Genomic DNA, 72,089 nt, shown 5'->3' with positions numbered 1-72,089 from the left:
AGACAGAGTGTATCTTCGTGTATCACCCCTTCGAGGAGTGAAGCGTTTTGGAGTTAAGGGAAAGTTAGCACCACGTTTTGTGGGACCATACAAAGTTTTGGAACGTATGGGAGAAGTTGCTTACAAGTTGGAATTGCCCGAAGGATTGTCAGGAGTTCACGATGTGTTCCACGTTTCTCAGTTGAAGAAGTGCCACGCAGAGATGGCTGATATCCCTCTGAGAGATACAGTGCCACTGGAAGCGATACAGTTGGATAGCGACTTGACCTATGAGGAGAAGCCAGTCAAGATTCTCGAGTTTGTCAGCCGAGTTACACGCAGCAAAGTTATCAAGTTCTGTAAAGTTCAGTGGAGCCACCATACTGAAGATGAAGCCACCTGGGAACGAGAGGAAGACCTACAGAAAGATCACCCTCACCTATTTTCTAGCCAACCCGAATCTCGAGGGCGAGATTCATCATAAGGGGGGTAGGTTTGTAACATCCCAAAATTTCAATTTGGAATGTTATACATTAGGTCATCTTTGCATATCATACTTTATTGCATTTTGGATTGATCCTAGAAATTCTACGCAACTCAAGGACCCACAGAGAGAGTTGGGGATTTCGTTATTTTTCATATTTGAGATTTCTCGAATTTTGAAAAGAGGGTCGTTTGATTTTAATTATTTTCTCTTCGAATATTTATTTTATAAAAATAAAAGAGAGAGGATAAAATGACTTCCTCAAAATAAAGAAATATTGGAGATTTAATGTTAAAATCAAATAAGATTTTTAATGGGAGTTTTATTGCTATTTTATTTGAATTAGGAAAAATATGCGTTTTTAAAAATTGCATTAGAGTCCCAAATAAATGTCCACCTTGTCCGGTAGATTTTTAGAGACGGGGAAAATTTATTTCAGGATTTTTGGAGTCCGTTTAGTATTTCTTTTATTCGTTTTTCTACGCGGAATATTTTTTTAAAAGGAAACCGACTTTGGGCCGTATCCGCCCGGGGGAGGCTTTATAAGCCGCCAAGGCCGCAGCCCACCAGCCCGCCCCGCTAACACTAGCCGCCGCGCCAGCCCCCCAGCCGCCACCTCCGACGCCGCCCGCTGCCGCCGCGCCGCGTTAGCCCCGCCGCCCCGCGCCGCCACCCGCCGTCGCCCCGCCGCCCATTGCCGCCCAACCCCACCGCCGGAGCCACTCGCCACCGCCGTCGTTTCGTCGGACCTCGCCGGAGGTAGCCGCCGCCGCCCTCGGTTTTCGCGAGAAAACCGATCGGTTTTTTCGAAACCCTAGATCCTGTTTTTTTATTTTTAGATCGGTTTTTTTGGTTTATTTATTTAGCGGACGTTCGTCCGTATGTTCGTTTTAACGAACGGCTTTCGCCTGTTAGCCGCAGATAGCGAACATTCGTTCGTTAGCCTGTTCATCGGTTTTTCTTTTTTCTCGGATTTTTCACGATTGTTTTCGATCGCGATTTCTGATCCGATTTTCGTTTTAGTTTATCTTTTCGCTCGTTTATCGGAATCAGGCGATTCAAGCGCCTAGAGTTTCCTCTCGAAGCCCTCTTTCTGTTTAATCAACTTAAACAAGTTTTTGCTACTGTAAAATTTGACTTTAGTCTAGATTAGTAAACGAAGCTTGTTTCTTTCGCAGTTTGAGTTTCGTTGCTTCGTTTGATTTGATTCTTTTTGCAAACCGGAGTTCTTAAGTTGAACTTTCTGGTTAGATCTTCTTATTTGAAGTTTACCTGTGCATCTTGCTTGATTTCTTATTGTATGCTTGTTTGATTGCGATAGAGTACCCGGAGTGCGAAGCGTGCTACTACGAGTCTCTAGGTTTTACGGATCATCAGCAAGGCAAGTAACACTTTGATCATACCTCTTTACTACCCAGTTTCATTGCATTAGATCAATCCTCAAACAATTGCATGGTTAGGATCTGAATAAATTGTGGGTTGGGAAGTAGTTGAGGTAGTACCTATTCACCTGTTTATTATCAAACCTTTGGGAGTTACTTCTACGTTGCTTATATTACTATGCTATACTTGTAGACGTGGAATGGGTGAGTGTATCCATGACAGATGTGATTTGATAATTAATGGTTAACTTAAGGTGGCAACTTTAATACACATTTGGGTGGATTGAGGCACCTGGGGAACCCAGTGATTGCCTGTATTTTTGGAAATCCCGGGTGTCGGTGTCAAAACCGGTGGATCTCGGGTAGGGGGTCCCGAACTGTGCGTCTAGGCCGGATGGTAACAGGAGGCAGGGGACACGATGTTTTACCCAGGTTCGGGCCCTCTTGATGGAGGTAAAACCGTACGTCCTGCTTGATTAATATTGATGATATGGGTAGTACAAGAGTAGATCTACCACGAGATCAGAGAGGCTAAACCCTAGAAGCTAGCCTATGGTATGATAGTTGTTCGTCCTATGGACTAAAACCCTCCGGTTTATATAGACACCGGAGAGGGCTAGGGTTACACAGAGTCGGTTACAATGGTAGGAGATCTACATATCCGTATCGCCAAGCTTGCCTTCCACGCCAAGGAAAGTCCCTTCCGGACACGGGACGGAGTCTTCAATCTTGTATGTTTATAGTCCAGGAGTCCGGCCGAAGGTATAGTCCGGCTATCCAGACACCCCCTAATCCAGGACTCCCTCAGTAGCCCCCGAACCAGGCTTCAATGACGACGATTTCGGCGCGCAAATTGTCTTCGGCATTGCAAGGCGGGTTCTTCTCCAAATTCCGTGTACCTGTTGAACAGTGTCCGGTTTCTTGTAAATGTAGTGCTCCTTGGCTTCTACGCCCAATAATGGCCGTTTTCCACGTGTCAAATGAATATGAAAAGTCAGGGTGTTTTTTATATTTACACCCCTAGCCGCGTGAATGAGCCGCCTATTTAAGGGGACGAGGATTTAGATCCAAACCACACCTCCTCCCTTCCGCGAGTATTCATCAGAGCGTATCCGACAGAGGTCCATTCCATCATGGCCGACCGCCATAGCTCCTCGTCTCGCCCTTCCAGCCCTCAGCCTGGAGATTGGAAGAGGTGCTCCATCCCGCACAGCGAGCTAGTGACGCTCCAGACCAAGGGATTTCTCCCCCGGGCCTATATGGTCCCAGTTCGAGCCGGACTCGCCACCTATAATGGCGGAGAGCAAGCGGAGAGCGCCCCCAATCCCTCCAAATGAGAGCGGGTATGCCTTGCCCCTTACTTAATAAGAGGGCTCAGATTTCCAATTCATCCGTTTCTCCCGGGGCTTCTGGAGTTCTATGGCCTCCAGCTGCACAACCTCACGCCTGCCTCCATATTGCATATCGCGGGCTTCGTAGCCCTTTGCGAGCTGTTCTTGGGCTGCGAGGCTCATTTCGCGCTGTGGAAAAGGCTATTCTGCCTTGTGCCCCGCTCTAAGGAGGGGTCAATATATTAGGTGGGCTGAGCCGAAGTGTGGCGCATCGCCGGGACCGGATATCTATCCGGAACCCCAAAGAAGGCGTCCGAGGACTGGCCTTCGGAATGGTTTTATATAGAGGACGTCCCGCTGCCGGATCCTGTCCGGATTGGCCTCCCTGAGTTTGACAGTGCTCCCCTAAAGAAGCGCCTAAGCTGGCGTCCACGGAGCCCTCAGAGGGAAAGTGACAGGGACGTTATTTACCTGATGGGCCGGATAAGGTTGTTAGCTCATTCCGGACTGACCATGATCGGGGTCATGGCCGCATGCATCATGCGAGGGGTGGAGCCGCTTTAGTATAGAGGCCTCCCCATGTGGGACTTCAACGGGGAGGACGACACCACCCGCTACAGTCGTAAGGGGCCGGATTCGGCTGCCGCTCAAATAAAGACCTTGTCCGCTTTGTACAAGGGAGAAGAGGAGGAATTTCTCCGCGTCAACCCATGGGGTGGATTTTCTATGTACAATCCCCCAAGTTGGGTAAGTGGACACTTTTACTTACCCATCCGTTTTATATTCCCATTGTTAAATTTTTAGTCTAACGACTTCAACACAGGAACTGCGCCAGGCTGTTAAAGAAATAAACAGCCCTCCTCCACAACCCGAGGATCCGGGACGGTCCCTCGACCCGGCCTCTCAAGAGGATCCGGACTTATCTGTGGAGCTGATTGATGGAGTGTTTCATCAATTGAGCAAGGACAACGCCTTGGTGGCCATTACGACCGATTATCCAGGGCTACTCCCAGCCTCACAGGTAACTGAGACCGGAGTCCCAGCACTTTGAAAAGGGATCTGTCCTCGCGTGTTTTCGATTGCTGTATGACAACCGTGTTTTGCAGGGGAGGTCCTTGAGACGGGAGGCCGAGTCTACGGCGACTAGCCAACGAGGGGCGGCAAGGCCCCGCGAGCTGAAAAGAAGTGCGGTCCGGACTGAGGCACCGGCGCAAAGGTATAGCGCGCCACCTTATTCCCAGGTGTTATTCCTTCAAGGCATATTAACGCTCGTGCTCTCTTCAGGATGAAGAGACCTCGCCGGACTATATCCGGAGAGGCTGCCAATCACGCCTCCACCAGCCAGGCTCCAAAGCCTGGTCCGGAAGCGGAGGCGAACACGAGGCGTGCACCGGACGCTCCTCCGACGGAGGATGCGGATAGGCTGTGTGCCACCAATTCCGAGGTGAAGAGTGCCATGAACCACAGGCGTCGCCGGATAGTTCTTCGCGACGCTTGTTTCTCCCAAGAGGCATTGGATGCCTTCAATTCGGGAGACGCGTACCTCCGTGCCGCTCAAAATGGTCTAGCCAGAGCCACGGAGCAGTATGTGAAAGACATACAGGTAAGAAAATTTTGGTAATTATATATATGTACCAGTAGCCCCCGAGACTTGAAACATTTAGAATAACTGATTTAAGGATCATCTGTTATGCAGGTTCTTACAGAAAAGAATACCCTGCTATCCCAGGAGCTAGAAGAGTGCCAAGCCCAACTTGAGGCCGCACTAGCCGCGGCAGGGGAGCCCAAGGAGACCCCCTCTGGTAATATACGCTTCGAAAGATAAGTATTTTGCGAAGTGCGGCATGGGTGCAAATCTGACAAATGAAATTGCAGATGGCGCCGGATTAAATCCGGAAGTGCAACAACTCCGACGCCAGCTGAAGGCTGGTGAGAGCGTGCTGACAAAGGTGAGGCGGGAGAAGAACGATCTCCAAGATACCAACACCAAGCTGGGCGTTGAACTGAAGGACGTTCGTGCCCAGCTGTTGGACTCCGTGAAGGAGAATCAGCGGCTTCGACGCGACATATATAGTAAGTGCTTAAACGAACTTTGAAAAAAAAGAGTTCGGCGAGGAAGTCGACTAACAGAGTAATGTCTGTAGGTATGCTAACAGGTCGTCCTGCAGAGGAAATGCCCGGTTCTACGGGTGACCTTCCTCCCGAACTCTCACAACTGCACAAGCGAGTTCGGCAGGTGATGCAAGGCGTCGCCTAGTCTTTGTGGCCATCCGTCTCCATGCCCGAAGGCCTTGGAGAGCTTGTAGAGAAGCTGAAGGGAGCGCGGCGGCGCTTCCGATTGTGGAAGAAGTCGGCCTGCCGTCAAGGCACCAGGGAGGCCTGGGCCATGGTGAAGACGCGGTACACGAAGGCTGACCCAAACCACATGGCCGAGGTCAGACCCGTAGGGCCCGATGGGAAGGAGATCCCTGTGAGCTTAGTATACGGCCAAGTAGAGTTGGCTGCAAAGTATTCCCAACAGGACTGTAAACTAGACAGCCTGTTAGATGGTATTGAAGAGGAATACAATCAGTCAGATTGACTATGTAATTTTAATTAACATGTGTAATGCCTTCTAGCCGGATTGTACATCGTTTGTCATGGCCGACCTTTTCGCTTCAACCTCGGGACCTGACGGTCCGGAGTGTGTCCGAATACCCTCGCGGTTATATAGGAACCGTGGTATGCATGGAGACCAGGCATAGGTGCATTAGTGCTTGAACAGACAAGTGCCCAACTAGTTATGTTATATTACATGGTTAGTAAGAAACATCTTCCAGGGAGAATAGTTCCGTTAGGGGTTCCTTTCCCTGGGAGGCATGCCCTAAAGTGCATGTCCATTCCGCGAAAAGAGGCGCAGGAAAAACATCTGGGGGCGTATAGATAAAAAAGATCATCTTTAGTTCACCGACCAAATATTCCCTTAAGAACGCTAGCTTTCGGCTTCACCCAGTCTGAGGTACACATCCGGCTGACCCGGCAGTAACAATCGCAGAGGTGCTCCCTTTACCACCTAGCTGAACAATCGGGAACTTAGGGGTAAGCACAGGAGCCAGGCACCCAGCTTTGCCAAAACTTAAGTCATATCGATGCATATCATGGCGAATAAAAGGTACATGTGGAAGTGTGACACATGTGTTGGGCATGAAGCCCGTATAAATAAGCTTCTGTTTAAAGAAGCCCCCAGGTTTAATGAGTGCGGATAGCGCGTCATTTTATGAGCCTTTAAAGGCTATAAGAGAGAGAGAGGAGAAGGAGAGAAATGTAAGACAGAAAGTATGTAAAAAATGGACAGAGGAAGGAGACGAACACAGAGTCCGGCGCTAGGCATAGAATCTTCGGAGACGGGCTGCGTTCCATGGGTTCGACTCGAGTCGGTTATCCGATGCATCTCGCAGGCGGTACGCTCCACCAGTCATGACTTGGTCAATTATGAAGGGACCTTCCCACTTGGGATTGAGTTTGTCCTTTTTCTTGTCCGGCAGGCGTAGAACTAATTCGCCAACATTGTAATTTTTGGCTCGTACTTCTCTGCTTTGGTATCTTCGAGCCTGCTGTTGATAGAATGTGGAACGGGCTTTTGCCATGTCTCGCTCTTCCTCCAAGGCGTCCAAACTGTCCCGCCGATCGAGCTCGGCTTCTCTTTCTTCGTACATGCGCACTCGAGGTGAGTCATGAATTATGTCGCATGGCAAAACTGCTCTGCGCCGTACACCATGAAGAATGGTGTGTATCCGGTGTTGCGATTCGGCGTGGTCCGCAGCCCCCAGAGTACGGAGTCGAGCTCCTCTACCCAGTGCGTATTAGATTCCTTGAGGGACCGCACTAATCTGGGTTTGATGCCGCTCATGATAAGACCAGTTGCACGTTCGACCTGGCCGTTGGTTTGTGGGTGATAGACGGAAACATAATCGAGCTTGATGCCCATGTTTTTGCACAAGAGTTTTACCTCATAGGCCGTAAAGTTCGTGCCATTATCAGTGATGATGCTGTGGGGGACGCCGTAACGGTGTACAACCCCGGATATAAAGTCTATCACCGGTCCGGATTTGGCAGTCTTAACAGGCTTGGCTTCTATCCATTTGGTGAACTTATCCACCATGACCAGTAAGTATTTTTTCTTGTGGGTTCCGCCTTTAAGGGGTCCAACCATGTCAAGCCCCCAGACCGTGAATGGCCAGGTGATGGGGATAGTTTGGAGGGCGGTGGGTGGCATATGGCTTTGGTTCGCAAAAAGCTGGCAACCGACGCATTGTTGGACTAAGTCCTGGGCATCTGCCCGGGCCGTCGGCCAATAAAAGCCTGTACGGAAGTCCTTGCTTACAAGGGACCGAGCTGCAATGTGATGTCCACCTAGTCCGGCATGAATTTCAGCTAGGAGGTTCCGCCCTTCCTCTTCGGAGATGCACCTTTGAAGGACTCCGGTAGTGCTTTTCTTATAGAGCTCTCCGTCATGGACTTTATAGGCTTTAGATCGCCGCACTATGCAGCGTGCCTCATTTTGGTCCTCAGGGAGTTCCTGCCTGGTAAGGTAGGCGAGGAATGGTTCTGTCCACGGGGCGATGACGGCCATTATTACGTGGGCTGAAGGTGCTATTTCATTGGCAGAGCCTCCAATTATGTCAGAGTGTTCGGTGTCGGGCAGTGCGGTTGGGTCCGGGCTGTTATTGCCAGGTTCCCCTTCCCATACTACGGACCGCTTGAACAGCCTTTCCAAGAAGATGTTGGGGGGACTACATCGCGTTTTGCGCCGATGCGTGCCAGGACATCTGCCGCCTGATTATTTTCCCGGGCTATATGGTGGAATTCGAGGCCTTCGAACCGAGCTGACATTTTTAGGACGACGTCGTGATAAGCTGCCATTTTTGGATCCTTGGCATCAAAGTCTCCATTTATTTGGGATATTGCGAGGTTCGAGTCCCCGCGCAGCTCTAGGCGTTGAATGCCCATGGATACTGCCATCCGGAGACCATGTAAAAGGGCCTCATATTCGGCTGCGTTGTTGGAGTCTGTGTACATTATCTGGAGTACATATTGAACTGTGTCTCCTATGAGGGACGTCAAAACGACGCCAGCCCCTAGACTGGCCAACATTTTGGAGCCGTCGAAGTGCATGACCTAGTTTGAATATGTGCCGTACTCTTTAGGGAGTTCGGCCTCCGTCCATTCTGCGATGAAGTTGGCCAAAACTTGTGACTTGATAGCTCGTCGTGGCTTGTAAGTTATGTCAAACGGGATGAGCTCAATGGCCCATTTTGCAATCCGGCCCGTCGCGTCGCGGTTGTTTATAATATCGTTAAGTGGCACTTCCGAGGCTACTGTTATCGAACACTCTTGAAAGTAGTGTCACAGCTTCCGGGATGCCATAAATACTGCGTATGCAATCTTTTGATAATGCGGGTACCGTGACTTGCACGGAGTAAGGACAGTGGACACATAATAGACCGGCTTTTGAAGGGGGAATTTGTGTCCGTCCGTTTCTCGTTCGACGACGAGCACTGCGCTTACGACCTGATGGGTTGCTGCAATATATAATAGCATTGGTTCGCCAATGTTTGGCGCGGCCAGGACTGGGTTTGTTGCCAAGATGGCTTTTATTTTTTCGAGTCCGGCCGTGGCTGCATCTGTCCACTCGAAGTGTTCAGTGCGCCGAAGGAGGCGGCAAAGGGGTAGGGCCTTTTCTCCTAAGCGGGAGATAAAGCGGCTTAGAGCCGCCACGCATCCGGTTAATTTTTGTATTTGTTTGAGGTCCTTCGGGATATCCAATTGTGACAGAGCTCGGATCTTGGCTGGATTTGCTTCAGTTTCTCTACCGGATACAATGAAGCCCAAGAGCTTTCCGGCTGGAACGCCGAAAACGCATTTTTCCGGGTTGAGCTTGATGTCGCATGTTCGGAGGTTATCGAATGTTAGCCTCAAGTCGTCTACTAGAGATTCGACATGTCTTGTTTTAATGACCACATCATCTACATATGCCTCCACTGTTTTGCCGATCTGGTTTGCCAGACATGTCTGAATCATGCGCTGATATGTTGCGCCGGCATTTTGGAGCCCGAAGGGCATTGTGTTGAAGCAGAATGGGCCGTATGGTTTGATGAATGCCGTTGCGGCTTGGTCTGACTCTGCCATCTTTATTTGATGGTAGCCGGAGTATGCGTCGAGGAAACACAACGAATCGTGTCCTGCGGTAGCGTCGATAATTTGATCGATGCGGGGGAGAGGGAAGGGATCCTTTGGGCAAGCCTTGTTAAGGTCTTTGAAATCAACGCACAGGTGCTAGGATTTGTCCTTCTTTGGTACTATCACCAGGTTTGCTAGCCAGTCCGGATGTTTTATATCTTTGATGAATCCGGCCTCCAATAGCTTGGCTAGTTCCTCTCCCATGGCCTGTCTCTTAGGTTCGGAAAAACGCCGAAGAGCCTGTTTGACTGGCTTGAATCCTTTTAGGATATTTAAGCTGTGTTCGGCCAGCCTGCGTGGGATTCCTGGCATGTCTGAAGGGTGCCAGGCCAAAATGTCCCAGTTCTTTCGTAGGAACTCTCGTAGTGCGGCGTCTACATCAGGGTTTAACTGTGCCCCGATGGAAGCTGTTTTATTGGGGTCCGTTGGATGGACCTGGAATTTAACTATTTCGTCCGCCGGTTTAAAGGAGGTGGACTTGGATCTTTTATCGAGTATCACATCATCCCTATTCACTGTGGAGCGCAGCGCAGTCAGTTCCTCAGCTGCTAGGGCTTCGGATAGTGCCTCGAGGGCCAGTGCGGTTGTCTTGTTTTCGGCGCGGAGTGCTATGTTCGGATCACTAACGGGAGTGATGATTCCGTTAGGCCCGGGCATCTTGAGCTTCATGTACCCGTAATGGGGTATTGCTTGGAAGACTGTAAACGCTTCCCGCCCTAGCAGAGCATGATATCCACTACTGAACGGGGCCACCTGGAATGTGACCTCTTTGGACCTGTAATTATCCGGCGTGCTGAACACCACATCTAGTGTGATTTTCCTGTACAGCGCGCTTCCTGACTAGGGATTATTCCTCTAAAGGTTGTGCTGCTTCGCTCAATGCGGTTCCAGTCTATTTCCATTTTTTGAAGGGTTTCCTCATAAATGAGGTTCAATCCGCCGCCGCCATCCATGAGTACCTTGGTAAGACGAAAGCCGTCCACTATTGGATTGAGGACCAATGCGGCTGGTGCTCGGGCTGTTCGGAATTTAGGTTCATCACTGGCCTTAAAAGTAATAGCCGTGTCACTCCATGGGTTTATTGTTGCTAGTTGGTAGACTTCGGCAAGGCCGCGGAGTGTTCTTTTTCGCATATTATTTGATGCGAAAGTCTCGAAGACTGTTAATACCGTACTGGTTTCTCTGGGGTGGCTTTCTGTGGCTTCTGGAATTAGAAGATCTTCGCCAATTTTTGCCACCTGCCGGAGTATCCAACATGCTCTAAGGCTGTGAGTTGGTGTGGCGCCCTCTGCACTGTGAATTTTACAGGGTCCATCAAGCCATCCTTCCAGTACGGTTCCGTGCCCTGTAGAGGGCTTTTGCTTTTTGGTATTGAACCCGGGTGTCTGACGATGATGCACCTTTTTATTTCGGACCGGGTTTGTATTCAAGGCCGGATTGTCCAAAAATTTTGTTTCGGTTTTCCAGGCGCTTTCCATCGCACAGTACTTTCGTACTATGGACGCCAAGTCAGCAAAGCATGTAATATCACGGCGACTTATGGCGTTGAGGATTCCCTTGTCCGTGCAATTATTGCAGAAGAATGAAATTGCGTCTTCCTCGCGGCAGTCCTTTATCCTGTTCATAACCAGGAGGAATCTGGCCCAGTAATGATGTACTGTTTCTTCGGGCTCTTGCCTTATTTGGGATAGATCGCTTATGTACGGGTGGGTGGGCGGAATCAAATCCGAAACCTCACCCAATCTGAGACCCAGGGGCCAAGGAGTTTCCGAACTCGGAAGTTTGGATTCTTGGATGCTGCCCAATGAATCTAGCCCGTCACCTGACTTTAAGTTTAGGTCTTGAGTGATGTCCTCCCCTCCGCGGGTATCCGACTTGGAGGGATCGGGAATCCGGACATATCTAGTCCTTAAGATAGATGAAGGGTCGCCGCACTGTCCCTCTACCACGGCAACGTGATGGGTGACCTGGGGGGGGGGGGGTTAATCTCTCTCAGATCGGGTTTAGACCCAATCTGGTCGTAATCCGTAGTGACTCCCAGGGCGGCGAAGCGATCCAAGAGCTCGTTTAGGGAAGAGAGCTCCATTGGATCTAGCTGCTCGGCGAATTCCGAGCTGACGTGAAGATTGCTTTTGATGACCCGAGAGGTCATCGTCGGCGCAGCAGCCGAACGGGTGGTCATAAGGAAACCACCTAGCCTGAGAGTTTGGCCGACAGCCAAAGCTCCCTTAGCAACGGTGCCGTCTTTAAAGACGGGATGAGGCATCCTTCCTGATGGTGACGACACAGAGGAACTCTCAATGAAAGCACCAATGTCGGTGTCAAAACTGGCGGATCTCGGGTAGGGGGTCCCGAACTATGCGTCTAGGCCGGATGGTAACAGGAGGCAGGGGACACGATGTTTTACCCAGGTTCGGGCACTCTTGATGGAGGTAAAACCCTACGTCCTGCTTGATTAATATTGATGATATGGGTAGTACAAGAGTAGATCTACCACGAGATCAGGGAGGCTAAACCCTAGAAGCTAGCCTATGGTATGATTGTTGTTCGTCCTATGGACTAAAACCCTCCAGTTTATATAGACATCGGAGAGGGCTAGGGTTACACAGAGTCGGTTACAATGGTAGGAGATCTACATATCCGTATCGCCAAGCTTCCCTTCCACGCCAAGGAAAGTCCCTTCCGGACACAGGACGAAGTCTTCAATCTTGTATCTTCATAGTCCAGGAGTCCGGCCGAAGGTATAGTCCGGCTATCCGGACACCCCCTAATCCAGGACTCCCTCACTGGGGTACCGTGTGATTCTCCTATGGACTGCCACCCAGACTCAAAGGGATCATAAGATAATTCATGCTAGAAACTTCCGTGTGCAGCCACATGCCATTATGGGCTCTGGCATTGTTGAGTAAGTTGTGGGAAACCTTTCCATGATGGGCTAGCAGATGTAGGGGATTGTAGGAGTACATGCCTATCTATCAGTTAAGGGGACCTCTTCGGAAAGACTGTGTCTTGGTCATCCATTTCTCAAACATCATGTAGTGTGAGAAATCCAACGGAGGAGATCGAGTCTTGTGGGGAAAAGTGCACAAACCTCTGCAGAGTGTATAAACTAATAGTGGTTAGCCGTGTCCCCGGTTATGGACATCTTGAGTATCTAGTTCTTGGATTATCATGTGGATCTCATCACTCTTAATATAATGTTGGTTGGGTTCTTAATTACTTTTTATTGGGATTGAGATGGGGTTTACCATTCGCAATGTTTTTCAACAAACTTTGTAGTTAAATACAATATATTCCTTTTTAGTAGGAAAAAAATTGGCTTTCCGCAAAACATATTAACCATACAGCCTCCACCATCCATATATGCATATAGTGATAGCTATATCCTGTTCATTACTCTCTTGTGTTACATTGCCAGCATATTCCATGCGCTGACCCGTTTCGGGCTGTAACGTATCATGTTGCAGACTTTTCAGATGACGAGTAAGGAGCATTAGGTCGTGGTCTTTCACTCAGTGATGCCGTTGGAGTTGATGGACTCACTTTATCTTCCAAGCCTTCCGCTGTTATCATATTAGATGTCCTTAAGCCACATTTATTGTATTAAGTTCTCTTTTGAGACATTCGATGTAATAAGTGTGTGATTGCTACTCTATTATAAATCCTCAAGTACTGTGCGTGTCAGCATTACTGATCTAGGGATGACACTGATGCACAGAGATCAGAATGTTTGAGGTCTGGTCGCTAGAAGATGGTATCAGAGCACACGCTGACTGTAGGACACGACCACTAAGCTAAAGCCTAGATTACTACTCTCTTCTCATTTCTGACTCCTCTCCATTTTCTACTCTTTATGATGGCGGACGCAAGGAACAAGTTTGCACAACCGGATGAAGAAACACCTTTTGGACGCTACTTGAAGGAAGTCACTAGGTACCTGAACATCGAAATACCAAGCTTCACCGGGACTTACAATGCCACTTACCAGAAGAGGAGCACTGGATGATTCAAGTTCAAGTTCCAGGAAGGACATTCATGCTAGTCACTGAGCCCATAGAGTTTTCCATTGATGCACCAACCTGGAGTCTAGGAAAGAGTATGGCAGCCCACATCACCATGGGACGCATTGATGAAGTTTACCACAAGGATCTTAAGTATACTATCTACCAGATTTGTGGGCGTCGAGATGAGCAATGGGAGATGATCAGCACCAGGAAGGATAGATCAATTGCCGTTTTCATCCAGGAGTTAAACCAGCACATACGTCACCAGGAGAACCAGATGTGCGCAGGCATGATAGATCTGAAGAAGGCAATGACCAGGATCAAGGAGCTGGAGGAAGAACTCAAGTCTACACGCGATGGATACGAGGAGGAAATGACGATACTAGTGGAGATGAATGATGATCTGACAAGGAAGCTAGGAGTCTTCATGGGAGACCCCGCGCCAGGAGGAGAAGGCGACGATTCTACTTGCCCGGAGAACTACATCATCATCGATGACACCGACTCAGACCCCGACAATAGCGATGATGACTATGTTGATGAAGCTGGAGCAGATATCATGGAGTCTTTGACCGATCAATTTTTCTAGACAACCACCATATCAGTAGTAGTATTCCACCATGTATATAGTATAGTCCGAGCACTTTTGGTAACGATAGTTCTAGACCGATTGTATGCCCTTGCTTGATTGATTGAGTGATATGATTGTGTTTGTCTCATGTGCATATGGGTAGTGTTTTCTCACTAGACCTCATTCTATTCTATTCTCTTCCCTCTAAACCCTCAGATGCCTCCGAGACGTGACCCCAGATTTACCTTTCCACCGGAGCTCACTCAGTTGATCCAGCAGCAGAATACCTTGATGCAGTTGTTAGTTCAGAACCAAGGCAACAACAATAACAACCCACCACCACCACCTCCAGTTAGATCTTCTTATTTGAACTTTCTGGTTAGATCTTATTTGAAGTTTTACCCATGCATCTTTCTTGATTGCTTATTGTATGCTTGTTTGATTGCGAGAGAGTACTCGGAGTGCGAAGCATGCTACTACGAGTCTCTAGGTTTTACGGATTATCAGCAAGGCAAGTAACACTTTGATCATACCTCTTCACTACCCAGTTTTATTGCATTAGATCAATCCTCAAACAGTTGCATGGTTAGGATCTGAATAAATTGTGGGTTGGGAAGTAGTTGAGGTAGTACCTATTCGCCTGTTTATTATCAAACCTTTGGGAGTTACTTCTACGTTGCATATATTGCTATGCTATGCTTGTAGACGTGGAATGGGTGAGTGTATCCATGACAAATGTGAGTTGATAATTAATGGTTAAATTAATGTTGCAACTTTAATACACATCTGGGTGGATTGAGGCACCTGGGGAACCCAGTGATTGCCTGTATTTATGGAAATCCCGGGGTACCGTGTGATTCTCCTATGGACTGCAAACGAGGCTCAAAGGAATCATAAGATTATTCATGCTAGAAACTTCCGTGTGCAACCACATGCCATTATGGGCTCTGGCATAGTTGAGTAAGTTGTGGGAAACCTTTCCATGATGGGCTAGCAGATGTAGGGGATTGTAGGAGTACATGCATATCTATCGGTTAAGGGGACCTCTTCGGAAAGACTGTGTCTTGGTCATCCATTTCTCAAACATCATGCAGTGTGAGAAATCCAACAGAGGAGATCGAGTCTTGTGGGGAAAAGTGCACAAACCTCTGCAGAGTGTATAAACTAATCATGGTTAGCCGTGTCCCCGGTTATGGACATCTTGAGTATCTAGTTCTTGGATTATCATGTGGATCTCATCACTCTTAATATAATGTTGGTTGGGTTCTTAATTACTTTTTATTGGGATTGAGATGGGGTTTACCATTCTCAATGTTTTTCAACAAACTTTGTAGTTAAATACAATATATTCCTTTTTAGTAGGAAAAAAATTGGCTTTCCGCAAAACATATTAACCATACAGCCTCCACCAGCCATATATGCATATAGTGATAGCTATATCCTGTTCATTACTATCTTGTGTTACATTGCCAGCATATTCCATGTGCTGACCCGTTTCGGGCTGCAACGTATCATGTTGCAAACTTTTCAGATGACGAGTAAGGAGCCTTAGGTCGTGGTCTTTCACTCAGTGATGCCGTTGGAGTTGATGGACTCAGTTTATCTTCCAAGCCTTCCGCGGTTATCGTATTAGATGGCCCTAAGCCATATTTATTGTATTAAGTTCTCTTTTGAGACATTCAATGTAATAAGTGTGTGATTGCTACTCTATTATAAATCCTCAAGTACTGTGCGTGTCAACATTACCGATCCAGGGATGACACTGATGCGCAAAGATCATACTGTTTGAGGTCTGGTCGCTACAGTTAGTCCCCAAAATGATATAAAATAGCACAAAAATGCATATAAAGTATCCAAGATGGATCATATAATAGCATGAAATAATAAATAAAATTATAGATACGTTGGAGACGTATTAGGGTGCAAAATGCTTGTGTTCATGGAACCATATGTGAATATTCCTCCAAAAGGTTGTGTCCTTTTGCTCCGTACCATGGATCAGATCAATGCTAGTGGCCAACCACACGTCTCACAACAACTTGTCCTCCTGCATGTTGAAGTTTTCTCCTCTACCCTTCTTCTTCGGATCATCGACTGTATCATCTGGATCATCATCATCCGGACCCATTGATCTTGATGCTATGGTTGAGTTTTACCTTAATGAATCTTTAGTATTTCCAAATCCATGCTAGGGGTTTTAATCATAAGTACATGTCAATGGATTTAGTGACATGTTAGCGTAGGCCTCTCTCACATATAAAACTGCAAAGGTGATTACCGGTCTAGTATCGTAGCCAATTACCTAGGGAGAATTACACACCTCCTATAACCGCAACTCCACAGTCGCTATCTTTTACTTTCTTATTCATTTACTTTGTAGCAACTAACCTTTATTCCCAAGTTTTTAATTCTTCTACAAATTATCCCCTTTCACTCGCAAAGTAGTTGTATTTCTCATTTCCTAGGTGAAGTGAATGTTTGGTTTACATATGGTTGTATCAGTGGTTGATAGAACCTTAGGGAATACAAATCATACATTTAGCTCCTCGTTGGGTTTGACACTCTTACTTATCGAAAAGTCTACAATAGATCCACTAGACATGTGGGTTATCAGTCCACAAGAGAGAGGTTCGTCAGAATGATAAGCATGTGATTTGTTATAGTAATATGTTAACCCAAGATAGGGAGAGGATGGCAAATATGAACAAGGTCTGCTAGAAGATGGCTTCGATACCTCTGTGGAAGAGCAAGCTAGTTAGTCACGTTCCTTCATATTGTAGGTTATAATCAGAGGTTCAGAGTTATTCACAACACATTCAAGAGATCCAACTAGACCATTTCCAAGTTTTCCAAGCAAGTCTTGCATGCTATTGGGGAGCTCGGAGGAGATATGGTCAAGCCACCTACGGGGCAAACTGCTACCAAGATTTGCACGAGCCCTAGATGGTATCAATATTTCAAGGTGGGCACTACCCATAGTTCATGACATGAAATGCTTGTATTGTTCTGACAGAGCCATCCCATATGTTTTCTGACACCACACAAGTATAGGGGATCGTTTGTAGCCTTCTTAGATAAATAAGAGTGTCGAACCCAACGAGGAGCCAAAGGAAGAACAAATATCCCCTCAAGTTCTATCGACCACAGATACAACTCTACGCACACTTAACGTTTGCTTTACCTAGAACAAGTATGAAACTATTTTGCAAGAATAAAACTACGAGTACTTTGCAAGAATAAAACTACGAATAAATTGCAAGGTAATAAAGGTGGATAGGTTGTGTCAACAAGAAAGTCATTTGTCCCTAGGTAATCGATAACAAGTACCGGTAATCATTCTTGTAATTTTACATGAGGGAGAGGCATGAGCTAACATACTTTCTCTACTTGGATCATATACACTAATGATTGGACCCCTAGCAAGCATCTGCAACTACTAAAGATCATTAAGGTCGTGAAACTCAACCATAGCATTAAGTATCAAGTCCTCTTTACTCCTATACGCCATACCCCACTTACTCGAGTTTAACCTTCTGTCACTCTCATAATCCACCATAAACGAACCATCGATATATTGCAACACCCTACAGCGGGGACCCCTCACGTTTGCGCGAGACAGAGGGCACCGTAGGACAGCATCATAAATAAAATATACAATCATACCAACCAAGATCACGATTAACCCATAGGACAAAACGGATCTACTCAAACATCGCAGGATAACCATATATCATTGGGAAATAATATATGGAGTTTAGAACCATGTTTAAGTAGAGATTACAGCGGAGATAAGGGGTGTTACACCGGTGCATAGAGGGGGATAAAGTTGGTGTTGACGGTAGCAAGATTGTTAATGTAGATCGCCGTCACGATCCTTGCCCCGGCGGCACTCCAGCACCACCGGGAGAAAGGAGGTAATGAGGACATCAACACCATTGTCATACCCATAGCCCCTATTGCATCATATACTGGACCAATTACTAGAGCTTGTGCACGCCAATTAAATTATCAGGTACTTTCGTTTCTCGGTAATGATTCTAATGTTCATGAGAATATGATGCTGCCTAAATTGGATACATTTGTTTTGCTTACAAATGAAGGGCCTGGCATGGATAAGAGGGATGAACAGTGGAGCAAGACCAAGCATGGAGATGATGGGATGCACAAGGGGAACAAGAACAGAGTTGCAAGTGACGATTTCAGGACTTTGAAGCCACCATAAGGAGTGCATGAAGCCTTGGAGAAATATACAACATGCCACTTCATAAATTTCGTCCAGAGGCTATTTTAGGTGTTGTGTCACCTTATTATTGGGGCAGGCCCATGTAATTTCGAAATACTTAAGTATAGGCTGTTTTTAGAGTCCGTATGTGTGGGGAAACAAGAGTTAGGGCTGGTTTCGGACCCCTCCTCCAAGGGCCACGAAATTCCCCCCTCTTCCTCCATATATACAGCCCTTAGGGCATCGTTTATACTTTGGGTTTTGTTTAGATTAAAAGTTCACCATAGCTGCAACTTTGCGTACTTTGTTTGTGTTCAACGACCCGACAAAGGCGTCACAGAATCCCACCTTGATCAATAAAGCTTTCATCTTATATTCGCAATATCCAGATTGCAATCTCAGTTTCTTGCTTGTTCTTCATTTTGCTCGTAGGAAATAGACCCTCGTGGTTAAGTTGATCGTGCTCCGGCATGGTCAATAACCCTCGGAAGTTCGTTTAGCGATTGCTAAGGCACGACGTCTTCGCACGTTCGTAGTCGGATCGTCAAAGTCGACTCCCACAGAAAATGATAGCTATCTCATTGAAACATCGGGACACCTTCGCCTCTATCAAGTGGTGTCATATTTCCAGGTTGCTCAGTGAGATTTTACAGTTTTTCGTAGTTTAGATCGAGTCTGTTCTTCATACCTACAACCCACGAAAAAAGACAAAAAATAGGGTTAGTTCATCATATCCGAACCAATCTGATCCTTTGCATAATCTTTTTAGGGTTTTGCATTGTTGAATTTGCGGTTTCATCATCGTGTCTAGTTGATGGTCTTAGTGTCTAGTCCTTTAGAGTTTTGAGTTCTGTTCACAAGTTGTCACGCCGCCGCCGCATCATCATCATCACCGCTGCCATATACCACCATCATCGTCACCGCTGCCATATACCACCATCGTCATCACCGCTGCCATATACCACCATCATCATCGCCGATGCCATATACCACATATCCATCTCCATCACGATAATCCAAGTCCACCAACATCATAGATTCACCACTAGTCTGTGTTCCACCGCCCTACATATATCCGCCACCAGTCCGAGTTTCCAACAGTTTCATCTCCGCCACCAGTCCCAGTCCGGGTCCAGTATTTGTGTCTTTGTGTTCGATTTCCAGATCGCGCCATACTCCGAGTCGTGACAGAGTAGGACTCCCCAATTTCCGTGCCATCCGCAGTAGAAAAATAGTTTCCAGTTTTAAAAAAACTAAACCTGGAAAATTCTGGCTAGGCAGTTTTTAGACCATTTGTAGACTTTTTCGGAAAAAATTGTTGCAGAGCAAAAAAGAGAGGAAAAAAGTGCAAAAAAGTGAAAAAAGAGAAAAAAAATCAGAGTGTGCTCCTCCCTTGTTTACGTGCAGAGCCGAGCCCCCCTCCTTCTTCTTCCTTGGCCTCCCCCTAGATGGAAGGAGAGTTCCCCCTCTGGTCCATGGCCTCTATGGCGGCGGAGGGGCGGGAGCCCCTCCGAGATTGGATCTCCCTGTTTGTTCTGTTCTATTTCGCGCTCCCCAGATCTGGCCCTTCACGGTTTCTTAAATTCTCGGAGATACGTAACTCCAATTGCGCTAAAATTTTTACACTATTTTTTCCATAAATTATCTTTCTTGCACCAGAAGAAGGGCCCCAACCGCCTTACGAGGAGGGCATATGACACCTGGGCGCGCCTGGCACGCCCTGGTGTATCTTGGGGGCTATGGGCCCCCGTTTGCCTTGATTCCACCTCCCAAAAATCACAGATATTCTAAAATAATTCTCCATAAATTTTCATCGCATTTGAACTAAGCGTTTGATATGGATTTTCTGCGAAACAAAAAACATGCAATTAACAAGAAATGACACTAGGCACTGGATCAGTATGTTAGTCCAAATAAATCATATAAAATGTTGCCAAAAGTGTATAAAAGTTGTATAATATTGGCATGAAACAATCAAAAATTATAGATATGACGGAGACGTATCAGCATCCCCAAGCTTAATTCCTGCTCGTCCTCGAGTAGGTAAATGATAAAAAGATAATTTTTGATGTGGAATGCTATCTAGCATAAACTTGATCATGTGTCTAGTCATGGCATGAATATTAAGACACGAGTGATTCAAAGCAATGGTCTATAATTTGACATAAAGACATCAATACTCAGGCATGCCAACAAACAATCGTGTCTTTCAAAATATCAATGCTAAAGAAAGTTATCCCTACAAAATCATATAGTCTTGCCATGCTCTGTCTTCTTAACACAAAGTATTTATCATGCACAACCCTGCTGACAAGTCAAGCAATTGGATCATACCTTTTAACGCGCTTCAGCTTTTTCAAGCCTCATGCAATACATGAGCGCAAGCCATGGATATAGCACTACGGGTGGAATAGAGTATGATGATAGGGGTAAATATAGAGAAGACAAAAAAGTAAGAAAGTCTCACATCGACGCGGCTAACCAACGAGCTATGCAGATGCCCATCAATTGATATCAACGTGAGGAGTAGGGATTGCCATGCAACGAATGCACTAAGATCTATAAGTGTATGAAGGCTCAATATGAAAACTAAGTGGGTGTGCATCTAATCCTATAATGAAAAATTCCCACTAGTATATGAAAGTGACAACATAGGAGACTCTCCATATGAAAAACATGGTGCTACTTTGAAGCACAAGTGTGGAACTAGCATGCTGTAAGGGCATATTTCTCCCTAAGTGGTTTTGGTGATTGATGACAATGCTTTTGTGGACTAATCGTGTGCATTGAGCTTTTCAGATATCTCATGGTTAGGCACTAGACGATTCGAGGCCCCTCGGAGCCTTTCGAAGACGGTGGTTTTTTCTATGTTTATTTTTGGTGGATTTGAGTCATAGGAAAGCCGTACTATTAAGAGGGGGTCCGCTTCGGAAAGGTATGGGTGGAATCAACACGTACACAACCCCATATGCACCCACTGGCTCCTTCCCATCTCCGGAGCCCTTCCTGTGTTTTTTGTGGTTTTCTCGGCATCTTGCCAACGATAGTACCGCCCGTGCCCACGGTAGTACTGCTTACGCGGTAGTACCGCTGGTACTTCTGTGGTACTACCGCTTAGGGCCTCCCCGTGTGTGCAACTTTCGGTTGCCCATTTTTCTCTCACGATAGTAGGGCGGTAGTACAATCGTAGTATAGCGGTAGTACCGCTTAAGCGGTACTACAGCCCGTACTACCATCTCCACTACCGCTTGCGGGGTGGTTTCGTGTGCAAGGTTATGTTCCCACTTTGCCTCTAGCGGTAGTAGAGCGGCACTAGGGTGGTAGTACCGCTTGGCACGATATTGCCACACCTGGCTCCCTCTACTACTGCTGCATCTCTATGACTAAGACCCAAGCGGCAGTACCGCTCTGGTCAGCGGTAGTACCACTTCAGCGGCACTACTATTGCTACACTCTCTGTAGACTTAGGGCTATGCCTTGGTGTACCGCCTAAGCGGTAGTACCACTCCTAGGAGCGGTAGTACCGCTTAACTGCGGGCTGGGCAGAAAAACGGTTGGATTTTTGCTTCCCTATATAAAGGGGGTCTTCTTCCTCTTAGTGTTGACCTCTTCCCTTCCAAGCTCCATTGTTGCTCAAAGCTCCATTTTCGCCCGATCTCTCTTCCTAGCCAATCAAACTTGTTGATTTTCTAGGGATTGGTTGAGAAGGCCCCGATCTACACTTCCACCAAGAGAAATTTGATTCCCCCACTAATACCTTGCGGATCTTGTTACTCTTGGGTTTTTGAGCACCCTAGACGGTTGAGGTCACCGCAAAGCCATATTCCATTGTGGTGAAGCTTCATGGTGTCGTTGGGAGCCTCCAATTAAGTTGTGGAGATTGCCTCAACCTTGTTTGTAAAGGTTCGGTCTCCGCCTCCAAGGGCACCAATAGTGGAATCACAACATCTCGCATTGTGTGAGTGCGTGAGGAGAATACAGTGGCCCTAGTGGATTCTTGGGGGGCATTGTGCCTCCACACTACTCCAACAGAGATGTACTTCCTCTCAAAGGGAAGGAACTTCGGTAACACATCCTCGTCTCCACCAGTTCCACTCTTGGTTATCTCTTACCTTTACTTGTGCAAGATTTTATTGTGGTGTATCCCTTGCTTGCTTGTGTGCTTGTTGTTGTTACATCATATAGGTTGCTCACCTAGTTGCATATCTAGACAACCTACTTTGATGCAAAGTTTAAATTGGTAAAGAAAAGCTAAAAATTGTTAGTTGCCTATTCACCCCCCTCTAGTCAACTATATCGATCCTTTCAATTGGTATCAGAGCCTCATCTCTTTATTAAGGACTTTGTCGTCCAAAGAGTACGGTTGACACCGTAGACAGTGGGGAGGAGCACCCCGGTGTAATTCCGTCCTCGTCTATGACCGATGGGGGAACCTTGGTCTCTCGTGAGGAGTTCAATGTGGCCTTGGACACACTGAAAACCTCCATGACGGCCGAGGTCAAAGGCATGCTTAAGAATTTTCTTGATGGTCTTAAATTATCCACCGCGCCGTTGGAAGTGGTCGATCCCACTAACTATGTGACGAATGCTAACTCCGACAAGGGGGAAGCTACTAGTGATAAAGTTCCTTTGTCTAGTGGTAGAAGTGGAAATGACATCTTTGCCCATGTTGAACCTCCACTCACTTATGGAGGACCGGTTCCTTCCACTCATTTGAATCATGTTGGTCCTCCTCCTAAGCTTGTGAAAAATGAGGATTTTGCCTCTTGGGTCTATCGCTTTAAACGTCATTTAAATCATAGTTCTACTAACCTTTGGAGAATTATTGAGCAAGGTTTCTACCCGCATGACCCAAGCAACTTCACTCCTAGAGAAGCAACGGATCATCAATTCAACGAGTCCGCTCTTTGCATTATCCAAGAGGCCATCCCTCCCTGTCATGGTTTTGTCATGGCAGATGTCCTTGTGGAAGGACTTAGTCGTGGAGCCATCGCTACGGGTTAGCTTGAGGGGGTTAAAGCGGGCAAGGGACGCAAGAGTTATACTGGTTCGGCCCCTTTCGATGAAGGTAAAAGCCTACGTCCAGTTGTGTTGGAATTGCTTGGGTTTCGATGACCAGGGAGTGAATCCGCTTTGCCTGGCTCTCGAGTTATTGTGTGTTGTTCCTAAACCGCCACTGGGTCGCCCCTTTATATACATAGGTCGACGCCCGTTGGTTTACGGAGTCCCGAGGCCGGATCATAAACGTGTCTGGCTCGGTCTCTACTCCTATCTTACAATACAAGTTATATATTAATGTCGGTTTATGTCTACATGCCTTAACCCGCCTTTGGGCCTTGGGCCTTCATGAAGCGCCACCATCTTTGTCTTCATGGGCTTCAAATAAAGTAATCATCATGGGGATAACCCAGCCTCTCCTGACCGGTTTATGTCCAGTAGTAATATCCCCAACATTAGGCCCCAGAATGATTTGAACTTGTTCATGTCAATCTTCAACACTTAGAAAAATTCCTCCCTTTGCACCTTCGCATAGATCTTGTAAACCGCCGTGACGCCATCCTCCAGATTTGTACTAAACCGCCGTGACATCACCTGTTCATTTAAAGCCGAAGATACCCTTTATTAATGAACATCCAACAATCAAGGTGACAACCTCGTTATATATCCATTTTTTGGGCTCCTCGATTCCCGCGCCTATCGCTTATCTCTTTGCCCTTATAAATAGGGCTGAGGTTCCCTTTCCTTTTCCTCCCGTTGCCTCTTCATCTCTTCTTCCTCCTCGCAATGCCTCTGCACCAGAGCGCCGCCGTCGTCGTCGTCGAGCTTTGCCTTTGCCTCACCGTCGGCCGCAGCATCAACCTGATTGAACCAGAGAAACGCGGCGCACCTTCGCTGCTTCAACAACTGCAGTAAGTCTTTCCCTCTTTCCTCTGTAGATCCACTTAGGGTTCATACGGGTTCATGGCATTCTTCCCTTGTTCTTCGTCAATCCATAGACATCAGACCTCAAGCTTGACGCGTTCCTTGTGGTAGCTATAGTAGTCCTTATTTTGGCTATCAAACCAAACCTTATACGCATAAAAACTTGATATGGACCTTTATGAACTGCTCCAGGACCAACCTTTTTAGGTCTAAATCCTTTTCTTTTCCTGACTTGTGGTAGATCCAAAAAGTGAATGTGATCTTGTGAAACCTGTTTTTCCTCACTTAATCATTTTTGCCTCAGATCTGTACCTTCTTTATCTGCGTTGGCGGTTTATCCTTGTAGAAAATAATCTGTCATATGCCATTAGGCCCCTTGTAAATTGCCCGTCGCTTTACCATTTATAACTGCATGAACCTCCGGTTTAACAATTTGTCATGCTTGAATTCCTTTTTATTAACCTGTTGCGCTTTATATCTTGTCAACCATGAATCGTAAACTGGCAGTAATCTTTTCCAGCTCTTCACTTGCAATGGCCAAACAATTCTATGCCTGTAACTGGGTCCCTTCCCTGGTTACTGAGGAGCAACTGGATGGATGTGTCAAAATTGGCATCTTACCAAAGCGGAGTGAAATCTAGTGGCGAGTTCCTGGTCCAGAAAACCCTCCTACCCCCAGAGATGGCGAAGTGGTAGTGTATGTTGATCACATGGGTCGTGGCTTTAAACCGCCCAGGTCCAAATTATTCCGTGATGTGCTTGCCAATTTCTAGATCCATCCTCAATACATTGGACCAAACTCTGTGTCCTGTTTGCAACTTTCAAGTATTTTGTGAAGCATACTTGCAAGAGGAGCCAACTGTTGAGCTATTCCGGGACTTTTTCTATTTAAACCGCCGGACTGAGTCTGTAGACGGGCCCAATACCGAACTAGGCGGCGTTTCAATTCAGAAGAGGAAAGATGTCAATTTCCCTCATGCCAAACTCCACAGTCATCCTAAAGACTGGAACCAGACCTGGTTTTATTGTAAAGATACGTCCCGTGATGATGAGAATCCTCTGCCGGGTTACCGTCCTCACTGGCTTACAAACACACATCCATTTCCTCAACAGTTGACTACCCAAGAGCGGGCTACATATGCTCCACAGCTCTCTAAGCTCAGGGCCTTTATGGCCAATGGTCTAACAGGAGTTGATTTTGTCCGCTGCTAGATTTCATGGAGTATATTGCCTTTAAGTCGTTGCTCCGATTTAATGTGCGAGTATACTGGTGACTCAAAAGACTCTCAACATCATATTGATATTCAGCTGACAGAAGCTGAAGTTACTGAAGCTGTGAAGAAGATACTGAATGAACCGAAGGCTGTCTGTAGAAGTACCGGATAAAGTCCATTCTACACCTTGAATAAACCGCCAGCTGTAAGCATTGCCTCATTCCTACCTGTATTCCATATCTTTAACTGTGTAATCTCTTATAACTTTTGTCAATTCTATTTAATAGGGTGATGACCCTTTTTGGAAGAAGAAGCCTCAAGAAAAACCGGCGAAAACCCCTCGACCTAAGACGAAGGTGATCAAGAGGCCTGCCAAGAAGAAGGCAACTGAACCCATCGGTTTAGAGCTTGATGACGACCCTGATGAACCGGACGTAGAGGTAGAACATGACTCTCTTGGTTCAATTTTCATACACCTCATTGACAATGATTATTATCAGGATGACGCTGAGGGTAGCCAGGTCGACGATGCAGAGGTAATTACTCTTCCCTCCGGTTCAGGCACTCCGTCAACACAGAAAATCCATCAAACAATCCGGAAAATAAAATTTTCTCACCCTCTTGCTCACTTGGATCCAAAATTTCTTTTGAAGAAGCAGCAGCACGAGGCTCACCGCACAACCCGGCACAACGGCCAAATAGTCACTTTGGCTGGTTTACCGAACACCCCGGTTCGAAAACGTCGACATGAGGTCTCACCCACTTCTGATACCTCTTATCCCAAGGCAGGTTATTTTCGACAACCTCTTAATCCGTCCAATTCAAATTATCAGGGAACACCTCATTCATCATCCGGCGAGTCGACGGCCACACAACTCCCTCCTCTTAAGACCATTGCTGGGTAAGCATTTCAACTCAATCTCTTGACGCCTTACACTTGCATGCTATACTAACCCTTGCATCTTTTTTCTTTCAGAGCCAAGGCTAGACCCATCAAGAAGGCTCGGGCGAATAAACTGTCTGACGACCATGTGGTTATTGAACCGGAGCCAACTATAGAACCAGAAGGTCCAAATGCTGACGCCATGTTTGATGAACCGCCCCCTCAAGATCATAACTTTGATGAACAAGCAGAAGTTGAAACAGCAGACCATACTGATGAACCGACGAGCCCGGTCCGTACTGAAGATGGTCCGTCTAGTCCGATTAAGGCTGCTGATATCCCATCCACTCTAGTGAAAGCTACCGGTGACAAGGAAGATGATGTTATCATCATTGGCGTTGGCCACACCTCCCCTGGTAACCCTGTTGCACTGTCAAAGCATAGCGCCAAGGAGGAACGTTCTGCCATGGAAAAGGGCAAATGGAGCACCGATTTATCAAGCTATGCTCACCTCAACGCCCAGGAACTCCATTCTGGTTTTTTAAACCGTCTGCACGCAAACCGTGACTACGAAGCCGGTTTAGTGAACTTGATGAAGGAAGGTCATGAGGTAATAACCTTTTCTCTCTTAAGTCCAATTGTAAATACCAATTCCAATAGCCCCAAAGGGCCAATTTATGATGGCAATCGAAAACCGGGACTTTATAATACCGCAACTCTGCATACTTATCCTCCAAGGGGCAGTTGATCCTTTAAAAATGAACCGGTACTTTAGCGTTGTAATCCTGTAACTTTCGCTTGTGTAGTCCCTAAGGGCCGGATTATCTTTCTAAGGTGAACCGGTACTTTAACCACTGTTACTTTGAGCAGATGTACATTAGCCCCCAAGTGCCAAGAATAATGCTTGCGTTACACTTGGGACTTGAAAAAAAAATCTGATAATGAAGCGAATAGTCATTAGCCCCCAAGTGCAAAGTGCATAACTTGTTATGTGCTTGGTACTTCAAATATATATGGCCCACTGATGATATATCTTTCTTTTATAGGCTGAGCTGAGCAAAAAGGACGCCAAAATCGCTGATCGTCAAGAGAACATTAAATCTCAGCAAGCGGAGGCTTCTAAAGCCAAGGAGGAACTGTCCAATGTTTTAGTAGCCATGGAGAAACTGAAGGAGACCTTTAAGAAGGAACATGCAGATTGGGACACGGAGAAAGCTGCTTTAACAAAGAGAGCCGAAGACGCAGAAACAACCCTTAAACCGGTGGTCGAAGAACTGACCGGTTTAAAGCGGCAAATAAACGCTATGACCTTTGCTGTATTTGGTAAGTATCCTCATCTGATGTTCTTCAAATCATGTTATCTCATCAGTTATCGGCTTACTGATGCTTGCAATGTCAAAGGGACACGCATTACCCATCTGGACTCGGACATGCGGATGAAGCTGAAGGCTGCCTATCCTTTGATAGAGCAGTTATATTCTGGATCCCAATGGGCTATTTGCACTGCTGCTTATAACAGGACTATCCAACCTTAATAAGAGAAACTATCGAGAAACTGTCAATGTTGCCTGCCCGGTTGGATGAACTTAAGAAATCAGCTGCAAGGTCAGGCGCGCTGACTGCACTAATCCGGGCCAAGGCATGGATTCCAGATCTTGAACCGTCAGATATTGGCCAAGGCTATCCCAGCGTGAAGGAAGACGGTTCAGAATTTAACAATGATGATCTCTGAATGCTGACAAGGGAAATGCGACCCATAGCGAGCAAATTGGCGGATGAAACGGATCTGTCTCATTATCAGCCGGTTTATGATGCTGATCAGAAAAGATATCCTGCGCCAACACATGATGTATAAGATCTTGTTCCGCCAATTCGTAAGCACACTTATGCCCCTGACATTGATCCTAACACCCTTATAAGTGAAGAAGCTGTGTTCCAAGCTTTAACTGGAATCGATTGGGCAATGATTGATTTCCAGCCACTGGGTAGGGAGGAGGAGGATGCACCGACTCAAGATGACCCTCAATCTTCAAGTTGTCCTGGTGATGAATCTTGAACCGGAGGCCGGTTTAGTCTGTCGCGACCTACCATTCTTACTGAAACAATTATCCTGTGTGGGCATTAAAGTGCCTTGTAATAGGCTAGTTCAAACACTTGTCTGTTATGCCATCGAGCATACTTATTTTGCTTGATATTGATAACTCGCCATGCTTTTGGGATCTTTATTATATGCATAATTCGTAGTGGCTGTATTTTAACTTGTTCCTGCATACAAGAGATTGAAAGTGTCCCGGCGGTTTACCGCTGGACGGGTCATGATGCCCAAATATATAGCCTAGGTGTAGAGCCAAGGCTATTTAAAAACAACCAGATATAAAATAGAAAATACCTGTTACCTCGTTGTTTGACCCATGGTTGTTATAAAAGGGTGATAACACCAATCTGGAGTATTGATGACTCCTTCCAGGTTTACCGGTTTACGATAAAACTGTACCGGGTTATGATAAACACCGGTTTTATCCATATAATACTGGTGACTTGTAGTCAAAACTAGACCGGAGTAATAAATGTCGGATTATAGCTGATCATGTACTGACAACTTAGCATTGTAAGCCACGCCGGGTTGTAATAAACGCCGGTTTATCAGAAAATATCTATGAATCTTATCAAAAGAGAAAAAACTTTGCAAAAAACACAAGAAGAATATGCAAGGCTTTTCATGGGCTGCCAGGCCCTAAATCGAGGCTTTTCATGGGCTGTCAGGCCACTGAGTTAAACCATTTTTCAAAGCCTTTTAAGATGGACCTCAATCTTTAACCAATCATCATTTTAACTTTGACAAGTTCAGGGTCTATGAGATTGACTTGTTAAACGTTCGACGGGTCATACCAGGTTTACCTGGACGGAGTGGCTTACTTAAAGAGGCAGGATAACTCGGGTTTTAGGTGCATACACCTGGCTTCCAAGCTTGGCTTGATAGCCTATTGTGAGGGTGCAGACTCTTTGTTCTTTGAGAAGCAAAGAGCCCCCAAGCAACACTTGAGCTGTGCTCGGTGGGTGCCTATGTTTGAGTTGTGCTGGTGCAACACTCTCTTTGGCCCCACATAATTTCCTTTTGGCCTTAAGCCTATCAAGAGGTGTAGCTATGGTGCGAATAGAACCAAGCCCCCTAGTGATTTCCCTTTGGCTATAAGCCGATCAAGAGGTGTAGCGGAGGTTCGGATACGACCAAGCCCCCTAGTGATTTCCTTTTATATGTGTGGCTTTATAAGCCGGATCAGCAGAACTCCACTTTATGAACAGAAGCCCCCATGTAAACACACATGATATAAAAACAACAGAGACCCCGCTTTAGCTGAGGCTCCGGTTTATTATATTGATCATAATATATACATTGTCATAATTATGTACATAAAAAAGAGCCTATGGCTCAAGTATAGTAAGGCCGAAGATGAGCTATATTCCACGGCCGCTGGGTCTCCTCCTCCGATTTACGTGAGTCTTTGTGCTCTCGAACATCGATAAGGTAGTATGATCCATTGTTCAAATTTTTGCTGACCAGAAAAGGCCCTTCCCAAGGTGGGGATAACTTGTGCATATCAGTCTGATCCTGGATGAGCCGGAGCACCAGATCGCCTTTTGAAAAGTTCTAGTTTTAACCTGGCGGATATGATAACGTCGCAGATCTTGTTGATAAATCGCGAACGTGCCGCCGCAAGATCACGCTCCTCATCTAACAGGTCCAGTGAGTCCTGACGTGCTTTTTCATTATCAGCTTCAACATAAGCCGCCACACGGGGCGAGTCATGACGGATGCCACTAGGGAGAACTGCCTCTGCTCCGTAAACCATGAAGAAAGGCATATAACCCGTAGATCTGTTCGATGTAGTGTTGATACTCCATAACACGGAAGGTAACTCTTCCACCCAACAACCCGGCGTCCGCTTTAAAGGAACCATAAGCCGGGGTTTGATACCTCTCAAAAATTCTTGATTGGCTCTTTCTGCTTGACCATTAGATTGGGGGTGAGCCACTGATGACACGTCAAGCCGGATGTGCTCATGTTGACAAAATTCTTCCATAGCACCCTTGGACAGATAGTACCATTATCAGTTATAATTCTGTGTGGAAAACCAAACTGGAATATCACCTTTTTGATGAATTGAACCGCCGTGGCTGCATCACACTTTCTGACTGGCTCTGCCTCTACCCACTTGGTAAACTTATCAACCGCCACAAGCAGGTGGGTCTTCTTGTCCTTGGACCTCTTAAAAGGTCCAACCATATCTAGCCCCCAAGTTGCAAACAGCCAAGTGATTGGAATCATTCTTAATTCTTGAGCTAGAACATGAGCGCGGTGTGCAAACTTCTGACAACCGTCACACCTCTTTACCAAATCCTCAGCATCATCATGATCCGTCAACCAATAGAAGCCGTGACGAAAGGCCTTAGCCACCAAGGATTTTGAACCAGCGTGGTGACCACAATCTCCTTCGTGGATCTCATGCAAAATCTCACAACCTTCTTGAGGAGAGACACAACGCTGAAACGCTCATGTGACGCTGCAGTGATGTAGCTCCCCATTGACAATGGTCATTGACTTGGATCGCCAGATTATCTGACGGTCCAAGGTTTCATCGTTTGGTAACTTGCCCCAGTTCATGTATGCCAGGTATGGGACCGTCCAATCTGGAATAACATGAAGAGCCGCCAATAATTGAGCCTCCGGGTCAGGCATGGCCAAATCCTCCTCCATAGGTATCTTGACTGACGGATTATGCAGCACATCTAGAAAGGTATTGGGTGGCACCGGTTTACATTGAGAGCCTAAGCGACTTAAAGCATTTGCCGCTTCATTCTTTCGCTGGTCTATATGGTCAACCTGATAACCCTTGAAATGACTAGCCATTGTATCCACCTCTCGTCTATATGCCGCCATGAGTGGATCCTTGGAATCCCAAGTGCCAGATACCTATTGAGCCACCAGGTCCGAGTCACCAAAGCACTTAACCCGACTTAGATTCATTTCCTTAGCCATCCAAAGACCATGGAGCAAGGCTTCATACTCAGCTGCATTGTTAGTACAAGGGAACATTAAACGGAGAATATAACAAAACTTATCACCTCGTGGGGAAGTTAATATGACTCCAGCCCCCGAGCCCTCCAATTGCCTGGACCCATCAAAATGAATAGTCCAATAAGTGTTGTCTGTCTTTTCCTCCGGTGCTTGCAACTCTGTCCAATCATTGATGAAGTCCACAAGTGCTTGGGATTTGATTGCTGTGCGAGGCGTATATTTTAACCCGTGAGGTCCAAGCTCAATAGCCCATTTAGCAATCTGGCCCGTTGCTTCTCTGTTTTGGATGATATCTCCCAAGGGGGTTGAACTGACCACTGTGATAAAATGACCCAGAAAATAATGCTTGAGCTTCCGGCTTGCCATGAAAACCCCATACACCAGCTTCTGCCAATGTGGTTTTCTCTGTTTGGACTCAATAAGCACCTTGCTGATATAATAAACCGGCCGTTGAACTGGATAGTCTTTTCTAGCCTCCTTGCGCTCCACAACAATAGCCACACTAACAGCTCTGGCATTAGCAGCCACATATAGTAGTAAGGGCTCTTTATCGACCGGAGCCGCTAGTACAGGTGGCCTGGCTAACTGTCTCTTTAAGTCCTCGAACGCTTTATCCGCGGCATCACTCCAGACGAAGTCATCCGTCTTCTTTAACATCTGATACAAAGGGATAGCCTTCTCACCAAGGCGACTGATAAACCGGCTTAGGGCTGCAACCTGGCCCACCAAACGCTGGACATCGTTGATACACGCCAGTTTAGCCAGGGATGTGATAGCTGTGATCTTCTCCGGATTAGCTTCAATGCCCCTGTTAGACACCAGAAAACCCAAGAGCTTGCCCGTCGGTACACCAAAGACACATTTGGCCAGATTAAGCATCATCTTATAAACCCGGAGGTTATCAAAGGTTTCCTTCAAGTCACCTATCAATGTTTCCTCCTTTCTGGACTTCACCACAATATCATCCACATATGCATGAACATTGCGCCCGATTTGTTTATGTAGGCAATTCTGGACGGAGCGCTGATAAGTCGCCTGGGCACTCTTGATCCCAAAAGGCATAGATATGTAGCAGAAGGCTCCAAAGGGAGTTATGAAAGCTGTCTTCTCCTGGTCCTTAACTGCCATTTTGATCTGATGATAACTAGAATAAGCATCCAGAAAACTCAAACGGTCACAACCTGCTGTAGCATCAATGATTTGATCGATACGAGCAAGAGCAAAGGGTTCAGCTGGACAGGCTTTGTTTAAGTCTGTGTAATCCACACACATATGCCAAGTGCCGTTTTTCTTAAGTACTAGCACCGGATTAGCTAGCCACTCAGGGTGAAAAACCTCCACAATAAACCCTGCTGCCAACAGTCGGGCTACCTCCTCACCAATATCTTTACGCCTCTCCTTGTTGAAGCGGCGGAGAAATTGCCTGACCGGTTTAAACTTAGGATCTATATTAAGGGTGTGCTCAGCGAGTTCCCTCGGTACACCTGGCATGTCAGAAGGCTTCCATGCAAAGATGTCCCGGTTCTCATGGATGAACTCGATGAGCGCGCTTTCCTTTTTTGGATCCAGGTTAGCGCTGATGCTGAACTGCTTAGATGAATCGCCAGGAACAAAGTCAACCAACTTAGTCTCCTGAGCCGATTTCAATTTTAGCGCCGGATCATGCTCGGTAGTTGGCTTTTTCAGAGAAGTCATATCTGCCGGATCAACATTGTCCTTATAAAAATTTAGCTCCTCTGTGGCACAAACCGACTCTTCATAAGCCGCATCACCTTCTTCACATTCCAAAGCAATCTTCCGGCTCCCATGTACTGTGATGGTCCCCTTATGTCCCGGCATATTGAGCTGCAGATAAACATAACATGGCCTTGCCATGAACTTAGCATAAGCCGGCCGTCCGAACAGGGCATGATATGGACTCTTGATTTTCACCACTTCAAAGGTCAATATCTCTGATCTTGAATCATGATCATCTCCAAAAGCAACTTCCAGAGCTATCTTGCCAACTGGGTATGCCGATTTACCAGGCACCACACCATGAAACACGGTGTTCGACGGTTTAAGATTCTTATCTGTCAACCCCATGCGACGGAAGGTTTCATAGTAAAGGATATTGATACTGCTTCCTCCATCCATAAGCACCTTGGTAAACTTATACCCCCCAACCTGAGGTGCCACCACCAAGGCCAGATGACCCAGATTATCAACCCGGGGTGGATGATCCTCTCGGCTCCACAAGATGGGTTGTTCAGACCAACACAGATAACGAGGTACCGCCGGTTCAATGGAGTTCACAGCCCTTTTATGAAGCTTCTGATCGCGCTTACATAAACTAGTGGTGAAGACATGGTACTGCCCACTATTCAACTGCTTCGGATTGCTCTGATAACCTGATTGCTGCTGCTGTTGATTCCCCTGATGGTTATAACCTCCCTGGTTGCCCTGAATGCCCTGATTGCTATGTACGGTTTGGTTGCCTTGGAATCCTGAACCGGAACTGCCACCTCCATAACCCGGCCCATGGAAACCGCCTCCTGAACCGTCGGGCGGTCCGTTGTCGTATTGAAAGAGATTAGAATTTTTGAACTCCCGCATAAGGAAGCAATCCTTCCAAAGATCCGTAGCTGGCCTCTCCTTTGATCCGTGCTTTGGGCAAGGCTGATTTAACATGCGCTCTAGATTAGGGCCTGACCCTCCACCCCGCTGGGGCGGTTTACCCTTATGCCGTTGACCGTTATCCTGGGTGTTGGTGTTAGCCACAAAGTCCAAGCTATTATCCGCCTTGCGTTTACCGTTGTTCCCATGACCTGCTGGGTTATGCTGCTACCCCTTGGTGCTGCCGCTCTTATTTCCCTTCCCTGTCTTGTCATCATCAGACTCGGGGTCCTTGGTACTATCGGAGTCGGCATACTCCACCACAGCCGCCATAAGTGTTCCCATGTCATTACAATGGCGTTTGAGCCGTCCCAACTTCAGCTTCAAAGGTGCAAATCGGCAATTGCCTTCCAATGTTAAAACAGTTGTATCAGTGTTGATTCGGTCTGATGAATGCAAAATCTCTAAAACCCGGCGTACCCAGCAGGTTGTTGATTCTCCTTCCTCCTGGACACAGGCAGCTAAATCCATGATTGACATGGGCTGCTTGCACATATCCTTGAAATTTTGGATGAATCGGGCTCTTAACTCGGCCCATGACCCAATGGAGTTGGCCGGCAGGTTCTTCAACCATGTGCGAGTTGTTCCCTCCAACATCATGGTAAAGTATTTGGCACACGCCGCCTCGTCCACATCCAACATCTCCATTGCCATCTCATAGCTTTCCACCCATGACTCTGGGGATAAATCGGCGGTATAATTCGGTACCTTGCGCGGGCCTTTGAAATGCTTGGGTAGCCATACATTGTGCAATGCTGGGAAAAGACATGGTACTCCCAAAGAACTGGAGGTAACCCCTGGTTCCACCGACGTTGTTGGACGAACCGGAGTGAACTGACGAACCGGAGCTTCGTGCTGCGTCGCTAACTCGGCTTCCCGACGTGCCCTAGCACGATCCACTACATCCTAAGCATTGCCACCGCCGCCCGTCGGGTTATGGCCACGGGGCGGATTACGATTCCATGCATTGCTTGATACGGCCGGTTCATCGATATGCCTGCTGTAGCTCCGGCTCGGGGGGGGGGGGAGTAGAATGAATCCTTTTGCGGCTATACGAATAAGCCTGCTGCTGAGTCAAGGCCGTCTGAAGGAGCTCCCTAGCCCGTCGTGTTTCAACTTCTACTGGGGACTCGCCATCAATCGGGCGAGCTGCCAATCGTGAAGCGGCGGCCACGATGTTATCCAGTGGGTTAGAGTAATGACCCGGAGGTGTTGAGACGTGTCGTGATGGGACATCGTTCTGACGAGGCTGAGGCGGCCGATCCATCGCCCGCGGCTGAACCGGTGCCCCGGTCCCAGGTGCCTCTGCCCGGTTTACCACTGGCTGGTTGCTGGTGCCTGCTCCTGGCGTGTTAAATAGATTTCTTGCCTCAAAAACCGGCGGGAGGTGCGACTGGTATCTTCTTCTCATGACATCATCTGACGCACTCTAATCCAGCATAAGCCGGTAGGCCTGAGCCTCTAACTCGGTCCGCTCTGTAGCCATCCTGGTGTTCTCTACCGCCAGGTCCGCTTTAGCTCAAGTTATCTGATCCTTCACCTTTGAAATCTCTGCGTTGTGCTGATCCCGGTTTGCCGCGTCCACCCCCGCTGCCAGCAACGTTGCCAAAGCATCGAACAAATTGGACAAAACCTGAGCCGGAGGCGGCGCAGAACCCCCTACTCCTGCTGGTGTTGCTACTGCTGAACCAGAAAGTATCACTGTGGCGGCAGAAGAGTGCTGCGCTGATTGTGTACCGACCATGAAGACTGCGACCTGACTCGGCAGATCAAGGGTGTCCGGAATACTGTCTCCATCGGAACCACCACTAATCCGGCCATCCTGCAGTTGATACAGTGACTCGGTCTCTCCGGTTGAAGACTCGTTATCAGAATAGACAACGGTTTCGCCACCAGATGCCGATCTATCCTCATATTCTGTTCCATGGATGACACCTATGAAGGCATGCCTTACGGCGGGCTGAACTTGGGCAGATCTTGCACGCTGAGCCGTCTCGATGATGTCGGTGCAGATGTCCGGCTCAGGGCCCGGTTCGCTGATCTTACCGATGAAGACATGAATTCCACCAAAGGGGACCCGGTACCCGTACTCAATCGAGCCGGCCTCAGGACTCCATGCCGCGACCACTTTTAGTCATCCGTCCCATAACGTATCCCTTGAGTCCTTCGAAGCTGCCCTTCAAGAACTCGAAACCATCATGCGATAGCCCCACGGTGGGCGCCAACTGTCGTGGTTTTGTCACGGTAGATTTCCTCGTGGAAGGACTTAGTCGTGGAGCCATCGCTATGGGTTAGATTGAGGGGGTTAAAGAGGACAAGGGACGCAAGAGTTATACTGGTTCGGCCCCTTTTGATGAAGGTAAAAGCCTACGTCCAGTTGTGTTGGAATTGCTTGGGTTTCGATGACCAGGGAGCAAATCCGCTTTGCCTGGCTCTCGAGTTATTGTGTGTTGTTCCTAAACCGCCACCGGGTCGCCCCTTTATATACATAGGTCGATGCCCGTCGGTTTACAGAGTCTCGAGGCCGGATCATAAACATGTCTGGCTCGGTCTCTACTCCTATCTTACAATACAAGTTATATATTAATGTCGGTTTATGTCTACAGGCCTTAACCCTCCTTTGGGCCTTGGGCCTTCATGAAGCGCCACCATCTTTGTCTTCATGGCTTCAAATAAAGTAATCATCATGGGATAACCTGGCCTCTCCAACTATGAAGTGGTTCAAGATGAAGCCGATGAGTTCGCAATGAATGAAGATGAAGAACCTCGTGAGCTTTACCGGAGATTAACCACTCTCGCGGTCTCACTACGAGATCATGGGAGCAAGGATATGGATGACAATTGTATCAAGCACAAGTTTCTCAAGGCCATGATGCCTTACCATAAGGCCATGTCCTCCGTCATCCATCCAAGGCCGGACTTCCACACCTTGTCCTCAAGTGAAGTGTTGGATGAGTTTGTGGCAATGGGGATCTTGGACAAGACCGCCGACAATGCGGTGCTGCGTTCTCAACGCACAAAGAAGCCCAACCTTGCCTTGAAGGCCAAGGCTAGTGTTGAAGAAGAGGATGAAGAGGAAGAAGAGGAGAGTAACCCCAAAGATACAAAATATGCTTATCATGAGCACATGGCTCTCACTTCAAGGCAATTTTGGAGCAAGAAGAACTCAAGGCCCAACTTCAACAAGAACAACTCAAGTGGCACCAAGGGCAAGCAACGTGTGAGGACATGCTATAATTGTGGCAATGTGAGCCACTTTGTTGAGGAGTGCCCATATGAGAAGAGGGAAGACAATGGTGGCAAGCTTATCCGAAAAAGACAAGGCCAAGTCCTTCCCCAACCAGAACAACTTCACCAAGAAGACACCTCCTAAGGGGTTGGTGGCACAAGAAGAGTACAATGAGGATGATGATGATGATGAGACGGTTTCCATGGCCTCCGTTGCCACTGCAACAACTCCTCGGGTGTCTCTCTTCGACTCACCCAACGAGAACATCACCGCCAAGTGCCTCATGGCCAAAGCCACCAACAAGGTAACCCCCAACATCAAAACCACCATCACTACTACTCCCTCTTTGACAGATTGCATTGATGAAAGTGAGGGGTCCCATGAGGAAGAAAATGAATTTGAGTCTTTTATGAGTAAGATCAAAGGTAAATCCAAGAAGCACTTTGTTGCTCTCTTGGAACAACTTGGTGAAGCCAATGATATGATCGAGGCTCATGAAGACACTATCTCTAAGATGGAGGGGCATAGTCGTGACTATGCCGATGAGATATCGGATCTCTCTAATGCTCTTGAGGAAGAGCGTGGTCATTGTTTGGCTCTTGAGGAGTCACACAACGATGATCATGCTAAATTAAAGAAATATCTTGATCATGCTCTTGTTCTATCTCGTGTGCTCAATTCCGAGAAGGCTGAACTTTGGGTTGATCTTGCTAGACTCAAGGAGGAGTTTGATATACTTGACAAGGCTCAGAAAGCCTTGAAGGGTGCTCATGCTAGCCTCAAAGAGTCTCATGATCAACTCCAAGTGAAGCTAATTAAGGAAAAATCCACTTTTCCTCATATGGTTTTAATTGATCACGCAAATGCTACTAACCGTGTTGTGAGCATGTGCATCTTATGGAGGAGAATGAAAAGTTGAAGGAGCAACTTGAGAAAGGCCTTGTGTCTTGCATACAAGGTGAGAAGAACCTCAACGACCTTTTGAGAAATCAAAAGGAAGATGTGGGCAAGGAGGGAATTGGGTTTGCACCTAAGTCCAAGAATAAGAAGAAGAATGACAAGGCCAAATGACCTCCTCCTCTCAAGCAAACTTTTGTGAAGGAGGGAGAGGGTGCTTCTAAGGAGAAGAAGAACAATGAGAAGGGTGGTGGTGTCAAGAAGGGCAATACCACTTCTTACTACAAACCCGGCGACTTTAACCCTTCTTATGTGTTATGTCGTGCTAGTGATGGACATGTTTATGCTAAATTTGTTGGTTCTCCTTATGAGTACATTGAATGGTCTATTTGGGTTCCTAAGACCCTTGTTGCTAACATCAAAGGACCCATTACAAAATGGGTACCTAAAACCAAGCATTGATCTCGTGTAGGTGTTTGCTTCCGGCGGGGGGTCATGGTTGCTCGATAGTGGAGCCACAAATCATATGACCGGAAGCAAGGACTTGGTGGTGGACGTGCACAAGATTTCATCTATGCCCACCAATGTCGAGTGGGGTGATGTGTCGTCTTCTAAGGTATTGGGTCTTGGCAAGGTTGTCATTTATCATGATCTCACGATCAAGAAAGTCATGCTTGTTGAGTCTCGTGCATACAATTTACTTTCCGTCCGTCAACTTGCACTCATGGGCTTAGCCACTTTCTTTGATATTGATACCGTGGCCCTCTTGTGGAGCAAGACTCTTAAAGTAGCCTTTGTTGGGCATGTCGAGAACGGTCTTTATGTGATTAAATTCTCAGAGCGACCCACTAAGACCGCGACATGCCTAATGGCTAAAGTTGACGTGGGATGGCTTTGGCATCACCATTTAGCCCATGTCAATATGAGATCTTTGCAAAGTCTTCTCAAGGGGGACCATGTCTGTGGACTAACAAATCTTAGCTTTGCCAAAGATCGTGCTTGCAGTGCTTGTATAGAAGGAAAGCTACATGAGAAGGCTCACCCTCCCACGACTATCGTCTACTCGAAGAGGCCCTTGGAGCTCCTTCACTTGGATCTCTTTGGACCTCCATCCTTTGATAGTCTTGGGGGTAGAAAGTATTTCTTGGTGATTGTGGATGATTATTCAAGATACACTTGGGTATATTTCTTCAAGAGGAAGAGTGAGACCCAACAAACCGTCATCGAGTTTGCAAACGAATCTCAACGCCAACACAATGCAAAGATCTTGACGATAAGAAGTGACAACGGCACCGAGTTCAAGAACTACACCTTGGATGAGTTTCTTAGTGATGAGGGGATCAAGCATCAATATTCCACACCTTACACCCCTCAACAAAATGGTGTAGCGAAGAGGAAGAACCGGACGTTGATGGATGCGGCAAGGACCATGATGGCGGAGTTCAAGTCTCCATACAACTTTTGGGCCGAAGCCATCAACAACGCGTGTCATGCATCCAATCGACTCTACCTCCACAAAGGCTTGAACAAGACTCCATATGAGATACTCACCGGTAACAAGCCCAACCTCAAGTATTTTCGGGTGTTCGGGTGTAAGTGTTTCATTCTCAAGAAAGGTGTTCATTTGTCTAAATTTGAGGCTAGAGCTCATGAGGGCATATTTGTTGGTTATGCTACAAACTCTCATGCTTACTGTGTCCTCAATAAGTCCACAAGACTTATTGATGAGACGTGTAACATGGAGTTTGATGAGAATAACGGCTCCCAAGTGGAGCAAAGTGGTACTTGTGATGTAGGTGATGAAATTCCTCCCCAAGCCATAAGAAGAATGGGTGTTGGTTATATCCTACCCATTGAGGAACCCCTTGTGGCCAAAGGAGAAGGACAATGTTCCACTCAAGTGGAACCATCACCAACTCAAGACCCACACGCTTCCGAAGAACAAAGTGAAGGCCCTCAACCAAATGAACAAGATAAAGGGCAAGATCAACCTCGAGATGGTGGTGAACCACCAAGTGATGCCCAAAGTAAAGTTCTCACCACCGAGCAAGTTCATGATCAATAGCAAGCTCAATATCAAGAACAAGCTCAAGAGGACGCTCAAGACGATCAAGCTACCACTCCTCAACTTACTCCCAAGGAGGAATTGGAGCATCGCGCCACCAAGATTGCATCCAAGCTCACTACCAAAGATCATCTCATGAAGAATGTGCTTGGAAGCTTAAGAAAGGGGGTAAGCACTCGTAGAAAATTAGCAAACTATTGTGAACATCACACATTTGTTTCTTGTGTTGAACCCCAAAAGGTCTATGAGGCGCTCGAGGATCCGGATTGGCTTAATGCCATGCATGAAGAACTCAACAACTTCGAGCACAACAAGGTGTGGAGATTCGTGTCAAGGCCAACGGGGAACCATAATGTCATTGGAACCAAGTGGATATTCAAGAACAAGCAAGATGCTCATGGAATTATCGTTCGGAACAAGGCTCGCTTGGTAGCACAAGGCTACACCCAAGTCGAGGGTATCGACTATGGTGGAACCTTTGCTCCCGTTGCTCGCCTTGAATCTATTCGTTTGTTGATTTCTTATGCTTCTCATCATAACTTTAAGTTGTAACAAATGGATGTGAAGAGTGCTTTTCTTAATGGTCCTATTAATGAGTTGGTGTATGTCAAACAACCCCCGGGGTTCGAGGATCCCTATTTCCCCGATCATGTGTACCAACTCGATAAGGCATTATATGGCCTTAAACAAGCCCCATGTGCGTGGTATGAGCACCTTACCAAGTTGTTGCAAGATCGTGGGTTTGAAATTGGGAAAATCGACCCCACACTTTTTACTAAGAAGGTTAAAGGGGAGTTGTTTGTATGCCAACTATATGTTGATGATATTATCTTTGGTTCCCCTAACAAAGATTTCAATGAGGAATTTGCCACTCTCATGACCTCAAAGTTCAAGATGTCCATGATGGGAGAGTTTAAGTTCTTTCTCGGGTTCGAAATCAAGCAAAGAAGAGAAGGAACCTTCATCAACCAAGCCAAATACATTCAAGACATGCTCAAAATATTCAAGCTAAGTGATGTCAAGCCGGCTTCTACTCCAATGCCCGTCAAATGCCAACTTGACATAGATCCCAATGGTAAAGTGGTGGATCAAAAGGTATATCACTCCATGATTGGTTCCTTGCTTTACCTTTGTGCATCTAGACTGGATATCATGTTGAGTGTGGGAATTTGTGGACTGTTTCAAGCCGCACCTAAGGAAATCCACTATGTGGCGGTCAAGCGAATCTTTCGATATTTGGTTCATACCCCAAACTTTGGGTTATGGTACCCAAGAGGAGAAAACTTCAACCTTGTGGGATTTTCGGACTCGGATTGGGCGGGAGACAAAGTGGATAGGAAGTCAACTTCCGAAGGGTGCCAATTCCTTGGTTGCCCTTTGGTGAGTTGGTCTTCTAACAAGCAAAGCTGTGTGTCTCTCTCATCCACCGAAACGGAGTATGTGGCTGCCAGTAGTTGTTGTGCACATCTTCTATGGATGAGGCAAACTTTAAAGGATTACGGTGTCATTTGTGATAAAGTGCCTCTTTTGTGTGACAATGAAACTGCCATCAAGATTTCTCTCAACCCGGTGCAACACTTCAAGATGAAGCATATTGAGATTCGGTATCACTTCATCCGGGATCACATTCGGCGAGGGGAGATCAAGATCAACTATGTCAACACTCATGATAACCTAGCACATATCTTCACAAAGCCATTGGATGAACTAAGATTTCACGAGTTAAGGCATGAGCTAAATATCATTGATTCGAGGAATGTGGTTTGAACCTTTGCACACCCCACCATACTCATTGTGACGTCTTGTTCTAGGTGTAGGCATGGACATAGGGGGAGTATTCTTCTCTCAATGAACTCTTCCTCCCCCCATTATGCATAAATTAATCAACTCTTTCACATTCGCCATTTTTATGGCACTTGTGCTTCAAAGACGAGTCTTGGTCATGGGTCCAAGGTTAAAATCTTCGCGGTGCCATACCGATTGACTCAAAAATAGGTGGCCTCGGCCACCTCCCTCCTTTGATAGGAGGTTGTGCGAGTAGCTTCCTTAGGTTGTGGTTTGTGTTTTGAGTTACTCCAAGTTGCTCTTGGTTTCTTGGTATTTTTTGAACTTGGAGTATCTCTTCCTTGTGTTGTTTTTGAGTCTCTATCCCAAGCCTTTCCCTTTGCTTCAACCCCTAGTCTGCATAAGCCATGTGTTCCTTGTTCGGGCTGTTCTGTCTCCCAGCCCGCGGTACTACCGCTGTGAGGGAACAGTACTACCGCTCCAAGCGGTACTATCATTCTGTCCAGTGGTACTACTGGGCCTCCTGCTCGGATGTAGTACTGGGGCGGTACTACCTCTGCCCCCAGCGATACTACCGCTTGAGCAGTACTACTGGGCCTTCTGCCCAGATGTAGTACCGGGGCAGTACTACCGCTTAGCGGGACGTGGGAGGGGCATGTATCGGGCAGGGGGAGTTCTAACTCCCCCATACCCATTCACTCTCCCTCCCCACGTCTCTCTCTCCTTCTCAGGCACAGAAGAACAGCCCCGGCCGCCGCTCCGGCTGGCCGATTCCGTGCCGTCTTCAACGATTTCGACCGGTGGAATCGTTCCCCACCACCTCCTCTCGCCATGGACCCCGGTATTGCCCTCGTTCGTTGCTCCAATGGTTCTCTCCTTTGAATCTAGGTTTCTAGGGAAATGCATGGTGGTTACTCGATTTTTGGCTAAATCGAGGCTTGAGTAGGACGTTGAATGATTGCTAGATAGGAGGATTAAAGTTTTTGTAGAGCATTTTTGAATTTGTGACCTTCGGTACTACCGGATCTGGGGATTCTGTTTGCTTGTACCAAGAGCGGTACTACCGCCCCAGTTCCGCGGTACTACCGCCCGAGGCCCTGCTACCTCTTGAGCACTACATTGGTTTTCCCCGAAGAGGAAGGGGTGATGCAGCAAAGTAGCGTAAGTATTTCCGTCAGTTTTTGAGAACCAAGGTATCAATCCAGTAGGAGGCTACGCGCGAGTCCCTCGTACCTGCACAAAACAAATAAATCCTCGCAACCAACGCAAATAGGGGTTGTCAATCCCTATAAGGCCACTTATGAGAGTGAGATCTGATAGATATGATATAGATAATATTTTTGGTATTTTTATGATAAAGATGCAAAGTAAAATAAAGGCAAAGTAAATAGCAAAGGAAATAACTAAGTAGTAGGAGATTAATATGATAAAGATAGATCCGGGGACCATAGGTTTCACTAGTGGCTTCTCTCGAGAGCATAAGTATTCTACGGTGGGTGAACAAATTACTGTTGAGCAATTGATAGAATTGAGCATCGTTATGAGAATATCTAGGTATGATCATGTATATAGGCATCACGTCCGAGACAAGTAGACCGACTGCTGCCTGCATCTACTACTATTACTCCACTCATCGACCGCTATCCAGCATGCATCGAGAGTATTAAGTTAAAAACAGAGTAACGCCTTAAGCAAGATGACATGATGTAGAGGGATAGACTCATGCAATATGAAGAAAACCCCATCTTGTTATCCTCGATGGCAACAATACAATACAAGCCTTGCTGCCCCTACTGTCACTGGGAAAGGACACCACAAGATTGAACCCAAAGCTAAGCACTTCTCCCATTGCAAGAAAGATCAATCTAGTAGGCCAAACCAAACTGATAATTCGAAGAGACTTGCAAAGATAACCAATCATACATAAAAGAATTCAGAGAAGATTCAAATATTATTCATAGATAGACTTGATCATAAACCCACAATTCATCGGTCTCAACAAATACACCGCGAAAAGAAGATTACATCGAATAGTTCTCCACAAGAGAGGGGGAGAACATTGTATTGAGATCCAAAAAGAGAGAAGAAGCCATCTAGCTACTAACTATGGACCCGTAGGTCTGAGGTAAACTACTCACACTTCATCGGAGAGGCTATGGTGTTGATGTAGAAGCCCTCCGTGATCGATGCCCCCTCCGATGAAGCTCCAGAACAAGCCCCAAGATGGGATCTCGTGGATACAGAAAGTTACGGCGGTGGAATTAGGGTTTTGGCTCCGTATTTGATCGTTTGGGGGTACGTGGATATATATAGGAGGAAGGAGTACGTCGGAGCAACAGGGGGCCCATGAGGGTGGAGGGCACGCCTGGGGTAGGCAGGCGCGCCCCCTACCTCGTGGCCTCCTCTCTTGTGCCTTGACATAGGGTCCAAGTCTCCTGGGTCTTATTCGTTGAGAAAATCACATTACCAAAGGTTTCATTCCATTTGGACTCCGTTTGATATTCCTTTTCTTCGAAACCCTAAAACAGGCAAAAAAAGCAATTCTGGGCTGGGCCTCCGGTTAATAGGTTAGTCCCAAAAATAATATAAAAGTGGATAATAAAGCCCAAAAATGTCCAAAATAGTAGATAATATAGCATGGAGCAATAAAAAATTATAGACACGTTGGAGACGTGTCAAGCATCCCCAAGCTTAATTCCTGCTCGACCTCGAGTAGGTAAATGATAGAAACAGAATTTTTGATGCGGAGTGCTACTTGGCATAATTTTAATGTAATTCTTCTTAATTGTGGTATGAATATTCAGATCCGAAAGATTCAAGACAAAAGTTCATATTGACATAAAAATAATAATACTTCAAGCATACTAACTAAGCAATTATGTCTTCTCAAAATAACATGGCTAAAGAAAGTTACCCCTACAAAATCATATAGTCTGGCTATGCTCTATCTTCACCACAAAAAATATTTAAATCATGCACAACCCCGATGACAAGCCAAGCAATTGTTTCATACTTTTGCCATTCTCAAAACTTTTTCAATTTTCACGCAATACATGAGCGTGAGACATGGACATAGCACTATAGGTGGAATAGAATGGTGGTTGTGGAGAAGACAAAAAGGGGAAGATAGTCTCACATCAACTAGGTGTATCAACGGGCTATGGAGATGCCCATCAATAGATATCAATGTGAGTGAGTAGGGATTGCCATGCAACGGATGCACTAGAGCTATAAGTATATGAAAGCTCAAAAAGAAACTAAGTGGGTGTGCATCCAACTTGCTTGCTCATGAAGACCTAGGGCAATTTGAGGAAGCCCATCATTGGAATATACAAGCCAAGTTCTATAATGAAAAATTCCCACTAGTATATGAAAGTGATAACATGAGAGACTCTCTACTATGAAGATCATGGTGCTACTTTGAAGCACAAGTGTGGTAAAAGGATAGTAACATTGTCCCTTCTCTTTTTTTCTCTCATTTTTTTATTTGGGCCTTTTCTCTTTTTTTATGGCCTCTTTTCTTTTTTTTCTCTTTTTTTATTTTTCGTCCGGAGTCTCATCCCGACTTGTGGGGGAATCATAATCTCCATCATCCTTTCCTCACTGGGACAATGCTCTAATAATGATGATCATCACACTTTTATTTTTCTTACAACTCAACAATTACAACTCGATACTTAGAACAAAATATGACTCTATATGAATGCCTCCGTCGGTGTACCGGGATATGCAATGAATCAAGACTGACACGTATGAAAGAATTATGAATGGTGGATTTGCCACAAATACGATGTCAACTACATGATCATGCTAAGCAATATGACAATGATGGAGTGTGTCATAATAAACGGAACGGTGGAAAGTTGCATGGCAATATATCTCGGAATGGCTATGGAAATGCCATAATAGGTAGGTATGGTGGCTGTTTTGAGGAAGGTATATGGTGGGTGTATGATACCGGCGAAAGGTGCGCGGTATTAGAGAGGCTAGCAAAGGTGGAAGGGTGAGAAAAGTGTGTATAATCCATGGACTCAACATTAGTCATAAAGAACTCATATACTTATTGCAAAAATCTACAAGTTATCAAAGCAAAGTATTACGCGCATGCTCCTCGGGGGATAGATTGGTAGGAAAAGACCATCGCTCGTCCCCGACCACCACTCATAAGGAAGACAATCAAAAAATAAATCATGCTCCGACTTCATCACATAACGGTTCACCATACGTGCATGCTACGGGAATCACAAACTTCAATACACGTATTTCTCTAACTCACAGCTACTCAACTAGCACAACTTTAATATCACCATCTTCATATCTCAAAACAATTATCAAGCATCGAACTTCTCATAGTATTCAACACACTCATAAGAAAGTTTTATTATTAATCTTGTGTACCAAGCATATTAGGATTTTAAGAAAATTACCATGTTATTAAGACTCTCAAAATAATCTAAGTGAAGCATGAGAGATCAATATTTTCTATAAAACAAATCCATCACCGTGCTCTAAAAGATATAAGTGAAGTACTAGAGCAAAACTACATAACTCAAAAGATATGAGCGAAGCACATAGAGTATTCTAACAAATTCCAAATCATGTATGGCTCTCTAAAAAGGTGTGTACAGCAAGGATGATTGTCATAAACTAACAAGCAAAGACTCAAATAATACAAGACTCTCCAAGCAAAACACATACCATGTGGCGAATAAAAATATAGCTCCAAGTAAAGTTACCGATAGAAGTGGACGAAAGAGGGGATGCCTTCCGGGGCATCCCCAAGCTTTGGCTTTTAGGTGTCCTTAGATTATCTTGGGGGTGCCATGGGCATCCCCAAGCTTAGTCTCTTGCCACTCCTTGTTCCATAATCCATCAAATCTTTACCCAAAACTTGAAAACTTCACAGCACAATACTTAAAGTAGAAAATCTCGTGAGCTCCGTTAGCGAAAGAAAACAAAATACCACTTCAAGGTACTGTAATGAACTAATTCTTTATTTATATTGGTGTTATACCTACTGTATTCCAACTTCTCTATGGTTTATAAACTATTTTACTAGCCATAGATTCATCAAAATAAGCAAACAATACACGAAAAACAGAATCTGTCAAAAACAGAACAGTCAGTAGTAATCTGTAGCTACCGCAAGATATGGAACCCCAAAATTCTAAAATAAATTTCTGGACGTGAGGAATTTATCTATTAATCATCTGCAAAAATAATTAACTAAATAGCACTTTCCAAATAAAAATGGCAGTAGTTCTCGTGAGCGCTAAAGTTTCTGTTTTTTATAGCAAGTTCAACAAGACTTTCCCCAAGTCTTCCCAACGGTTCTACTTGACACAAACACTAATTAAACACAAAAAACACAACCAAAACAGAGGCTAGATAAATTATTTATTACTAAACAGGATAAAAAAGCAAGGAATAAAAATAAAATTGGGTTGCCTCCCAACAAGCGCTATCGTTTAACGCCCCTAGCTAGGCATAACAAGCAAGAATAGATCTAGGTATTGCCATCTTTGGTATTAGGAAAGAAAAGAGCAAACTTGCTATCTATAGAATTAATCCTTCTATTTTGATAAAGCACATGGCTATTAATGGTAGAATAAATATTAAGTATGTTACAGAAATTTGTATCTAGGCTAGCCTTTATCTCTTTAATAGATTCGTTTTGGTAAGAGAGCAAAAGAGATGTAGATTCAACTTTCTCATTCATGGGGTGCTCAAATATAGTTTTCATTTTTTCATAAGTGTCTACGACATCCCCTTCAAGAAAACCTTCTTAAAATATAGAATCTAAGACATGCTTAAGAGAATAAGGAAGGGCAATATAAAATCTTTTTAAGTAAACTTCAATTTGATATTGAGGAACATAACTGGCCCTGATCCTTATTAATCTATACGAAGCGTCTTTCAAAGATTCATCAAGTAAATAACAAAAATTTCCAGAATCATCTTCATCAAAATTATTAAGACTCTCATTGATAACTCCGGTAGGTTTTTCCATAGTATCCTTATTTATAAGCTTAGCAAGAATAGAAGGGTTGTCCAAAGTACTAAAACTCTGGAGAGAACCCCCGACCCTTTTTGATTCAGACATGGCGGAAGAAAGGCGAGCGGAAAGAGAGGAAGGATAGCGAGAGAGAAGGCAAATAAAACGGCAAGGGTGAAGTGGGGGAGAGGAAAACGAGAGGCAAATGGCAAATAATGTAATGCGGGAGATAAGGGTATGTGATGGGTACTTGGTATGTTGACTTTTGCGAAGACCTCCCCAGCAACGGCTCCAGAAATCCTTCTTGCTACCTCTTGAGCACTGCGTTGATTTTCCCCGAAGAGGAAGGGATGATGCAGCAAAGTAGCGTAGGTATTTCCCTCAGTTTTTGAGAACCAAGGTATCAATCCAGTAGGAGGCTACGAGCGAGTCCCTCGTACCTGCACAAAACAAATAAATCCTCGCAACCAACGCAAATAGGGGTTGTCAATCCCTATAAGGCCACTTACGAGAGTGAGATCTGATATAGATAATATTTTTGGTATTTTTATGATAAAGATTCAAAGTAAAATAAAGGCAAAGTAAATAGCAAAGGAAATAACTAAGTAGTAGGAGATTAATATGATAAAGATAGACCCGGGGGCCATAGGTTTCACTAGTGGCTTCTCTTGAGAGCATAAGTATTCTATGGTGGGTGAACAAATTACTGTTGAGCAATTGACAGAATTGAGCATAGTTATGACAATATCTAGGTATGATCATGTATATAGGCATCACGTCCGAGACAAGTAGACCGGCTCCTGCCTGCATCTACTACTATTACTCCACTCATCGACCGCTATCCAACATGCATCTAGAGTATTAAGTTAAAACCAGAGTAACGCCTTAAGTAAGATGACATGATGTAGAGGGATAGACTCATGCAATATGAAGAAAACCCCATCTTGTTATCCTCGATGGCAACAATACAATACGTGCCTTGCTGCCCCTACTGTCACTGGGAAAGGACACCGCAAGATTGAACCCACAGCTAAGCACTTCTCCCATTGCAAGAAAGATCAATCTAGTAGGCCAAACCGAACTGATAATTCGAAGAGACTTGCAAAGATAACCAATCATACATAAAAGAATTCAGAGAAGATTCAAATATTATTCATAGATAGACTTGATCATAAACCCACAATTCATCGATCTCAACAAACACACCGCAAAAAGAAGATTACATCAAATAGTTCTCCAGAAGAGAGGGGGAGAACATTGTATTGAGATCCAAAAAGAGAGAAGAAGCCATCTAGCTACTAACTATGGACCCGTAGGTCTGAGGTAAACTACTCAGACTTCATCAGAGAGGCTATGGTGTTGATGTAGAAGCCCTCCGTGATCGATGCCCCCTCCGGCGGAGCTCCGGAACAGGCCCCAAGATGGGATCTCGTGGATACAGAAAGTTACAACGATGGAATTAGGGTTTTGGCTCTGTATCTGATCGTTTGGGGGTACGTGGATATATATAGGAGGAAGGAGTACGTCGGTGGAGCAACATGGGGCCCACGAGGGTGGAGGGCGCGCCTGGGGTAGGCAGGCGCGCCCCCCTACCTCGTGTCCTCCTATCTTGTGCCTTGACGTAGGGTCCAAGTCTCCTGGGTCTTATTCGTTGAGAAAATCACGTTCCCGAAGGTTTCATTCCGTTTGGACTCTGTTTGATATTCCTTTTCTTCGAATCCCTAAAATAGGCAAAAAATAGCAATTCTGGGCTGGGCCTCCGGTTAATAGGTTAGTCCCAAAAATAATATAGAAGTGGATAATAAAGCCCAATAATGTCCAAAACAATAGATAATATAGCATGGAGCAATCAAAAATTATAGATACGTTGGAGACGTATCAAGCCCCAACTTCAAGAATGCTCCCTAAATCTTCCTTTCTCACTTTTGTTTCTTCCTGGCTTATGCATAATCTGTATTCATGTTTTTCCCTTGCGATTTTGTGTCACTTCAAGTGGTAGTAGCTCCAGGATCCGTCGCAAGAATGCGATTCCCCCCTCCAAGCGGGGTCGCACCTATCATGCCAGAATTGTGTACTCCGAAGATGAAGAAAAGGTTGCCCCACACCTCCGCCTGCCCATCATCAGTCTGCCAGGAACAAGGGCAAGTCAAATGTCAAGTCAACCACGGCTCGCAAGAAGAAGGAACCGGTCAAGACGGCAGCTGAGTTGAGAAGAATGAGTATTGGCAATATCGTGAGCAAAACCCCTACCTCATTCCTCAGGATCCTTCTCTGGTTGGCTCAGCATTCTGGAATAAGGACCAATCGCTTGTGTACTTCGATCGGATCAAGGGCAGGAAGAATATGTTTGTCAAGACCAAGTCAATCAACATGGAGCATATGGAGAAGTACCAGGCATACTTTGGCGAAGCTCGTGCCCTCTGTGAACAACTCAACATAGTGCCCCTCATGACCTTCAACTATGACTTTGATGCAGAGTTGGTTGCTCAGTTCTTTGCAACCATCTGGTATAGCACCAACTCAGAGCGCACTTTGGTCTGGATGACTGATACGTCCATTTTGCATCATGCTTTTATATCGATATTTATTGCATTATGGGCTGTTATTACACATTATGTCACAATACTCATGCCTATTCTCTCTTATTTTACAAGGTTTACATGAAGAGGGAGAATGCCGACAGCTGGGATTCTGGGCTGGAAAAGAAGCAAATATTAGAGACCTATTCTGCACAGCCCAAAAGTCCTGAAACTTCACGGAAGTTATTTCCCAAATATATAAAAAATACAGAGCGCAAGAAGTACCAGAGGGGGGCCACCCACCAGCCACGAGGGTGGGGGCGTGCCCTACCCCCTACGCGCTCCCCCTGCCTCGTGGGCCCCCTGGTGGCCCTCCGATGCCCATCTTCTGCTATATGAGGTCTTTCATCGAGGAAAAAAATCATAAGCAAGCTTTCGGGACGAGACTCCGCCGCCACGAGGCGGAACCTTGGCGGAACCAATCTAAGGCTTCGACGGAGCTGTTCTGCCAGGGAAACTTCCCTCCGGGAGGGGGAAATCATCACCATTGTCATCACCAACGATCCTCTCATCGGGAGGGGGTCTATCTCCATCAACATCTTCACCAGCACCATCTCATCTCAAACCCTAGTTCATCTCTTGTATCCAATCTTTGTATCCAAACCTCAGATTGGTACCTATGGGTTGCTAGTAGTGTTGATTACTCCTTGTAGTTGATGCTAGTTGGTTTACTTGGTGGAAGATCATATGTTCAGATCCATTATGCATATTAATACCCCTATGATTATGAACATGAATATGCTTTGTGAGTAGTTACGTTTGTTCCTGAGGACATGGGAGAAGTCTTGCTATTAGTAGTCATGTGAATCTGGTATTCGTTCGATATTTTGATAAGATGTATGTTGTCATCCCTCTAGTGGTGTCATGTGAATGTCGACTACATGACACTTCACCATTGTTTGGGCCTAGAGGGAGGCATTGGGAAGTAATAAGTAGATGATGGGTTGCTAGAGTGACAGAAGCTTAAACCCTAGTTTATGCGTTGCTTTGTAAGGGGCTAATTTGGATCCATATGTTTCATGCTATGGTTAGGTTTACCTTAATACTTCTGTTGTAGTTGCGGATGCTTGCAATGGTGGTTAATCATAAGTGGGATGCTTGTCCAAGTAAGGACAGCACCCAAGCACCGGTCCACCCACATATAAAATTATCAAAGTACCGAACGTGAATCATATGAACGTGATGAAAACTAGCTTAACGATAATTCCCATGTGTCCTCGGGAGCGCTTTTCTTTATATAAGAAATTGTCCAGACTTGTCCTTTGCTACAAAAAGGATTGGGCCATCTTTCTGCACTTTATTTACACTTTTTACTTGTTACTCGTTACCAATTACCTTATCACAAAACTATCTTTTACCGATAATTTCAGTGCTTGCAGAGAATACCTTGCTGAAAACCGCTTATCATTTCCTTCTGCTCCTCGTTGGGTTCGACACTCTTACTTATCGAATGGACTACGATAGATCCCCTATACTTGTGGGTCATCAAGACTCTTTTCTGGCGTTGTTGCCGAGGAGTGAAGCGCCTTTGGTAGGTGGAATTTGGTAAGGAAAAATTTATATAGTGTGCTGAAATTTACTGTCACTTGTTACTATGGAAAGTAATCCTTTGATGGTCTTGTTCGGGGTATCTTCACCCCGACCGGTAGAGAAAATAGTTGATCCTCAACCTACTGGACCTACTGAAAATGAAAATGTTTACTTCGAGATTCCTTCGAGTATGATAGAAAAACTGCTAGATAATCCTTTTGCAGGAGATGGAACATTGCATCCCGACTTACACTTAATCTATGTGGATGAAGTTTGTGGATTATTTAAATTTGCAGGTATGCCCGATGATGTTATCAAGAAGAAGGTCTTCCCTTTATCTTTGAAGGGGTATGCATTGACATGGTATAGGCTATGTGATGACATGGAATCATGGGACTATAAGCAATTGAAATTGGAATTTCACCAGAAGTTTTATCCTATGCATCTTGTTCATCGTGATCGTAATTATATATATAATTTTTGGCCTCGCGAAGGAGAAAGCATCGCTCAAGCTTGGGTGAGGCCTATGTCAATGTTATATTCATGCCCCAATCATGAGCTCTCAAGAGAAATGATTATTCAAAAAATTTATGCTCGGCTTTCTGACAACAATCGCTCCATGCTCGATACTTCTTGTACTAGTTCCTTTATGATGAAGACTATTGAATTAAAATGGAATTTATTGGAGAGAATTAAATGCAACTCTGACGATTGGGATCTCGACGAAGGTAAGGAGTCAGGTATAACACCTAAGTTTGATTGTGTTAAATCTTTTATGGATACCGATGTTTTCCGTAAATTTAGCACTAAATATGGACTTGACTCTGAGATACTAGCTTCTTTCTGTGAATCCTTTGCTACTCATGTTGATCTTCCTAGGAGAATTGGTTTAAATATAATCCTCCCATGAAAAAAAAGTAGTTGCACCTATTAAAGTTGAAGAAAAACTATCACTTATGATGATCCTGTTGTTCCCACTACTTATGTTGAGAAACCACCTTTCCCTGTTAGAATAAAGGATCATGCTAAAGCTTCAACTGCGGTTCGTAAAAGTAATATTAGAACTTATACACCTCCTGAGCAAGTTAAAGTTGAACCTAATATTGCTATTGTTAAAGATCTCTTGGCTGATAATATTGATGGGCATGTTATTTACTTCTGTGATGAGACAGCTAGAATTGCTAAATCTGGTGCTAAAGATAAACATAGACATGTGGTAGGCATGCCTATTATTTCTGTTAAAATAGGAGATCATTGTTATCATGGCTTGTGTGATATGGGTGCTAGTGCCAGTGCAATACCTATTTCCTTATACAAAGAAATTATGCATGATATTGCACCAGCTGAGATAGAAGATATCGATGTTACCATTAAGCTTGCTAATAGAGATACTATTTCACCAATTGGGATTGGTAGAGACGTTGAAGTCTTGTGTGGGAAGGCTAAATATCCTGATCATTTCCCTATTCTTGGTTCCCCTCAAGATAGCTTTTGTCCCATTATATTTGGTACACCCTTCTTGAATACTGTTAATGCTAAGATAGATTGCAAGAAGGATGTTGTTACTATTGGTTTGGATGATATGTCTCATGAGTTTAATTTTTCTAAATTTCGTAGACAACCCCGTGATGAAGAATTGCCTAGCAAAGATGAAATTATTGGTCTTGCTTCTATTACTGTGCCTCCTAATGATCCTTTAGAACAACATTTGCTAGACCATGAGAATGATATGTTTATGAATGAAAGAATGGAAACAGATGAAGTATTCTTTAAACAAGGACCCATTCTGAAACACAATTTGCCTGTTGAAATCCTAGGGGATCCTCCTCCACCCAAGGGTGATCCCGTGTTTGAGCTTAAACCATTACCTGGTACTCTTAAATATGCTTATCTTGATGAAAAGAAGATATATCCTCTTATTATTAGTGCTAACCTTTCAGAGCATGAAGAAGAAAAATATTGAAAACTCTGAAGAAGCACTGTGCTGCTATTGGATATACTCTTGATGATCTTAAGGGTATTAGTCGCACTCTATGTCAACACAAAATAAATTTGGAGAAAGACGCCAAACCAGTTATTGATCACCAACGACGGCTGAATCCTAAGATGAAAGAAGTGGTAAGAAAGGAAATATTAAAGCTCCTTGAGGCAGGTATAATTTATCCCGTTGCTGATAGTCAGTGGGTAAGTCCTATCCATTGTGTCCCTAAGAAGGGAGGTATTACTGTTGTTCCTAATGATAAAGATGAATTGATCCCGCAAAGAATTATTACAGGTTATAGGATGGTAATTGATTTCCGCAAATTAAATAAAGCTACTAAAAAATATCATTACCCTTTGCCTTTTATTGATCAAATGCTAGAAAGATTATCCAAACATACACATTTTTGCTTTCTAGATGGTTACTCTGGCTTCTCTCAAATACCTGTGTCAGCTGATGATCAAGCAAAGACCACTTTTACTTGCCCTTTCGGTACTTTTTCTTATAGACGTATGCCTTTTGGTTTATGTAATGCACCTGCTACCTTTCAAAGATGCATGATGGCTATATTTTCTGACTTTTGTGAAAAGATATGTGAGGTTTTCATGGACGATTTCTCCATTTATGGATCCTCTTTTGATGATTGCTTGAGCAACCTTGATCGAGTTTTGCAGAGATGTGAAGAAACTAATCTTGTTCTGAATTGGGAGAAATGCCACTTTATGGTTAATGAAGGTATTGTCTTGGGGCATAAAATTTCTGAAAGAGGCATTGAAGTTGATAAAGCTAAAGTTGATGCTATTGAAAAGATGCCATGTCCCAAGGACATTAAAGGTATAAGAAGCTTCCTCGGTCATGCCGGTTTTTATAGGAGGTTCATTAAGGACTTCTCAAAAATTTCTCGGCCTCTGACTAATCTATTACAAAAAGATATTCCTTTTGTCTTTGATGATGATTGTGTAGAAGCATTTGAAATACTTAAGAAAACATTGATTTCTGCACCTATTGTTTAGCCACCTGATTGGAATTTACCCCTTGAAATTATGTGTGATGCTAGTAATTATGCTGTAGGTGTTGTTCTAGGGCAAAGAGTTGATAAGTAATTAAATGTTATTCAATATGCTAGTAAAACTCTAGACAATGCACAGAGAAATTATGCTACTACTGAAAAGAAATTCTTAGCAGTTGTATTTGCTTGTGATAAGTTCAGACCTTATATTGTTGATTCTAAAGTAACTATTCACACTGATCATGCTGCTATTAAATACCTTATGAAAAGAAAGATGCTAAACCTAGACTTATTAGATGGGTTCTCTTGCTACAAGAATTTGATTTGCATATTATTGATAGAAAGGGAGCTGAGAACCCCGTTGCAGACAACTTGTCTAGGTTAGAAAATCTTCTTGATGACCCACTACCTATTGATGATAGCTTTCCTGATGAACAATTAAATGACACAAATGCTTCTCGAGTTGCTCCATGGTATGCTGATTATGCTAATTATATTGTTGCTAAATGTATACCACCTAGTTTCACATACCAGCAAAAGAAAAAGTTCTTCTATGATTTGAGACATTACTTTTGGGATGACCCACATCTTTATAAAGGAGTAGATGGTATTATTAGACGTTGTGTACCTGAGCATGAACAGGAACATATCCTACGCAAGTGTCACTCCGAGGCTTACAGAGGACACCATGCTGGAGATAGAACTGCACATAAGGTATTGCAATCCGGTTTTTATTGGCGTACTCTCTTCAAGGATGCTCGTAAGTTTGTCTTGTCTTGTGGTGAATGTCAAAGAATTGGTAATATTAGTAGACGTCAAGAAATGCCTATGAATTTTTCATTTGTTATTGAACCATTTGATGTTTGGGGCTTTGATTATATGGGACCTTTTCCTTCCTCTAACGGGTATACACATATTTTAGTCGCTGTTGATTACGTTACTAAGTGGGTAGAAGCTATTCCAACTAGTAGTGCTGATCATAACACCTCTATTAAGATGCTTAAAGAAGTTATTTTCCCGAGGTTTGGAGTCCCTAGATATTTAATGACTGATGGTGGTTCACATTTTATTCATGGTGATTTTCGTAAAATGCTTGCTAAGTATGATGTTAATCATAGAATTGCATCTCCTTATCACCCATAGTCTAGTGATCAAGTAGAATTGAGTAATAGAGAGCTCAGATTAATTTTGCAAAAGACTGTTAATAGATCCAGGAATAATTGGTCCAAGAAACTTGATGATGCATTATGGGCCTATAGAACTGCATATAAAAATCCTATGGGTATGTCTCCGTATAAAATGGTTTATGGAAAAGCATGTCACTTACCTCTCGAACTAGAACATAAGGCATATTGGGCTATTAAAGAGCTCAGTTATGATTTTAAACTTGCCGGTGAGAAGAGGTTATTTGACATTAGTTCACTGGATGAATGGAGAACCCAAGCCTATGAGAATGCCAAACTGTTTAAAGAAAAAGTTAAAAGATGGCATGACAAAAGGGTACAAAAGCGTGAGTTTAATGTAGGTGATTATGTATTATTATACAACTCTCATTAAAGATTTTTTGTAGGAAAACTTCTCTCTAAATGGGAAGATCCTTACGTTATCGAGGAGGTCTATCGTTCCGGTGCCATAAAAATCAACAACTTCGAAGGCACAAATCCGAAGGTGGTGAATGTAGGATCGAAAGTATGTCTAGAAGGGGGTGATTAGACTACTTGACCAAATAAAACTTATCCTTTTCCCAATTTTAGTTCTTGGCAGATTTTAGCAACTTTGGACAAGTCAAGCAATCTTAACACAATTCAAGCAAGCATGCAAAGAGTATATGAGCAGCGGAAAGTAAAGCATGCAACCTGCAAGAATGTAAAGGGAAGGGTTTGGAGGATTCAAACACAATAGGAGACACTGATGTTTTTGTCTTGGTTCCGATAGGTGGTGCTATCGTACATCCACGTTGATGGAGACTTCAACCCATGAAGGGTAACGGCTGCGCGAGTCCACGGAGGGCTCCACCCACGAAGGGTCCATGAAGAAGCAACCTTGTCTATCCCACCATGGTCGTCGCCCACGAAGGACTTGCCTCACTAGGGTAGATCTTCACGAAGTAGGCGATCTCCTTGCCCTTACAAACTCCTTGGTTCAACTCCACAATCTTGTCGGAGGCTCCCAAGTGACACCTACCCAATCTAGGAGACACCACTCTCCAAGAAGTAACAAATGGTGTGTTGATGATGAACTCCTTGCTCTTGTGCTTCAAATGATACTCTCCCCAACACTCAACTCTCTCTCACAGGATATGGATTTGGTGGAAAGAAAATTTGAGTGGAAAGTAACTTGGGGAAGGCTAGAGATCAAGATTCATATGGTAGGGATGGAATATCTTGGCCTCAACACAAGTGTAGGTGGTTCTCTCTCAGAAAAAGTAAGTTGGAAGTGTAGGATCATTCTGATGGATCTCTCCACGAATGAAGAGGAGGTGGAGGGGTATATATAGCCTCCACATAAAATCTAACCATTACACACAACTTGCCAATCTCGGTGGGACCGAATTGATAAACTCGGTCGGACCGATTCAGCAAATCTAGTGACCGTTAGGATTTTCGGTGGGACCGACATGCAACTCGGTAGGACCGATATGATTAGGGTTAGGGCATAACGTAATCTCGGTGAGACCGATTACACAAACTCGGTGAGACCGATTTTGGTAATAAGCTAACCAGAGAGTTGGTCAGGTAAACTCGGTGGGACCAATTCGCTCATTTCGGTGAGACCGAAATGTTACGAAAAGGAAACAGAGAGTTTACATTGCAATCTCGGTGGGACCGATCACTCATCTTGGTGGGACCGAAACGTTACGAAGGGAAACAGAGAGATTACAATCCCATCTCAGTGAGACCGAGATCCCTATCGGTGAGACCGATTTGCCTAGGGTTTGTGGCAGTGGCTATGACATCTGAACTCGGTGGCGCCGGATAGAAAGAATCGGTGGGGCCGAGTTTGACTTTTGGTTTAGGTCATATGTGGATGTGATAAAGTAGTTGAGGGATTTGGAGCATATCACTAAGCATTTTGAGAAAGAGCCTCATTAAGCAACACCTCATCCCTCCTTGATAGTATTGGCTTTTCCTATAGACTCAATGTGATCTTGGATCACTAAAATAGAAAATGTAGAGTCTTGAGCTTTGAGATTGAGCCAATCCTTTTGTCCTTAGCATTTTTGAGGGGTCCACTTTTCTCATCCATGCCATGCCAATCATTGAGCTTTCCTGAAATATTAATCTTGAAATAGCATTAGCTCAATGAGCTATATGTTGTTAGGAATTACCAAAACCACCTAGGGATAGTTGCAATTTCAGTGAACGGTCAAAGAATTAAACATTATATCTCAGGTAATCCTATAAATGTTGAAACTAATATTATTGAAACCGTAACCCCGGAGGAATACATAAGGGACACTTTCCGGAATGTTTCAGACTCCGAAAAGGAATAGGTACGTGGTACGGTAAGTAAACCGACTCCAAATAAGTTCTAATGGCAATATTTCTTTGTTTTGGAATATTTAAGAAAATAGGAAAATAAGAAGCAGACCGGAAAGGACACGAGGCTTCCACAAGGGTGGAGGGCGTGCCCTACCCCCTGGGCGCGCCCCCTGCCTCGTGGGCACCTCGTGTGCTCTCAGGACTCCGTTTTCTTGCACGATACTCCTTTTGGTCGGTAAAAATTCATTATATAATCTCCCGAAGGTTTTGACCACCGTATCACGCAAATATCTCTTGTCTTTGTTTCGAGCTGTTTTTTGTCAGGGTTGTCAAGGCCAGGCATCATGCCGTCCCCTCCTCCAACAACGGTGACAACGATGCTTGGCTAATGAAGATAGAACTAAAGAGGGAAGAACCTATGGAGATCAACAAGGATGAAGGGATCAAGAAGGCCACGGAGGACCAAGTTCTAACAACAGAAGACATCCTTCAACTTGATCACAATCTTCTTACCCCAACTGAGTTCGAAGCTTTCAAGATGATTGAGTTAGCTTGTATACAAAACAAGTATCTCACACATGAAAATATTCTGTTGAAGGAGCATATCATCGCACTCAAGGGCATAATCCGCAAGTTGGAGGACCTCCTACGCTCGATGTGCGACTATCCATCATCAACAACTCCACCTTCTTCACCAACAAAGAAGAATTGAGTATCTGGTATGGGCACTCCCCTTGGCAACTGCCAAGCTTGGGGGAGTGCCCCGGTATTGTATCACCATCACTTTCATCTCTACAGTTTTTCTTAGTTTGATCCTTTTGATAATATCTTGATCTAGTAGAATAAAGTTCTAGTATGATCTAGTTGTGAGTTTTTGCTTTATGATCCTTCTATGTAATCGAGTTTGTGAGCTATATATAATAAATTTTAGTGTTGAGTCAAGGGCTTGATTATTTTTGCTATGATCTTGAGGGAATAAAAAAGAGAAAGAATAAAAAGAAACAAAGAGATCATATGGATCTTATGGAAAGTAATGAGCTCACATATAAAGAGTATGATGAATAAAAGTTGTTGAGAGTTGACAAACATAGTTTTGGTCATCGTTGCAATGAATAGGAAGTAATAAAGAAACAGAGGTTCACATATAAATATACTATCTCTGACATCTTTTTTGATTGTGAGCACTCATTAACGTATGACATGCTAAGAGTTGACGTTGGACAAGTAAGACAACATAATGGGTTATGTTTTCTTACATCTAAGATAAATTTTATTGTCATGGATCATCCAACATGTTGAGCTTGCCTTTCCCTCTCTTGCTAGCCATTTCTTTGCACCAAGTAGAGATACTACTTGTGCTTCCAAATATCCCTAAACCCAGTTTTGCCATGAGAGTCCACCATATCTACCTATGGATTGAGTAAGATCCTTCAAGTAAGTTGTCATCGGTGCAAGCAATAACAATTGCTCTCTAAATATGTATGACTTATTAGTGTGGAGAAAATAAGCTTTATACGATCTTGTGATGTGGAAGAAATAAAAGCGACGGACTACATAATAAAGGTCCATATCACAAGTAGCAATATAAAGTGACGTTCTTTTGCATTAAGATTTTGTGCATCCAACCATAAAAGTGGATGACAATCTCTGCTTCCCTCTGCGAAGGGCCTATCTTTTACTTTTATCTTCTACCTTACATAAGAGTCATGGTGATCTTCACCTTTTCTTTTTACACTTTATCCTTTGGCAAGCACAATATGTTGGAAAGATCATGATATATATAGCCAATTGGATGTGAGTCTTCATGAACTATTATTGTTGACGTTACCTGATACGTCTCCAACGTATCTATAATTTTTGATTGTTCCATGCTATTATATTATCAACCTTGGATGTTTTATATGCATTTATATGCTATTTTATATGATTTTGGGGACTAACCTATTAACACAGTGCCCAGTGCCAGTTTCTGTTTTCTTTCCTTGTTTTAGAGTATCGCAGAAAAGGAAAATCAAATGGAGTCCAATTGACCTGAATTTTCACAGAACTTATTTTTGGAAGGAAAGCAACCTGATGGACTTGGAGTGCACGTCAGGAAAGAAGAGGGAGCCACGAGGTAGGGGGCGCGCCCTCCACCCTCGTGGGCCCCTCGTGCCCCCCTGACATACTTTTTCCACCTATATATCTCCATATACCCTAAAAACATTCGGGAGCACAATAGATCAGGAGTTTCGCCGCCAGAAGCCTCTGTAGCCACCGAAAGCCAATCTAGACCCGTTCCGGCACCCTGCCGGAGGGGAAATCCCTCTCCGGTGGCCATCTTCATCATCCCGGTGCTCTCCATGACGAGGAGGGAGTAGTTCTCCCTCGGGGCTGAGGGTATGTACCAGTAGCTATGTGTTTGATCTCTCTCTCTCTCGTGTTCTTGATTTGGCACAATCTTGATGTATCACGAGCTTTGCTATTATAGTTGGATCTTATGTCTCTCCTCCCCCTCTACTCTCTTGTAATGGATTGAGTTTCCCCTTTGAAGTTATCTTATCGGATTGAGTCTTTAAAGATTTGAGAACACTTGATGTATGTCTTGCCATGTGTATCTGTGGTGACAATGGGATATCACGTGATTCACTTGATGTATGTTTTAGTGACCAACTTGCGGGTTCCGCCCATGAACTTATGCATAGGGGTTGGCACACGTTTTCATCGTGATTCTCCGGTAGAAACTTTGGGGCACTCTTTGAGGTTCTATATGTTGGTTGAATAGATGAATCCGAGATTGTGTGATGCATATCGTATAATCATACCCATGGATACTTGAGGTGACATTGGAGTATCTAGGTGACATTAGGGTTTTGGTTGATTTGTGTCTTAAGGTGTTATTCTAGTATGAACTCCAGGGCTGTTTGTGACACTTATAGGAATAGCCCAACGGATTGATTGGAAAGAATAACTGTGACAATTATGTTATTATTGTTGAGAGGACTTGCACTAGTGAAAGTATGAACCCTAGGCCTTGTTTCCTAGCATTGCAATACCGTTTACGCTCACTTTTATCATTAGTTACCTTGCCGTTTTTATATTTTCAGATTACAAAAACCTTTATCTACTATCCATATTGCACTTGTATCACCATCTGTTCGCCAAACTAGTGCACCTATACAATTTACCATTGTATTGGGTGTGTTGGGGACACAAGAGACTCTTTGTTATTTGGTTGCAGGGTTGCTTGAGAGAGACCATCTTCATCCTATGCCTCCTACGGATTGATAAACCTTAGGTCATCCACTTGAGGGAAATTTGCTACTGTCCTACAAACCTCTGCACTTGGAGGCCCAACAACGTCTACAAGAAGAAGGTTGTGTAGTAGACATCAAGCTCTTTTTGGGCGCCGTTGCCGGGGAGGTGAGTGCTTGAAGGTATATCTATAGATCTTGCAATCGAGTCTTTTAGTTTATTGTTTTATCACTAGTTTAGTCTATAAAAGAAAACTATAAAAAAATGGAACTGAGTCTACCTCATACGCTTCATCTTTTTAATATCTTTCGTGAGTATGATGGAAAGGAAAATTGTGCCAAAGTGTTAGAAGAAGAATGCATTAAAATGTTTGGCATTAAATCTTTGAATGATGAGCATGACTGCAATGTTGTTAGTATGAACTCCTTGAATATCCATAGTACTAATGATGATTGCACTAGTTATGATGAAAATGTCTCCTATAAACATGTCAATTTTTGTGGAGTGCATTGGGTTTGTAAGTACACACCAAATAGGGAAAATAGATATTGCAAGAGGCATAAGTACTTAGAAACTAAATTGTTGCAAGAAAGTCTTGATGATTGTGCTGAAAAATTCAATATTTTTCGCACCCCTTGTGAACTTTGCAATGAACATGGTCATTTAAATCTCCAATGCAAATTGTTTCATGACCGAATCGTATCCAAAAATTGTGATAATTTGATTACCCTTGAGCATCATAAAGAGCTTAGTCTTCTTTTGGGCTATGAGGAAATGAAACGTATAACTAAGGGTATTCCAAAGTTTAATCTTGATAGATTTCTTGATTTTGATCTAGAGAAAATTTATATGTATTGTGCGGTGAATTGTGTTGAAAATCCTTATATTGCCAACTACATAAAGAAAAGAAAACAAATAGAAGATGAAGAGAATACTAATGATAGGGAAGAGACTTCCCAATACCCTCCTATTATTTCTTATGATGAATCGGGTAACGAGGAGGAGCCTCCTATTCAACCAATCTCATTAATAAGGAGCTCCAAAAGGAGGATTGAACCCACACATGATTTGGTGAAGAAGAAGAAAAGAAAAAGGAAGAGAGGTAAAAGGATATCTCCAAATAATGCTGCTCCTATTACTATTGTGCCTCATGAAAATATAATTGTGGAATATAATGATACTTCTTATGATCTTGAAAATCTTTTTGGCACTTGCTTGGAAGAATATGATAATTGCTATACTATTGGTGCTATCTATACTATTAATGATGAGAGTGATTATGCTTATGATATGAAAAGGCCCAAGCTTGGGGATGCTATGTTTGATGAAGATGATGCTTTTGAGAATATATTTGCTGCAATTAATGTTATTCCCAAGCTTGGGTAAGCTATGTTTAATGAAGATGATATTTTTAGTCTCCCAAGTTTTGATATGCAAATTTATTATGACGATAGCATGCATCCTACTTATGATGATTGTTGTGATGAAACTTATGCTATAAAAAGTAGAGATTATTATATTTATAAAACTTGTCATGATTATGATTACCCTTTTCCTGAACATTACTCTTTTAATGTGGAAACAATTTATAGTATTCGAGTTTCTTATGATACTTCCACTATTCCGAATGAGAAGAATCTTGCTTATGTGGAGAGTAGTAAATTTTCTATGGTTGTAGATCATGAAAAGAATGCTTTAGGTGTTGGTTATATTGTTGAATTCATTCATGATGCTACTGAAAATTATTATGAGGGAGGAATATATGCTTGTAGGAATTGCAATAATACCAAGTTTCCTCTCTATGTGCTTAAAGTTTTGAAGTTATGCTTGTTTTGCCTTCCTATGCTAGTTGATTATTGTTCCCATAAGTTGTTTGCTCACAAAATCCCTATGCATAGGAAGTGTGTTAGGCTTAAATGTGCTAGTCATATTCTTCATGAATGACTAGTCATATTCTTTATGTTACAATTCTTATCTTTTATGTGAGCATCATTGAAATCATCATGCTTAGCTAGGGGCGTTAAACGATAGCACTTGTTGGGAGGCAACCCAATTTTATTTTTGTTACTTGATTTTTGCTCCTGTTTAGTAATAAATAATTTATATATACTCTATTATGATTGAGTTTTTTTATGTTTAATTAGTGTTTGTGCCAAGTAGAACCGTTGGGAAGACTTGGGGAAAGTCTTGTTGATCTTGCTGTAAAAAAACAGAAACTTTAGTGCTCACGAGTATTGCTGCCATTTTTTATTGGAGAGTGCTATTTAGTTAATTCTTTTTGAAGATGATTAATAGATAAATTCCTCACGTCCATAAATTTATTTTAGAATCTTTTGGGTTCCAGAAGTTTGCTTTAGTTACAGATTACTACAGATTGTTCTGTTTTTGACAGATTCTGTTTTTCATGTGTTGTTTGCTTATTTTGATGAATCTATGGCTAGTAAAAGAGTTTATGAACCATAGAGAATTTGGAATACAGTAGGTTTAACACCAATATAAATAAAGAATGAGTTCATTACAGTACCTTGAAATGGTGTTTTGTTTTCTTTCGCTAACGGAGCTCACGAGTTTTCTACTTTAAGTTTTGTGTTGTGAAGTTTTCAAGTTTTGGGTAAAGATTCGATGGACTATGGAATAAGGAGTGGCAAGAGCCTAAGCTTGGGGATGCCCAAGGCACCCCAAGGTAATATTCAAGGACAACCAAGAGCCTAAGCTTGGGGATGCCCCGGATGGCATCCCCTCTTTCGTCTTCGTTCATCGGTAACTTTACTTGGAGCTATATTTTTATTCGCCACATGATATGTGTTTTGCTTGGAGCTTCATTTTATTTTCTTTTGATTTGCTTGCTGTTTGAATAAAATACAAAGATCTGAAATTCTTAAAATTTTAGAGAGTCTTCACATAGTTGCATAATTATTCGACTACTCATTGATCTTCACTTATATCTTTTGGAGTAGTTTGTCATTTGCTCTAGTGCTTCACTTATATCCTTTTAGAGCACGGCAGTGGTTTTATTTTGAAGAAATTGTTGAACTCTCATGCTTCACTTATATTATTTTGAGAGTCTTTATAACAACATGGTAGTTTGCTTTGGTTATGATGTTGGAAATATGTCCTAGAGGCAATAATAAAATGGTTATTATTATATTTCCTTGTTCATGATAATTGTCTATTGTTCATGCTATAATTGTGTTATACGGAAATCGTAATACATGTGTGAATACATAGACCACAACATGTCCCTAGTGAGCCTCTAGTTGACTAGCTCGTTGATCAATAGATGGTTACGGTTTCCTGACCATGGACATTGGATGTCATTGATAACGGGGTCACATCATTAGGAGAATGATGTGATGGACAAGACCCAATCCTAAGCATAGCTCAAGATCGTGTAGTTCGTCTGCTAAAGCTTTTCTAATGTCAAGTATCTTTTCCTTAGACCATGAGATTGTGCAACTCCCGGATACTATAGGAATACTTTGGGTGTGCCAAACGTCAAAACGTAATTGGATGACTATAAAGGTGCACTACGGGTATCTCCGAAAGTGTCTGTTGGGTTGGCACGAATCGAGACTGGGATTTGTCACTCCGTATGACGGAGAGGTATCTCTGGGCCCACTCAGTAAGACATCATCGTAATGATCTCAATGTGACTAAGGGTTGGTCACGGGATGATGTTTTACAGAACGAGTAAAGTGACTTGCCGGTAACGAGATTGAACGAGGTATTGGGATACCGACGATCGAATCTTGGGCAAGTAATGTACCGATTGACAAAGGGAATTGTATACAGGATTGCTTGAATCCTCGACATCGTGGTTCATCCGATGAGATCATCGTGGAACATGTGGGAGCCAACATGGGTATCCAGATCCCGCTGTTGGTTATTGGCCGGAGAGTTGTCTCGATCATGTCTGCATGGTTCCTGAACCCGTAGGGTCTACACACTTAAGCTTCGATGACGCTAGGGTTATTAGGAAGACTTGTATGTGATTACTGAATGTTGTTCGGAGTCCCAGATGAGATCCCGGACGTCATGAGGAGTTCCTTAATGGTCCGGAGGTGAAGATTTATATGTGGGAAGTTGTCATACGGTCACTGGAAAAGTTCGGGGGCATATCGGTATTGTACCGGGGCCACCGGAGGGGTTCCGGGGGTCCACCGGGAGGGGCCACCTCTCTCGGAGGGCCTCATGGGCCGTAGAGCTAAGGGAACCAGCCCTTGGAGGGCTGGGCGCATCCCCCCTTGGGCCCATGCACCTAGGGTTGGGGGGGGGGAACCCTAGAGGGGGCGCCCCCTTGCTTGGGAGCAAGCCCCCCCCCTTGGCCCCCCCCCCCCCCCCACCTCTAGATCTCATCTAGAGGGGGCCGGCCCCCTTCCCCCTTCCCCTATAAATAGAGGGGCAAGGGGAGGGCTACACACCACATCAAAGGCGCAGCCCCTCCCCTCCCCAACACCTCTCCTCCTCCGTCAAGAGCTTGGCGAAGCCTTGCTGGAGTACTGCCGCTCCACCACCACCACGCCGTCGTGCTGCTGTTGGAGCTCCCTTCCTCAACCTCTCCCTCCTCGTTGCTGGATCAAGGCGCGGGAGACGTCTCCGCTCCGTACGTGTGTTGAACGCAGAGGTGCCGTCCGTTCGGCGCTAGGATCATCGGTGATTTGTATCACGACGAGTATGACTCCATCAACCCCGTTCTCTTGAACGCTTCCGCTCGCGATCTACAAAGGGTATGTAGATGCACTCCTCTCCCTATCGTTGCTAGATGACTCCATAGATTGATCTTGGTGATGCGTAGAAAATTTTAAATTTCTGCTACGATCCCCAACAGAGGCATCATGAGCTAGGTCTATGCGTAGTTTCTATGCACGAGTAGAACACAAGTTGTTGTGGGCGTCGATTTTGTCAATTTACTTGCCGTTACTAGTCTTATCTTGATTCGGCGGCATCGTGGGATGAAGCGGCCCGGACCGACCTTACACGTACGCTTACGTGAGACTGGTTCCATCGACTGACATGCACTAGTTGCATAAGGTGGCTAGCGGGTGTCTGTCTCTCCCACTTTAGTCGGATCAGATTCGATGAAAAGGGTCCTTATGAAGGGTAAATAGAAATTGGCATATCAGGTTGTGGTTTTGGCGTAGGTAAGAAACGTTCTTGCTAGAAACCTATAGTAGCCACGTAAAAACTTGCAACAACAATTAGAGGACGTCTAACTTGTTTTTGCAGCATATGTCGTGTAATGTGATATGGCCAAAAGGATGTGATGAATGATATATGTGATGTATGAGATTGATCATGTTCTTGTAATAGGAATCACGACTTGCATGTCGATGAGCATGACAACCGGCAGGAGCCATAGGAGTTGTCTTAATTTATTTATGACATGTGTGTCAACATAAACGTCATGTAATTACTTTACTTTATTGCTAACCGTTAGCCATAGTAGTAGAAGTAATAGTTGGCAAGACAACTTCATGAAGACACGATGATGGAGATCATGATGATGGAGGTCATGGTGTCATGCCGGTGACAATGATGATTATGGCGCCCCGAAGATGGAGATCAAAAGGAGCAAAATGATATTGGCCATATCATGTCACTATTTGATTGCATGTGATGTTTATCATGATTTACATCTTATTTGCTTAGAACGACGGTAGCATAAATAAGATGATCCCTCGCAATAATTTCAAGAAAGTGTTCCCCCTAACTGTGCACCGTTGCTAAGGTCCATTGTTCCGAAGCACCACGTGATGATCGGGTGTGATAGGTTCTAACGTTCGCATACAACGGGTGTAAGCCAGATTTACACACACAATACACTTAGGTTGACTTGACGAGCCTAGCATGTACAGACATGGCCTCGGAACACGGAAGACCAAAAGGTCAAACATGAGTCGTATAGAAGATACGATCAACATGAAAATGTTCACCGATGATGACTAGTCCGTCTCACGTGATGATCAGACACGGCCTAGTTGACTCGGATCATGTATCACTTAGATGACTAGAGGGATGTCTATCTGAGTGGGAGTTCATTAAATAATTTGATTAGATGAACTTAATTATCATGAACATAGTCTAAAATCTTTGCAATATGTCTTGTAGATCAAATGGCCCACGCTAATGTTGCCCTCAACTTCAACGTGTTCCTAGAGAAAACCAAGCTGAAAGACGATGGCAGTAACTACACGGACTGGGTCCGTAACCTGAGGATTATCCTCATAGCTGCCAGGAAAGCATATGTCCTTGATGCACCACTAGGCGAAGCATCTGTTTTCCCAGCAGAACAAGACGTTATGAACGCTTGGCAGACGCGTAGTGATGATTACTCCCTGGTTCAGTGCAGCATGCTATACAGCATAGAACCGGGGCTCCAAAAGCGTTTTGAGCAACACGGAGCATATGAGATGTTCCAAGAGCTGAAAATGATTTTCCAAGCTCATGCCCGGGTCGAGAGATATGAAGTCTCCGACAAGTTCTACAGTTGTAAGATGGAGGAGAACAGTTCCGTCAGCGAGCACATACTCAAAATGTCTGGGTTGCACAACCGCTTGTCTCAGCTGGGAGCTAATCTCCCGGATGATGCGGTCGTTGACAGAATTCTTCAGTCGCTCCCACGTAGCTACAAGAGCTTTGTGATGAACTTCAATATGCAGGGGATGGAACAGACCATTCCTGAGGTATATTCAATGCTGAAATCAGCGGAGGTGGAAATCAAAAAGGAACATCAAGTGTTGATGGTGAATAAAACCACTAAGTTCAAGAAAGGCAAGGGTAAAATGAACTTCAAGAAGGACGGCAAGGGAGTTGCTGCGCCCGGTAAGCAAGCTGCCGGGAAGAAGCCAAAGAATGGACCCAAGCCTGAGACTGAGTGCTACTATTGTAAGGGAAACGGTCACTGGAAGCGGAACTGCCCCAAGTACTTAGCGGATAAGAAGGCCGGCAATGTCAAAGGTATATGTGATATACATGTTATTGATATGTACCTAACCAGCGCTCGTAGTAGCTCCTGGGTATTTGATACCAGTGCGGTTGCTCATATTTGTAACTCAAAACAGGAGCTGCGGAATAAGCGAAGACTGGCGAAGGACGAGGTGACGATGCGCGTCAGGAATGGTTCCAAGGTCGATGTGATCGCCGTCGGCACGCTGCCTCTACATTTACCTACGGGATTAGTTTTAAACCTCAATAATTGTTATTTAGTACCAGCTTTGAGCATGAACATTGTATCTGGATCTCGTTTAATGCGAGATGGCCACTCATTTAAATCTGAGAATAATGGTTGTTCTATTTATATGAGAGACATGTTTTATGGTCATGCCCCGCTGGTCAATGGTTTATTCTTATTGAATCTCGAACATGATGTTACACATATTCATAGTGTGAATGCCAAAAGATGTAAGGTTGATAATGATAGTCCCACATACTTGTGGCACTGCCGCCTTGGTCACATTGGTGTCAAACGCATGAAGAAACTCCATGCAGATGGACTTTTGGAGTCTCTTGATTATGAATCATTTGACACGTGTGAACCATGCCTCATGGGCAAAATGACCAAGACTCCGTTCTCCGGAACAATGGAGCGAGCAACCAACTTATTGGAAATCATACATACTGATGTGTGCGGTCCAATGAACGTTGAGGCTCACGGTGGCTATCGTTATGTTCTCACCCTCACTGATGACTTGAGTAGATATGGGTATGCCTACTTAATGAAACACAAGTATGAGACCTTTGAAAAGTTCAAGGAATTTCAGAGTGAGGTTGAGAATCAACGTGACAGGAAAATCAAGTTCTTACGATCAGATCGTGGGGGAGAATATTTGAGTCATGAATTTGGCACGCACTTAAGGAGATGTGGAATAGTTTCACAACTCACGCCGCCTGGAACACCTCAGCGTAATGGTGTGTCCGAATGTCGTAGTCGCACTCTATTAGATATGGTGCGATCTATGATGTATCTTACCGATCTACCGCTATCATTTTGGGGTTATGCTATAGAGACTGCCGCATTCACTTTAAATAGGGCTCCGTCGAAATCCGTGGAGACGACATCGTATGAATTGTATATGATGCAGCCGGAAGGTTTTGTCGATCCTAAGAATGCTGACAAGGTGTGCAAGCTCCAACGCTCAATCTATGGGCTGGTGCAAGCATCTCGGAGTTGGAACATTCGATTTGATGAGATGATCAAAGCATTTGGGTTTACGCAGACTTATGGAGAAGCCTGTGTTTACAAGAAAGTGAGTGGGAGCTCTGTAGCATTTCTCATATTATATGTGGATGACATACTATTGATGGGAAATGATATAGAATTCTTGGAAAGCATAAAGGCCTACTTGAACAAGTGTTTTTCAATGAAGGATCTTGGAGAAGCTACTTATATATTAGGCATCAAGATCTATAGAGATAGATCGAGACGCCTCATTGGTCTTTCACAAAGTACATACCTTGACAAGATATTCAAGAAGTTCGATATGGATCAGTCCAAGAAGGGGTTCTTGCCTGTATTGCAAGGTGTGAGATTGAGCACGGCTCAATGCCCAACCACGGCAGAAGATAGAGAAAAGATGAGTGTCGTCCCCTATGCCTCGGCCATAGGGTCTATTATGTATGCCATGCTGTGTACCAGACCTGATGTAAACCTTGTCGTGAGTTTGGTAGGAAGGTACCAAAGTAATCTCGGCATGGAACACTGGACAGCGGTCAAGAATATCCTGAAGTACCTGAAGAGGACTAAGGATATGTTTCTCGTTTATGGAGGTGACGAAGAGCTCGTCGTAAAGGGTTACGTCGATGCTAGCTTCGACACAAATCTGGATGACTCTAAGTCACAAACCGGATACGTGTATATTTTGAATGGTGGGGCAGTCAGCTGGTGCAGTTGCAAGCAAAGCTTCGTGGCGGGATCTACATGTGAAGTGGAGTACATGGCAGCCTCGGAGGCAGCACAAGAAGCAATCTGGATGAAGGAGTTCATTACCGACCTAGGAGTTATTCCCAATGTGTCGAGCCCGATGACTCTCTTCTGTGACAACACTAGAGCTATTGCCCTTGCCAAGGAGCCCAGGTTTCACGGGAAGACCAGGCATATCAAGCGTCGCTTCTACTCCATTCGTGAAAATGTTCAAAATGGATACATAGATATTTGTAAAGTGCATACAGACCTGAATGTCGCAGATCCGTTGACTAAACCTCTTCCTCGAGCAAAACATGATCAACACCAGAACTCTATGGGTGTTCGATTCATCACAATGTAACTAGATTATTGACTCTAGTGCAAGTGGGAGACTGTTGGAAATATGTCCTAGAGGCAATAATAAAATGGTTATTATTATATTTCCTTGTTCATGATAATTGTCTATTGTTCATGCTATAATTGTGTTATTCGGAAATCGTAATACATGTGTGAATACATAGACCACAACATGTCCCTAGTGAGCCTCTAGTTGACTAGCTCGTTGATCAATAGATGGTTACGGTTTCCTGACCATGGACATTGGATGTCATTGATAACGGGATCACATCATTAGGAGAATGATGTGATGGACAAGACCCAATCCTAAGCATAGCACAAGATCGTGTAGTTCGTCTGCTAAAGCTTTTCTAATGTCAAGTATCTTTTCCTTAGACCATGAGATTGTGCAACTCCCGGATACTGTAGGAATACTTTGGGTGTGCCAAACGTCACAACGTAACTAGGTGACTATAAAGGTGCACTACGGGTATCTCCGAAAGTGTCTGTTGGGTTGGCACAAATCGAGACTGGGATTTGTCACTCCGTATGACGGAGAGGTATCTCTGGGCCCACTCGGTAAGACATCATTGTAATGAGCTCAATGTGACTAAGGGTTGGTCACGGGATGATGTGTTACGGAACGAGTAAAGTGACTTGCCGGTAACGAGATTGAACGAGGTATTGAGATACCGACGATCGAATCTTGGGCAAGTAACATACCGATTGACAAAGGGAATTGTATACGAGATTGCTTGAATCCTCGACATCGTGGTTCATCCGATGAGATCATCATGGAACATGTGGGAGCCAACATGGGTATCCAGATCCCGCTGTTGGTTATTGGCCGGAGAGTTGTCTCGGTCATGTGTGCATGGTTCCCGAACCCGTAGGGTCTACACACTTAAGGTTCGATGACGCTAGGGTTATTAGGAAGACTTGTATGTGATTATTGAATGTTGTTCGGAGTCCCGGATGAGATCCCGTACGTCACGAGGAGTTCCGAAATGGTCCGGAGGTGAAGATGTATATGTGGGAAGTTGTCATACGGTCACCGGAAAAGTTCGGGGGCATATCGGTATTGTACCGGGGCCACCGGAGGGGTTCCGGGAGTCCACCGGG

Source organism: Triticum urartu, chromosome 7 (assembly GCF_003073215.2).
Source record: "Triticum urartu cultivar G1812 chromosome 7, Tu2.1, whole genome shotgun sequence".
In the NCBI taxonomy this organism is placed as follows: domain Eukaryota; kingdom Viridiplantae; phylum Streptophyta; class Magnoliopsida; order Poales; family Poaceae; genus Triticum; species Triticum urartu.
This window is presented reverse-complemented; position numbering follows the sequence as displayed.